General features: G+C 40.0%; 2 protein-coding genes across 7 annotated transcripts; one reads left to right on the top strand and one right to left on the bottom strand.

The window, feature by feature from the left end:
* Positions 1 to 23,084: 23,084 nt before the first annotated feature.
* On the bottom strand, positions 23,085 to 53,850 carry ENOPH1 (enolase-phosphatase 1). Of its 3 annotated transcripts, none has more exons than XM_090266205.1 (6): positions 53,262 to 53,828; positions 40,671 to 40,772; positions 39,232 to 39,434; positions 35,339 to 35,471; positions 30,363 to 30,486; positions 23,085 to 24,365 (listed from the first exon to the last, which is right to left on the bottom strand). In XM_090266205.1, the coding sequence occupies exons 1-6, from the start codon at positions 53,667 to 53,669 to the stop codon at positions 24,226 to 24,228; spliced, it is 1,110 nt and encodes a 369-aa protein (XP_090122331.1). In that variant the 5' UTR covers positions 53,670 to 53,828; the 3' UTR covers positions 23,085 to 24,225. The 3 variants fall into 3 exon arrangements, with proteins under 3 accessions (XP_090122331.1, XP_090122329.1, XP_090122330.1); XM_090266203.1 differs by lacking the exon at positions 23,085 to 24,365 and adding an exon at positions 28,662 to 28,775 and having other exon boundaries at positions 53,262 to 53,850; XM_090266204.1 differs by lacking the exon at positions 23,085 to 24,365 and adding an exon at positions 28,944 to 29,237 and having other exon boundaries at positions 53,262 to 53,849.
* On the top strand, positions 53,736 to 59,518 carry HNRNPDL (heterogeneous nuclear ribonucleoprotein D like). 4 transcript variants are annotated; one of them, XR_016509037.1, is made up of 9 exons: positions 53,743 to 54,949; positions 55,722 to 55,890; positions 55,994 to 56,155; positions 56,619 to 56,750; positions 56,895 to 57,009; positions 57,515 to 57,685; positions 58,014 to 58,106; positions 58,481 to 58,585; positions 59,262 to 59,518. XR_016509037.1 is itself a non-coding variant. In XM_090266200.1 (8 exons), exons 1-7 carry the CDS (start codon positions 54,507 to 54,509, stop codon positions 58,082 to 58,084), a joined length of 1,263 nt encoding a protein of 420 aa, XP_090122326.1. In that variant the 5' UTR covers positions 53,743 to 54,506; the 3' UTR covers positions 58,085 to 58,106; positions 59,262 to 59,518. The 4 variants fall into 4 exon arrangements, 3 of the variants coding, with proteins under 3 accessions (XP_090122328.1, XP_090122327.1, XP_090122326.1); XM_090266200.1 differs by lacking the exon at positions 58,481 to 58,585; XM_090266202.1 differs by lacking the exons at positions 56,895 to 57,009; positions 59,262 to 59,518 and having other exon boundaries at positions 53,736 to 54,949; positions 58,481 to 59,255.
* Positions 59,519 to 71,721: the final 12,203 nt, after the last annotated feature.

Below are 71,721 nucleotides of genomic sequence, written 5' to 3'. Positions count from 1 at the left end.
AATTGTATGGTTACTGTACCTCTGTATTGGCATTTAGCCTTAGGACCTATGAAAGGTCATTTGGAATTTCCTGTGTTGGGATTGGCATTAGCCATTGGACACCTATGAAAGGTCTAGATTTCGCGGGGACCTAGGAAAGGTCTAGAATTCTCTGTATTGGTATTAGCCATATAATCTGAAAGGAAAATTGAGGTTTCCCAGAGAAAGTTAAAAAAAAAACTTCACATGTAGGAAAGTGAACAAAAGAAAGTATAAGGCATGGAAATGCAGTTTTAGTAAATATTAGAAGGACAAGGATTTTTCTTCACACTGTATATTTTTCTCCCTACCTGATCCCTCCAGAATTTGGCAATTTAAAGGAGTAAGTAATGACATTAGGTTTCTTTGCATAAAACTAAAAAGACCAGTTGTTAATAAAGATATTGTTAACCAAGACTTTGACTGGAATGACATGCCTGAAGGAGGCATGCTTAGGCTCTGGTTGTTACCGGAAAGCCCAGAAGGAAAAAAACCTGGCACCTTGGTTGGTTGTGCAGTTCATGACAATCTTTCCAGGGAAGGAACGAAGGTTGCTTTCCTGAAAAATGGCTAGAAGGAACCTCAAGGCACAAAGGAAAATCCAAAGGACTTCAAAAAAGCAGGTGTTTACAGGCAAGGCTGAATGGCAGGTGTGTGGCTCAGCTTCTGTGCCCTAATGGGCAGACTAATAGTCAGCATGAAGGTTCCTTGTATAAGTTCCAGCAAAGTAGACTTAAAGATCATATGTGGTCAATCACTGCTCTTGTTGTGTTTATGCAAATGAACAGACTAAATTAAAACTGAATTTAATGGAGTTTCTTTAATAACAAGGAGGGTAATCTTAAGGAGAAAAATCATGACTCAAGGAAAATCGCAATGCTCAGTGCAGCTAACTGTCTATAAAGTTTGTTTTCACTTAAAAGTTAAACCAGGTCTGTGACATTATCAAAGATGCTTAATTTACAGGCAAGAAGAATGTCAAGTGCCTTGCAACTGGATGTCTTCCCAGTAAAACAGTCTCTCCGATTTGGAGACTGGTTTGTGAATTGTGTTGTGTGAATTAACATGTGTGTTCTTTCTGTTTTCATAGGGCATAAGCCTATGATCTCATTACCTGAGTAATTGTCTGTACTTATCGTCGTCGGCAGCCGTCCGTCTCGAGAGACGATGGTGTAGCTTCTTAAGAGTCTATCTGCACCGCCGAGAATGGTTGTGCAGTCCGACTCGGGAGTGACATGGTATCTGTCTCCTCCCGTGTTGAATCGACATCTTGCGATGACGCTGGAGTGTCCTCTCCAGTGAAGCTGAAGCTACAGAGCCTGGGCAGGGTGATATGGAGGGTCTGCTGTTGCCCATGCAGCAGATCCCCCCTCTCTTCGCAGCTGAAGGGTCCAAGGGAAAGACGGAGTCAATACAGCTTGGCTTCGGGTGCGCCGCAGGAGTTGCCGGTGTTGACTACAACGTCGAACCGCCTTAGGGACTCCGGCTCCGGATTTTCTGTCGGGGTTTACTCCCTTAGCCTTTCCCCTGAAGAGGTATGCCGCAAGGCAGCGGAGGTTTTTTGGAGTCAGAGTTTTCCTTCTCTGATGTGCCAGAGAAAGAGGAAACGAGAAGTGAGGAAAATGAGGAGAGGCTCAGAACCTTATCAGACAGCTATAAGCGGGCCAACATCCAAATCATAGGGCTGCCAGAAGGTGAAGAAGAACTAGAAACTGAAAAATTATGTGAAAAAATAATAAAGCAGAACTTCCCTAAATTGGGAAAGGAAATAGATTTATAGGTCCAGGAAGCACAGAGAGTTCCAAAAAAACTGGACCCAGGGAGAACCACACCAAGACACATTATAATCAAAATGTCAAAAATTAAGGATAAAAAGAGAATCTTAAAAGCAGCAAGAGAGAAGAAGAGAATTACATACAAAGGGGTCCCAATAAGTCTATCAGCTGATTTCTCAAAAGAAACTTCACAGGCAAGAAGGGACTGGCAAGAAATATTCAGAGTAATGAAAAGCAAAAACCTACAACCACAATTACTCTATCCAGAGAAGCTGTCATTCAGAATAGAAGGGCAGAGAAAGTGCTTCCAGGACAAAGTAAAACTGAAGGAGTTCATCAGATCCAAACCACTGTTATATGAAATGTTACAGGGGCTTGTTTAGGAGAAGGAGGATCAAAACTATGAACATTAAAATGAAAACTGTATCACAACAATAAACAACAGAAGCTAGGGAATTGAAACAAAGGAAGACTAAGTAGGCAACGAGAGTGGGAAAAGAATTATAGGTATGGGGAACATTTTGTGGAGAAATCAGTGGGGAGAGGGATGGGGGCAAAGGGAGGGAGATGGTATAGGAATTAAGAAGCATAGTAGGAGGAAGTCGAGTAGATAGGATGATGTTGAGAAGAACTATAAGCACAACCAATGGGCATGGACTAAGATGGGGGAACAACTGGAGGGAGGGGGGCCACTGGGTGGAGGGGAGCAGAGGGAAAAGAAACTGGGACAACTATAATAGCATAAACAATAAAGCATATTTAAAAAAAATTCTTGTGGCACACCAGCTGAAAATCGTGGATGTGGTGAGTCGGCAGAGCCACCTGCATGTAACCCCTCCCATTTATCCTGTCTTGCTGACCACCAGCACCCATGTCAGGGCCCATCACTTTGCTGACAGGGTTTGGGGAAAATTTTGTTTAAGGAGGAATTTACCTGCATATCAGGGGGTTTTTGTTTGTTTTGTTTTTGTTTTTGTTTTTATCTCTGAGAGTAGATGGTAAAATCATATTTCTCTATTTACTATGTAAGCTTAGGGATAAACTACTATAGGAACTAGTTCTATAATATTGAAGAATGTTAGGGGTTAGCAAATTTAAAAATGTTTTTTGTTATTAGAAAGCTTGCTGTCAAAGGCACAAAATGGCATTTCCAAGAGGATAAACCTTTTGTCCTATTTTTCTTTGTATTCCCAACACCTAGCACAGGACTGGGCCTAAAACAATACTCAATAAATATTTGTGGAATCAATGGCACTTTGTAAACCTAAAATAAAGTAAAACAGCACAGGTGTTTGAAAGGTGTGGTAAGCAGACACTCCTTTCACTGACAAAGTATAGAATAATTATGGAAGACAATAAAAATATACTTTTAAAAAGTTTTTCATATCAATAATTATTTTTATTTCATCCTAATGCTTTGTGAGACAAAAATAAATCAAGCTGCAATTTTTATACTTTGTTTCCAGTTTCAAACTTAAGTGTTCATAGCATATCATTTTACTATAGATAATTACTGAGTGCCTTACCTACAGATATATTTGGTACCATTTAATCAAAAATGGCTCCCAGTGCACTCCTTGCTTTATTAGAATCACACTTGGGTATTAGATTTTTAATCAGGAAATGATCATCTTTCTTATGAATACTGACTTTGATGGCACAAATTGAATTGTACATTGCATTATATTTTGTCTGCCATATTTCTATTAACTTTGCTCAATTTGATCCTGTTTTCTTACAGAGCCATTGACCCAGCTGAGGCAGGAAATGGTGGAGAAGGGAGAGGGAAGAAGCAGAATGCCTCCTTTCTGTGTCTCCAACACGGCAAGCAAGGCTACACCTGCTTCTAGGGCCTGCATTTGCTTTTTTCTCTCCCTGAATGCCCCTAGCTCTTCATGGGAGTAGCTCATTCTCATCCTTCAGGTTTTTGCTCTAATGCTGTCTTCAGAGAGGACCTCTCTGGTGGCCCAATCCACAATGAAGGACCTAGTGATCTTCCACCTCATCACATTCAGCTATATAGTTGTCTTGTCTATTATCTGTTGACTTGCTAATTGTTTACTTTCCTCATTGGAATGGATGCTTTGTGAGGTCAAGGATTAGGTCGGTCTTGTTCACCATTGCAGCCCAAGCTCCTAGCACAGTTCTAAGCCCTCAATAAATATTTGAAAAAGGAATAAATAAAAGTATGAACCTAACACTTCTATTTACAGAGGACTTTAACTTGAATAATCAACATAAGGCTATTATAAACATAAAGCTTAATGAATTCAGGAGGCAATTAGCTGCAATCTTTCAGGTTCATTGGCTATTTCTTTGGATTCCTGTTAGAGAGCTGCTCAGATGACATGGGTCTTGCTCATGTAGAAACTTGGGAGGAAATCAAAGTGCTGCTTCTCTGCCATTTCTGGGAGAGTTTACATAGGTATTGTGCCATAATTCATAGCAACTGCTGAGAGTTTATAGTCAACTCTGTGGACACCTCAGAGGTTGGCAGACCAGGAAACATGCTGATGAGAGGTTAAAGTGACGTGGCTGTGGAATCAGTCTTTTATTCAAAAAGCCTAGAGCGTCTAATAAAACCACAGGCATGAAAACATGGAACAGACTGAAAGTGATCAGAGGGGAGGAGGGTAAGTCATAATGGTGAAAAGAAGGGGAAGGGACTAGAAAAAGAACATGTATAAATGATCTACGGACATAGACAACAGTATGGGAACTGACTGTGGGAGCGGGGGGTGTAATGGGAGGAGGAGGGCAAAGGAAGAAAAATTGGGACAAGTGTAATATATCAATAAAAACAATTTAAATGCAAAAAAAAAAAAATCCCACTGCAAGACGCATCATAATTAAAATGGCAACATTCAAAGACAAAGAGAGAATCCTAAAGGCAGCAGAGAGAAACAGCTAATAACATACAAGGGAGCTCCAATAAGGTTATCAGCTGATTTCCCAACAGAAACTGCAAGCCAGAAGGAGAACACAAATAAGTGGAAGCATATACCAGGTTCATGAATGAAAAGAATTAACATTAAAATGACCATACTACTCAAAGCAATTTATGGACTCAACACAATCCCTATTAAAATACCAATGACCTATTTCACAGGTTTAGAATGAACATTTCAAAAATTTATATGGAACCAAAAATAACCCTGAATAGCTTCAGCAATCTTAAAAAAGAAGAACAAAGTAGGAGGAATCACAATACCTGATATCAAACTATATTACAAAGCCACTGTAATCAAAACAGTCTGGTACTGCCATAAGAACAGACAAATAGATCAATGAAACAAAATAGAGAGCCCAGAAATAATCCAGGTCTATATGGTCAATTAATATTTGACAAAGGAGGCAGAAGCATAAAATGAACTAAAAATAGTCTCTTCAAAAAATGGTGTTGGGAGAACTGGACAGATACATACAAAAAATGAAACTAGACCACCAACTTACACCATACACCACAATAAACTCAAGATGGATAAAATACTTAAGCTGTACCATCATAAAAGTCCTACAGGAAAACATAGGCAGCAAAATTTTGGATATCCCATACAGCAGTATTTTTGCTGATGTATCTCCTAGGGCAAGGGAAATAAAGAAAATAATAAACAAATGGGACTACATGAAACTAAAAAGTTTCTGCCCAGCTAAAGAAAACATCAGCAAGATGAAAAGGGAACCAACCATATGGAAAAACATATTTGCCAATGATACCTCAAACAAGGGTTTTATCTCCAAAATATACAAAGAACTTATACATATCAACACCAGGAAGACAGGCAATCCAATTAAAAAATGGGCAACAGACCTGAACAAACAGTTCTCCAGGAGGTCATACAGAGGGCCCATAGTATATGAAAGGATGTTCAACATCACTAGCCATCAGAGAGGTGTAAATTAAAACCACAATGACATACCACCTCACACCGGTGAGAATGGCCATCATTAATAAATCAACAAACAACAAGTGTTGGCGAGGATGTGGAGGAAAGGGAACCCTAGTACATTGTTGGTGGGAATGCAGACTGGTGCAGTCACTGCGGAAAACAGTACCAAATTTCCATAAAAACCTAAAAATGGAACTACCTTTTGATCCAGTGTTTCCACTGCTGGGATCATACCCAAAGAATCCTGAAACACCAATTCAGAAGAACATATGCACCCCTATGTTCATAAGCAGCACTATTTACAATAGCCAACTGCTGGAAACAGCCTTAGTGCCCATTTGTAGATGAGTGGATCAAAAACTGTGGTACATTTACACAATAAAATACTATGTAGCAGAAAGAAAAAAGAAACTCCTACCTTTTGCAACAACATGGATGAAACTGGAGAGTATGATATTTAGTGAAATAAACCAAGCGGCGAAAGACAAATACCACATGATCTCACCTAATATAGAAACTAATGAACAAAACAAACAAATGAGCAAAATGGAACCAGAGGCATGGAAACAATGGTCAGACTGATAGTGTACGGAGGGGAGGGAGAGGAGGGGTTAAGTAGGGGAAAGGTTTAGTAAAGGAACTAGTATAAATGACCCATGGACATGTACAACAAGGTGGGGATTGACTGTGGGAGAAGGGGTGGGCTGGGTGGAGTGGGGGGAAATGGGGAAAAAAGTGGGACAACTGTAACAGAAAAACAATAAATAAACAATTAAAAAATAAATTTCCTTTTGTCACTGATTTCTAATTATATTCTATTTTACTTAGAGACATAGTTTGTATGATTCTGATCTTTTAAAATTCATTGAGACTTGTTTTGTCATCTAACATGGGATCTACCCTGTATAATGTTCTTTGTGCACTGGAGGAGAATATGTATTCTGCTCTCGTTGGGTGCAGTGTTCTATAGATATTTGTTAATTCTCTTGGCTTTTAGTGTTGATCTTCTATTTCCTTGTTGATTTGTCTAGTGGTTTTATCCATTATTAAACATGAAGTATTGAATTCTTCATCTATTATTGTTGAACTATTTCTCCCTTCAATTCTGTTTGTTTGCTTCGTTTATATTGGTGCACCAGTTTAGGTACATATGGGGGCTGGCAAAAGTATGTTTATAGTTGTAAGTATGTGAAACAGTTTATTCTTGTGTTATTATTTTTTTTTATTTAAATCTTTTTTTATTTTTAAATTGCAGTTGACATACGATATAGTTTCAGGTGTACACCCCAGTAATTAGACATTATATAACTTACTAAGTGATCATCATGATAAATCTTGTATCCAGCTGACACCATACATAGTTATTAGAATACTATTGGTTATATTTCTACTCTGTACTTTACATCCCCGTGAATATTCTCTAATTACCAATTTGTACTTCTTTTCTTAAAAATCGTTCTATTACAGTTGTCCCATTTTTCCACTGTTGCTCTCCCCTCTCCCACCCAACCCCCTTCTCCCACAGTTAATTTCTGGGCTCTCTATTCTGTTCCATTGATCTACATGTCTGTTCTTATGTCAGTACCAGGCTGTTTTGATTACAGTGGCTTTGTAGTATAATTTGATGTCAGGTATTGTGATTCCTCCTGCTGTATTCCTCTGTCTCAGGATTGCTGTGGCTATTCAGGGTCTTTTTTGGTTCCATATAAATTTTTGAAGTATTTGTTGTAGGTCTGTGAAATATGTCACTGGTATTTTAATAGGGATTATGTTGAATCTTTAAATTGCTTTGGGTATGGACATTTTAATGATGTTGATTCTTCCCATCCATGAACATGGTATATGCTTCCATTTATTAGTATCAGTGTTCTGTAGTTTTCCGAGTATAGGTCTTTTACCTCCTTGGCTAAGTTTATTCCTAGGTACTTTATTTTTCTTGTTGCTATAGTAAATGGGTTTTTTTTTTTCTAGTTTCTATGTCTTGTCTTTTATTGTTGGTGTACAGAAATGCCTTCAATTCCTGAGTATTGACTTTGTACCCTGCTATTTTGCCAAATTCACTTATTATGTCGAGTAGTTTTTTAGTGGAGTCCATAGGGTTTTCTGTGTACACTGTTATGTCATCTTCAAATAATGACAGTTATACTTCCCCTTTTCCAATTTGGATGCCTTTTATTTCTTTTTCTTGTCTGATTGCTGTGGCTAGAACTTCCAACACTATCTTGAATAGGAGTGGAGAGAGTGGACATTATTGTCTTGTTCCTGATCTCCAGGAGAATGCTTTCAGTTTTTGTCCATTGAGTATGATGTTGGCTTCAGGTTTCTCGTATATGGCCTTTATTATGTTGAGGTATGCTCCCTCTATTCCCATTTTGCTGAGTGTTTTCATCATAAATGGATGTTGTACTTTATCAGATGCTTTCTCAGTATCTATTGATATGATCATGATATTTTTGTCTTTCATTTTGTTTATGTGGTGTATTATGTTTATTGATTTGTGAATATTAAACCATCCTTGCATCCCTGGGATGAATCCCACTTGATCATGGTGTATGATCTTTTTAACGTGTTGCTGGATCTGATTTGCCAATATTTTGTTCAGGATTTTAGCATCTAAGTTCATCAGTGATATTGGCCTGTACTCCTTCTTTGTTGTGTCTTGATCTGGTTTTGGAATTAGGGTAATACTGGCTTCATAGAAAGAGTTTGAGAGTCTCCCCTCTTCTTGGGTTTTTTGGAATAGCTTGAGAAGGGTAGGCATTAGTTCTTCCCTAAATGTTTTGTAAAATTCACCTATGAAGCCATCCAGTAGAGGGCTTTTGTGTGCTGGGAGTTTTTTTATTACTGTTTCAATTTCACTCTTTGATATTGGTCTGTTCAGGCTTTTTTGCTTCTTCTTGATTCAGTTTTGGAAGATTATATGTTTCTAGAAATTTGTCCATTTCATCTAGGTTGTCAAGTTTCTTGCCATACAGTTGTTCATAGTAATTTCTTACAATCCTTCATATTTCTGTGATATAGGTTGTGATTTCTCCTCGTTCATTTCTGATTTTGTTTATTTGTGTCCTCTCTCTCTTTTTCTTGATGAGCCTGGCTAAAGGCTTGTCAATTTTGTTTCCTTTTCAAAGAACCAGCTTCCAGTTTTATTGATCTTTTGAATTGTTTGTTTAGTCTCTATGTCATTTAATTCTGCTCTGATCTTGAGGATTTCCTTCCTTCTACTTGCTCTGGGCTTTGTTTGTTGTTGTTCTTCTAGCTCTTGTAGCTGTAGGGTTAGATTTTTTATTTGAGATTATTCTGTCCTTTTTAGGTAGACCTCTATTGCTATGAACTTTCCTCTCAGGACTGCTTTTGCTGTGTTCCATAGGTTTTGGGCTCTTGGTGTTCATTACATTTGTTTCCAGAAACTTTTTGATTTCTTCCTTGATATCATTGCTAAACATTCATTATTTAATAGCATGTTATTCATTCTCCATGAGTTTGTATGTCCTTGAGTATTTTCCTTGAGGTTGATTTCTAGTTTCAAGGCATTGTGATCTAAGAAGATGCTTGATATAATTTCAATTTTCTTGAATTTGTTGAGGCTTTTTTTATGTCCTACCATGTGATCTATCTTTGAAAATGTTTTATGTGCACTTGAAAAGAATCTATATTTTGCTTCTTTGGGGTGAAAAATTATATATATATATATATATATATAAGTCCATTTGACCTACAGCGTTGTTCAATGCCTCCATATCCTTGGTGTTTCTTTGCTTTGAAGATCTGTCCATTGTTGACAATGGGGTGTCAAAATTCCCTACTATGAGTGTGTTGCTGTTGATATCCTTCTTGTAGTCTTACAATATTGTCTTTATATATTTGGGTGCTCCTCTGTTGGGTGCATATATGTTGACCAGGGTTATATCTTCTTGATGGATTGTTCCCTTAAGTATTGTGAAATGTCCTTCTTTGTCTCTTTTTATAGCCTTTGCTGTGAAATCTGTTTTGTCTGATGTAAGTATTGCTACCTCAGCTTTTTTTTTATGCCTATTTTCTTGAAATAACTTTTTCCATTCCTTCACTTTCAGTCTATGTAAATCTTTTGTTTTTATGTGTGTCTTTTCTAGACAGCATATGTGTGTCATGTTTTCATACCCATTCTGCTACCCTATGTCTTTTGATTGGAGCATTTAATCCGTTTACTTTTAAGGTTATTATTGACAGGTATTTATTCATTTCCCTTTGTACCTGTGTTCCTCTCCCTCTTTCTTTTTTTTCTTAAATCATTCCCTTTACCATCTCTTGTATGATGGTTTGGTGGAGATGTATTCTTTTAGTCTTCCTTTGTCTGGAAAACTCTTTATTTCACCTTCCATTTTCAAAGAGAGCCTTGCTGGGTAGAGTACTCTTGGTTGCAGGCCTTTGTTTTTCACTGCTTGAAATATTTTTTGCCATTCCTCTATGGCTTGCGGTGTTTCTGTTGAGAAATCAGTTGATAGCCTTATCGGAGCTCCCTTGTATGTTATTTGCTGTTTTTCTCTTGCTGCATTTAGGATTCTCTCTTTGTCTTTGAATGTTGCCATTTTAATTATGGTGTGCTTTGGAGTGGGCCTTTTTCGGTTCATCTTCAGTGTGCTTCCTGGACTTGCATGATGGTCTCTCACCAAGTTAGGAAAACTTTCTGTCGTTACTTTTTCAATCAGGTTTTCTATCCCATGCTCTTCTCCTTCTTGTGTCCCTATGATACAGATATTGTTTCATTCCATGTTGTCCTGCAGTTCTCATAAACCCTCTTTATTCTTTTTCAGTCTTTTTTCATTTTGTTGCATTTTCTGGGAATTTTTTTCTATGTTGCCCTCTAACTCACTGATCCTATCCTCTGCTTCATTTAGCCTGCTTTTGATTGCTTCTACTGTGTTCTTCAGTTCAGAAATTATATTCTTCATTTCTTCCTGGTTCTTATTGATAGTTCCTATGTTCTTTTTTATGCTGCTGCAGTTTTCAGTAAGTTCCTTGTAGCTTCCCTGGAGTTCTTTGTAATTCCCCTGGAGTTTGTTGTAGTTTTGAGTTTGTTGAGTTCATTGAGCTTGCTCAATACTATGGTTTTGAATTCCATGTCTGATAGGTTGCTTGCCTCTATTCATCTAGCCCTCCTTCTGGGAATTCCTCTTTTCCTTTGGTGGGGTGTTATCCCACCTCCCCATTTTGGGTGGCTCACCTTGTTTGTTTCTGCTTCTTAGATTGACCTCCTTTTATTTTCTGCCTTTGTGGTGTGACCTTCTTGTACAGTAGTCCCTCTCTATATCGAGGTTCACTTATCGTGGCCTCACTGTATCGCGGGATTTTTAAAAATATTATATTTAATTCTTTATTGCGGATTTTTCACTATATCACAGGATTTTGCAGTACTGTATACATATGTTGTTAAATTTACGTAGGTTTAAGAGTGTAAAATGTTTAAGAAAATAATTAGTGTTTATAAAAGTGTGGAAAAGGTTAATAAGGGAGTGGCAAAGGTTAAGGGACTGGGAACAGTTTATAAATGTGTGGGAAGGGTTTATAGAGCCTTAAAAATATAAAAATACTAAAATAAATATAAGGTTCCTACTTCACGGATTTTCACTTATCACCGGAGGGGGGGGCCGGGTCTAGAACATAATACCCGAGATAAGTGAGGAAATACTGTATACAGTGTTGGGCTGCTGCCTCCAGCTGATGCCACTTGGAGGGGAGTAGTCTGCTTAAGTGATTTTTCCCATAGTACTGGGGATGATTCTGTACTGGATTCTAGTCCACTGGTCACCTAGCTCTTTCTCCAGAGCCAGGGCCCAAAAGTTTGCAAAGTGCCTCTAGTTTACTTCACCCTCCTTTTGCCTCAGCCAGGGGCATGTGCACTCCCTTGTACAGGCCAGGGGCGGGCGGACCGCTTGCACACAGGGGCGGGCGGGTACAAGGCTCTTCTGCGCACCTGAATGGGGCCAGCAGTGGGAAGACTGGTTTCGCGCCTGTTCCGGGGGACAGGGCACCTCTGCACGCTGGCAGGTGGGTTGGTCGCACACCTGTTGGGGCAGGCAGGGGGCACCTGGGCGCACCCGTAGGCGGGTTGGTTGCAGGTCTGTTGCAGTGGGCCAGAAGCGCCTCTCTGCACTGGCAGGAGGGTATGTTGCACACCTGGGCAGTTGGACCAGGGCACTTTCACGTGCCTGCTCACGTGACCCAGGGGGAGGGTTGGCGAGTGGGCGAGTGCATTTCTGCAACTGTGTTCCTCAAGAATCATGCCCTACTCTTGGCCTCTCCTCCCCTCTCCACAAAAAATAATCAAAAGAGAAAAAGAAAATATATTTACACACACACACAGAAGTACACTGTTCCTTGCCTCTCAGAGCCTGATGCCACCTGGCCCACTCCTGGCTCTGCCAGTGGACAGAGCCTCGCTCTCCTCCCGACCCTCTCAGGGGAAACCTAGGATCACTAAAAAATCTTTGTGCACTGCCAGCTGCAGATCGGGGAGTCTAGCCAGCCAGAAATCCCGGCTAATCCCTTTCTCCTCTGTGATCCTCACTAGACAGGTCGCTCCCAGATGGTCTTCTCTGATCCAGCAGTGTCAAAGCTCAACTCCTGCCAGTATCCAGCTGTTAACTGAGATGTTCTGTCCACAATTAGCCTAAACTACAGACAGGTCTGGGGAGCAAGCAAGTGCAGCCTCCACTCAGTCCTCCGCCATCTTTCCCTTTCTTCTTTTTTCTTCATGCTGTTCTGATTGAATGCATTTTTCTTCCTTATGTTCCAAAACATTGACTTGTTCTTGGCTTCATCCATTCCACTCTTGGTTCCCTGTAAATTTTTCTTTATTTAACTTAGTGTAACCTTCATTTTTTTTCCCCCCATAATTTTAGAAAGCCTCCCTTCCTCTCATAACCTTCATTTCTGCCTGGGTCTTTTTTATGCTGTTAAAATACCGAAGGAGTTCCTGGAGCATCCTGATGGCCAGTGTTTTGAACTCTGCATATGATAGATTACTTACCTCCTTTTTGTTTGGTTCTTTTTCTGGAGTTTTGTTCTGTTCTTTCATTTGGGCCCTATTTCTCTGTCTCCTCATTTTGGCAGCTTCCCTGTGTTTGTTTATATGTATTAGGTAGAGCTGTTTTCACTCCCTTAGTAGTGTGGCCTGTTGTAGAAAAGTGCACCAGTAAGTTAGGTGGGGCAGAACGTTAGGTAATTGCCAGGGCAAGGTAACCTGTGTGACCCAGGTGATGTAGTCCCAGATATGGTGTCCCCACTCTGTGACTCTGTGTGGTGGAGGACTGAGAAAGGGGATAATACTGCTGCTTGGTCTCTGGAGTCTTATCTGGGAAGAAGTAATCCCCCAGCACTCACTCTGATGCCAGACACTTCAGTTTCTCCCCATATGCCACTGGTTGCCCTTCCATCTGTTGTCCTGATGCTGGAGCCCAGAGGGAACGAGTCTATGTAAATCCTAAGTTCGTTGAGGGACCTTTAAGAGGAGATGTCTGAGAATCCCACAGTTTGTTCCACTACCCCAACCCCCACTTGTTTTTACAGCCAGAAGTTATGGGGACTTACCTTTCTGGCACTGGAACCCTAGGCTGGGTGGTCTGGTGTGGGGCTGGGATCCCTTGCTCCCAGGGTATCTCTCCCAATTTTTATCCACCACATGTTGGTGTGGGCCTGCCCATTCCACATGTCTATGCCTCTGCCCCTCCTACCCATCTGGATGAATGTGACTTTTTAAATTCCTTGGTTGTTGTGTTTCCATATAGCTCAATTTTCTGACAATTCTGGGTGATAGTTATTTTGTAGCTTAGGTGTAATTTTTGGTGTGGTTGTGTGAGGAAGTGAGCTGTGTTTACCTTATACCTCCATCTTGACTGGAACAGAAGGAAATTAAAAAGATTCACAAATATGTGGGAACTAAACAATTTACTCCTAAACAACCAATGCGTCAAAGAAGAAATCACAGGGGAAATTAAAAAATACTCTGAAATGAATGAAAACTAAAACACAAGGTACCAAAACCACTGGGATGCAGTGAAGGCAGTCCTCAGAAATTTGCAGCTATAAATGACTACATTAAAAAAGATCTCAAAGCAATAACCTAACTGTCCACCTCAATGAACTAGAAAAAAAGGACAAACTAAATCCAAAACAAGAACGAAGGAAATGATAAAGACTGGAGTAGAGATAAATAAAATGGAGAATCAAAAAAAGTTGATTCTTTGAAAAGATCAACAATATTTATGTATCTTTACTTATAATTCATGTTCACTCCTCAACTTCAACTAATTTTACTTTTGTTCCCCTCCACTCCACTGATTCTGCACTTGTCCAATCCAAGGACCACTGCTATCTCAACTTACTTGAATTCTTATCGGCACTTGACACATTTAAGCACTACCTTCTTTATTTGGCTCTTTTGCCACCCTCTTGGTTTCCTTCCCCAATGCCCAATCCTTTTCCATCTCCTTTGCTGGCTTGTCTCCTTAGCTTGTTCTCTAACGTTGGAGCCTGAGGACTCTGTTGATAGGCTATCAACAGACTCTTCTTATGTGGTCACATTGCATGGCTTTTAATAGCACCTCTAGGCCTATAAACTCCCAAACCTGATCTTCAGCCAGGCCAGGTCCCTGAATTCTAGATTTAAATCCCAATTGCTTTTTGGTCACATCTATGTTGGCATTTCACACTTTACACACTGTCAGTGGCACCACATTTTCCAGCACCACCATCTATCCAACTGCTCAAGTTAAAATTCTAGGAGTTACTCTTCCAAATTCAATCAATAATCAAGTGCTGTTGTAGTCACCTCTAAAACATATTCTGAATGTGTCCACTCCCACAGTATTTCCACTATTGTCATCCTAAGTCAAGCTACCACAATCCTTTACATTCATTACTGTGATAGCCTTGTACCTTAGATCTAGCAGATTGGTTCTCTCAAGCACCATTTTATCCACTAATTGGAGAAGTTGGAAACCTAAAAACATGTCTCAGAGACCCTTATGTGTAGAGTTCTGGGTTGGAATTAGATACTTCCAATTCAATTCACTAGCACAAAGTTGCTAAAGATTAGTAAGACAGAGACAATCTTCCCATCACTGTTGCTGTTGGAAAGCAAGGTCACAGAGTGGCAAGTGTTTGAAATTCTAACAGTTGGACTCGGTATTCCAGTGCCTGGCCAGCTTCATGGATTGAGTAGCAGTGTCAATGGTGGCAGGCTACTTGAACTCTGGATTGCAACTAGTATGGGTGTCCTCCAACTCCATAGTCCAGTAGCAGTCACCCTACTACTACTCTAGTCCTTCCCATTGATTTTTGTCAATATCTCACTCATTTCAGATCTCTTTCTGATACCTAATGTGGTTTCTGGCTTGGCACTCAACACTGATATACTTAACTGGTTTTCCTGCATCTACTCTTGCCCACCTATAAACCATTCTCCATCCAACAGAAAATTCCCTTAATGTAAATCACATTATAACATCTTCTGTTTAAAATTCTACAGTAGCTTTCCACCACACTTAGCCTAGAACTCAAACTTTATCATGGTCAAGCCCTAACTATCTGGCTCTACGCTCTTCTCTGATGGCACCTAGCCACTGGCCTTCTCTTGATTCTGGAATAGACCAAGCTTTGATCTAAATCCTTACTATATGCTGTTCCATCTTCATGGAATGCTCCTCCTTCTAGTTTCTTACATTTTCTTGTCATTCAGATTAGATATTACCTTCTTGGCAACCCCCTGTAAAAAGTCACTCTGTCCTATTTCCTCTGCATAGGCATCTTTCTGATATCTAATTTTTGTCAATGTTGTTTACTATTGACTGCGTCCTCCAAGAATGTATGTAACGTTTGCTGTGTCCCCTTACAGCAAATCCAGGGCACATATAGATACTTAGTCACTATTTGAATGAACAACTTGGGTTAAATCTGTAAGGGGGGGGTGAATTCTATTTCTATCAGAGTTACTCCAATGTGTTAGCAAAAATACAAATTATTCTTAAATTAGGCTGGATAGCATTTTACTGTTTGGGCATAAGCGGTGGAATAATAAATTGTTTGGCATATATTAATTAAATTTTGTACTCTAATGGGAATTTTTTAAATCTGAAAACAAGCTCTTTTTAACATTTAAGCTGGAAAAACTGGCTATCCAAAAATTACCCTTAAAAAAATTACTTACAGGACAAGGGGAAAGAGGAATTTTAGTGGATGGATTTTACTCAGGATTACTGCCATTTCCCCAATCTACTCTGACTTAAAATATCATGCTACTGCCTTTTATTTTAGAGCTTTTATTTACTTTTAGGGAGAGGGGAAGGGAGGAAGGGAGAGAAACATCAATGTGAGAGAAACATTGATCACTTGTTTCTCACACACACTCAGACAAGGGGACCAAACCTGCAACCTAGGCATGTGCAACCTTTCACTTTACAGGATGACACCAAACCAACTGAGCCACACTGGTCAGGGTTTGTGCTATTTATTGCCTTGTAAGGGTAAATGAACTATAATTCACTTTTTAAGATTTATTTATAGAGAGGGGAAGAGAGGGAGAAAGAGGGAAACATCAATGCAAGAGAGAAACATTGATCAGCTGCCTCTCACACGCACATATGTTTTTCTCTTAATGCTACATTAGCTCCATCTGCTGAATCTGGTGACCTTACATTTGATAAGGTCTCTAGAGAAACAGCACCATCTGCTGGGAAAAGGCTGCTGTGCACTTACTTGTCTTGGCACTAGAGCAGCAGCTCTGAGCCTTTCCTTATGCAACTCTAAACTGTACACCAGTTAAGTTTAGCAACTAAGACCAGCGTTCCAGAATGCCAAACAGGAGGCTCTGCTACTCCAGAATCGCTAATAATATTAGAGAAGGACAACTTCCGGCAAAGACGGAGGAGTAGGTAGACACATTTTGCTTCCTCGCACAACCATAAGAAGGATCACAACTAATCTCAAAACAAAAAACAACCAGAACTGTCAGAAAATCAAATTGTATGGAAGTCTGACAACCAAGGATTTAAGAAGAAATATGTAGCCCTGGCTGGTGTGGCTAAGTGGATTGAGTATCTGCCTGCAAATCAAAGGGTTGCTGGTTCCATTTCCAATCAGGACACATGCCTGGGTTGCAGGCTGGGTCCCCAGTTGGGGGCACACGAGAGGCAACCACACATTGATGTTTCTCTCCTTCTTTCTCCCTCCCTTCCCCTCTTTCTAAATAAGTAAAAGCTTGAAAAAAAAAAAAAGAAAAAAAGAAAAGAAAGAAAGAAAGAATATTCATCCAGACAGGGAGACAGGAAGCTGATGCAGAGAACTGGTGTGACTGTGGCGAGACAGCAGCAGCAAGGTAGCCATGCAGGCAAGGCAACAGTGGCAACCAGCAGTACATGTAACCCCACATTCACGTGTGGCAGATAAAAGCCGGAAGAGACACCTCGGGAGCAATCCCAGCCCCAGGCAAACCACCAGACCAGGGTTCCAGAGCTGAGAAAATAAAACCTCATTGCTTCTGGCTGTGAAAACCAGTGGGGGTTGGGGCAGAGGAAGAAACTGCCAGTGTCTCAGGAGAGTTCATTTAGAGGGCCCCCAAGGTCCTAGAACATCTGCAAACCACCCACTCTGAGACCAGAGCAACAGCTAGAGGGGTGCCAGTTGCATACAGGAAGTGGGTGAAGTGACTGGGAAAGAGACAAATGCTGAACAAGCAGCATTGTTCCCTCTCTGACCCTTCCCCCACATCACCACAAAGTAGTAAAATAGGTCACCCTGCACTGATGAATACCTAAGGCTCTGTGCCTTACAACATAACAAGTGTGCCAAGACAGGAAGTCAAAGCAGCTCTACCTAATACACAGAAACAAATACAGGGAGGGTGCCAAAATGAGGAGACAAAGAAATATGGCCCAAATGAAAGAACAGATAAACACTCCAGAAAAAGAACTAATCAAAAAGGAGATAGCCAACCTATTAGATGCAGAATTAAAAACACTGGTGATAAGGATGCTCAGAAAACTCATTGAGTATGGCAAATGCATAAGGGAAGAAATGAAGACTACCCTAAATGAAATAAAGAAAAATCCACAGGGAACCAATAATGAAGGGAAGGAAGCAGAGGTTCAAATCAATGAACTGGAACATAAGGAAGAGATAAATGGTCAACCAGTACAGAATGAAGAAACAAGAATTCAAAAAAGAAAAAGGACAGAATAAGAAGACTCTGGGACATCTCCAAAGATGTCAACATCCAAATCGTAGGGATGTGAGGAGAAGAGGAAGAGCAAGAAATTGAAAACCATAATAAAAGAAAAATCCTTAATTTGGTGAAGGAAATAGACATGCAAGTCCAGGAAACACAGAGTCCCTAACAAGCTAGATCCAAAGAGGACCACACCAAGACACATCATAATTAAAATACCAGAGGTTCAAGATAAAAAGAGAATCTTAAAAGCAGCAAGAGAAGAGCAGAGAGTTTCCCTACAAAGGAATTCTCATAAGACTATCAACTGATTTCTCAAAAGAAACTGCAAGCCAAAACAGACTGGCCAGAAATATTCAAAGTGATGAAAAGCAAGGACCTATAACCAAGATTGCTCTGTATGACAAAGCTATCATTCAGAATGGAAGGGTAGATAAAGTGCTTTCCAGACAAGGTAAAGTTAAAGGAGTTCATCATCACCAAGACATTATTATATGAAAATGTTAAAGGGACTTATTTAAGAAAAAGAATATCAACACTATGAACATTAAAAGGACAACAAACTCACAACTATCAACAACTAAATCTAAAAAACAAACTAAGCAAACAGGAGCAGAATCATAGGTATGGAGATCATATGGAGGGTTACCAGTGGGGAGGTTCAGGAAGGAGGAAAATGAGGAAAAGGTACAGGGATTAGAATCAATATTGGTTGTTACAAAATAGACAAGGGGATGTTAAAAATAGTAAAGGAAATGGAGAATCCAAAGAACTTATATGCATGACCCATGAATATGAACTAAAGAAGCAGGATTGCTGGAGGTAAGTAAGGTACTGGGTGGAGGGTGGCAAAGGGAAAAAACTGGGACAACTGTAATAGCATAATCAATAAAATATACTTTAAAAAAAGATTAGCGAAGCCTCTTTGTCTGAGGTGTCTCTTCTAAAAATCAAACTTGGGCCTGGACTGGTGTGGCTCATTGGATTGAGTGCCGGCCTGCAAACCAAAAGGTCACTGGTTCAATTCCCAGTCGGGGTACATGCCTGGGTTGCGGACCAAGTCCCTGGCTCTGGGTGTGTGAGAGGCAACCAGTTGATGTACCTCTTACATGGATGTTTCTCTCCCTCTCTTCCTCCCTTCTCCTCTCTAAAAATAAATAAATTTTTAATAGTTTTTTAAAAATAAATAATAGAAATAAAAAACAAACTTGGTTTTTGACTCGACTGGAAATCAGTACCATTGTGGCAAAGAGCACAACTGAGGTAGATCTGGACTAAGAAACAGAAAAGGGCCACAACTTCAAGAGTCCTTTGTCCCCTGTATGCTTGGCAAACAGGATCCTGAGAAAATTTAGTGCCTTTGTTCTCCTTTTGGAAAATCTCGGTGAGATTTCTTTTCCTCCTTCCCTCACTAAGTACCATTAATTTATCTAGATATACCTCTTAGCTCTCACTACTCTAGTCATTTTTTTTTCCTTCATGAACAATGTCCTTTACAACTCAAGGGTCTTCCTAAGATCCTTTCCAAACACACTGTGAATGAGTTTCTTAGGATCTAAGAAATAGTCCTCCAAACTTTCCCCCTTCCTTTCAAAACCCTCTTTCACAAACTAAATTTGATATTGCAAGTTTCTCTTAATTTCTGTTTCTGTCCTTGATCAATCCATATAAACTAGTTTTTGTGGTACTTTTTCATTTTATCATGGACAGTAAATGCCTGTTTGTGTACCCCATAAATGCATACATTGAAATCTAACTCTCAAGATGATGTATTTTGCATTTGAAGAGTGCATATATTCTGCTGCTTTGCGGTAAAATGCTCTGTAGGTAAAAATTAAAACCATTGATTGTGTTGTTTAAGGCTGCTGTCCCCTTATTGATTTCTCTCTGGAAGATCTATCCATTGAAGTCAAGGGGAGTTAAAAGCCCTGACTATGGCTGTATTTCTGTTGATCTCTCCCTTTATGTCCATCAAGATACACTTCACATATTTAGGTGTACCAATGTTAGGTGCATAAACAATTATGGGGCTACGTACTCTTGTTGGATTATTTCCTTTATCATTATGTAGTGTCCTTCTCTGTCTATTACTATAGCCTTGGTTTTAAAGTCTGTTTTTTCAGATATAAGTATTGCTACCCCAGCTTTCTTTTCTTTTCTATTTACATAAAATATATTTTTCCATCCTTTACTTTTTCCGTATCTTTCTATCTGAGATGGGTCTCTTGGAGGCAGCGGATATGTGGGTCTTAGTCATCCATTCAGTTGCCCTATGTCATTTGGTTGGTGTACTTAAGCCATTTACATTTAAGGTGATTATTGATAGATACATACTTAGTGCCATTTTACTGTTAAGACTATTTTCTTCTCTTTTTTCTTTCTCTTTTCCTTCTTCTTCTTAAAGTAAGCTCTTTAACATTTGATGCTAACAAACTTCTTTAGCTTTTTCTTGTCTGGGAAGCTCCTTATTTCTCCTTCAGTTTTAAATGATAGACTTGCTGGGTAAAATAGCCTTGGTTGTGGGTCCTTGCTTTTCATCACCTTGAATATTTCACACCACTCCCTTTTGGCCTCAATTGTTTCTGTTGAGAAATCTGATGACAGTCTAATTGGTGCTCTTCTGTATGTAACTACCTGCTTTTCTCTTGCAGTTTTTAGTATTCTCTCATCGTTAGGTTTTGCAATTTTAATTATGATGTCTTGGTGTAGGTCTCTTTGGGTCAAACTTATTTGGGACTCTGAGTTCCTGGACTTGTGTGTCTTTTTCCTTCACCAGATTAGGGACGTATATCTGCACACCTAAGTCAACCCCTGTCTGTGACTGGTCCTGGGCAACCTGTTTGGAAGTATCAGCGATCCACAGCCCACAGCATGTGGCTCCCTCTACAGGGCTGGATGTGTACAGAAAGAACCATGCTGCCCACCAAGGCTGGCTTTTATCAGCACCAGGCCTGGGGGAGGGTCAGCTGAAGTCTCAGAGCTTGCAGCCATCCACCTCTGCCTACAGGCTTTCTGTAGGGTTAATCAGCAAATAAGTTCCAGCTGTACTCCTCAGCAGCAGGACTTATGCGCCACAGGGTGGGGTAGAGTAATTCCTGTCAGCAGAAGGCCTATTGCTTCCCCTGAAACTGATGCCATTCGCAGAGGTGTTCTACCTAAGATGGCTCCTGCAGTATGGGGAATGACTCAGCACAGGGATCCTGGTGGCTGCTCCTTCAGTTCTCTCCCAAGCCACAAGCCCCAGACTCTCTTCAAACATCTCTAGTCCACTCTGACCTCCCTCTATCAGAGCCCAGGATAAGTGGCTATAAACGAAATTTTGTGCATTGGCCTTTTAAGAGGCTCTCTGCATCTCCAGCTGTCTCTCCCTGGTGTATAGAAACCCTGCTGCTTTTCTCAGCCATATGTTATTTGGGTTCCTTTTCTGATTCTGTTGCTGTAGGCTAGGGAGCCCAGCTTGGGGTTTAGACCCTGTACTTTTCAAGGAGAGCCCCTGTCTGCTGAAAATCCCTCCAGCACTTCAGATGCCACCCCTGGGAGTCGAGCCAGCCCTCTCATGCCTCCCTCTGTACTTCCTACCAGTCTCCTTATGGTGCTATGGATTCTTCTGTTGTTATAAGGCTTCTCTCCAGCTAGAGGTCACTGGATTATTTGGGATGATTTTTCTATAATTTAGTTGTTCCAGTTTGGTCCTGGGAGGTTAATGTAGCTTCCACTTATTCCTCCACCATTTGGGTCCTCTCCATCAGGGTGATATATTTGGAAATAGGGCCTTTGGGAGACCTTAGCAGAGCCCTCATGAATGGAATTATAGTAGTCCCTCTCTGTATCGCGGTTCACTTATTGCAGCCTCACTGTACCGCGGGATTTTTAAAAATATTATATTTAATTATTTATCGCAATTTTTTTTTTATATTGCAGGATTTTGCAGTATTGTATAGGTATGTTGTTAAAGTTACATAGGTTTAAGAGTGTAGAACATGTTTAAGAACAAAAGTAGTGTTTATAAAAGTGTGGAAAAGGTTAATGGAGTGGGAAAGGTTAATAAGGGACTGGGAACAGTTTTATAAGTGTGTGAGAAGGGTTTATAAAGCCTTAAAATACATATAAATACTAAAATAAATGTAAGGTTCCTACTTCGTGAATTTTCACCTATCGCAGGAGGGTCTAGAACGTTAATACCCACAATAAGTGAGGGAATACTGTAGCGCCTTTATAAAAGCCCAAGAAAGCGCCTTTGTCCTTTCCACCATGTGAGGTCACAAAGAGAAAGCTTGTCTGAGGAAACAGGCTCTCATCAGACATTATATTTGCCAGCAACAATCTCAGACTTCCCAGTCTTCAAAACTATAATAATTAAAATTTTGTTTATAAGCCGCCCAGTCTCTGGCATTTTGCTATAGCAGCCTGAATCCACCTCTCCAACTCAATTCTCCATTCGCTAGGTACTGAGTACCCTCTTTTCCCTTAAATTTCTTTCTAATCCAGACCCTGATGCATAATTTTCTCATTTCTTCCTTACTTTTCAAATTATTCCTTTACTATCATTAAGATACCTTTTTATATCATCTTCCTGTGAGCTTTTTCAGAAACTGTATGAAGTTCAACCTCTTACCACCTGTGGTTTTACCATCATTCACAACTCCCATTTCTAATATTCAATAAAACTCATTTTCCTGGTACTATTCTTCTATATTTCCATAGTTAGTCCTTCCATAGTCCTTTGATTTCTTAATTAGCTACCAGAAGTTGAAAGTTATCTACATAAGATCTTTTATATTCCCTCACCTCTTATATTTGCAACGCTACTTCCTTTTCCTTATTCAAAGCGTTCCCAAAATTATACCTCCATGATTCGTTAATTTTTCTTAATTAGGAGAATAATTGCCTCTTGTCTCCTTCAAGCATTATCCTGTAAACTTCAAATATAAGATTCGCAAAAATTCAAGAAACCCCACTCATAACCTAAATGCTGACTATCCAAATGAAATAATAACCAATTAGGTTATACACACACACACAGAAAGAAAATAATCGCCAATGATTTTCCAATGGCATTCCATTAAAACACATACACACACACACACACACACACACACAATTGAGACAAAAAATAAAATAATTTTTTTTACTTTTCCCAATCTCTACAGCTTTTGATTATGGTAGAAGGAGTTGTAGTTCAGGGACCTACATAAAACTGAGTGAAGAAGAAAATGTTTTTATTAATCACAACATGAAATTAACATGACATCCCATTAGACTTGAACCAGGATAAATGATGCTGTTATAAAACTTATATTTCTCACATCCATTTCTTTCTTTCTCTCTTTTAATTTTGAGAGAGAGAAGGAAGAGAGGCAGAGACACATCGACTGTTTGCCTCTTGCACACCCCCAACTGGGAACCTACAACTCAGGCATGTGACCTGACCAAGAATCAAACCAGCGACCTTTCAGTTCATAGGCCAACACTCAATCCACTGAGCCATACCAGCTAGGACTCATATACATTTAAAGGAAAACGGTACATAGTAGGGCTTTTTTAGGTCTTATAAACTGATTTCAGTCAACTTTTTTGAAAATAGTAAACAGCATTAACATATTCTCAAACTGTGCTAAGGAGGGGTTAGAAAAGCAACTATGAAATCTATAGTGATAACAACTGGCAGGTTTAGAACTGTTTTGTTAAGAATGTTAAGATGTTAATAATCATGTTTCTCTCTATTTTACCTATCATATCAGAGCACTTTTTTCACTAAGGCAACTGAAGGTGCCACAATGATGAGCAAGTGTTTTAAGTAATAGATGTTTGACTGATCAGGATTCAAGCTTCCTTTCCCAATTTTGTCTCTTCTGAAACAGAAATAAATAACTTTATGTGTTGTAATGTTAGGAAGCTAATATTTCAAAATTCAGCTACTATAATCTAACTCATAATTAAAAGAATGCTGTATTATTATTAGGAATAAGTCTTTGAAATACTTCCAGTTTTTAAAATACTAAGGCTTCTGAATAAGTTCTCAAACCTGTCTTTCCATTTTAGTACATAACTCAATAAATGTAACACACTGGGTCTGTATTATAGTAACTTCTTCTACCAACTACATTTTGCCCTCAATAAGGGTGAGAGTTGTAGTTTCAAACAATTTCTACATATAAAGCATCTTTAAATTAGTTTCCTTTTCACTGAACTATTTTCTCTCCACTTCTGTGCCTGTGAAAGGTAATCTGAACACACACGTATATATCTGCATACATAAAAGTAAGTTACTTTTATCTAGAATAAAACTACAGTACAGGGACAAATCTGTGAAGACAGCATGAACTTCCTTAGAAATCCTCCTCTAGGTTGAGGAAGGCAGGTGCAATTCGCTGAAGGATGTGATGAGGCTGTAGTAAGTCTTTTCATCATCTGTCAGTCCTGCATTGCCAGGTCTTATGACCACAGCTACATGTACATCTGCTTTCTCAGCAGCACTGGCCTCTGTGAAAAATCAAAATGTATGTCAGAAACATCAAAATATGATCTCTGAGATATGCTTCAAAGTAATCAGGAGGATGTGGGAATGTAAAAAACAAGTTTGGCCTTGATCAGATCACTGCTGAAGCTAGAAGATGGGCACGTGGGTGTTGACTATAGTATTCTCTTATTTAAATAATTTTTAATTTTTCTGTAATAAAAAAATTTAATATATAATTGTACTTGAAAGACTAGGATGGCAATGTATCCAAACTTCTCAGTTTAAGTATGTATGAATGCAGAAGGGCAGAACCATGTCTGGTTCATGAATAGAGGAGTCTACAACTCCTCTATTCCCGCCTGTTAGTCCTACAGAGAACAGAGCTGTTTCCAACCTGGCAGCCTGTCTGGAAAAATACCAATTAAGTAGATATGGGACAAATGGAATCCTAGGACCAAATCAGACCAAAATAGCTGCTCTCACATCAGGAGCCAAAATGTCATAACCTCTGACTAGACTGCCCATCTTCTTTTGCCTCACAAATTCCCACTCTTTGAAATTCAACTCAAATATCTCACCTTCCAAAAGTATGATTACAGCATCCTACATGCTCCTTTAACACCATGTATTTAGTTCCATCACAACAATGTGAGTTGGCAATTATTATCTGTTGTCTCTCTCCTCCCTCAACAGACTGTGATCAGTGACTACATAGTGGGTAGAAATAAAAACAGGACTAGTAAAATAACACTAGGCAAGCTAGATATTGCAGGAAATATCTTTAAAATGCCTTGGGTTATGTATCTCTCAATTTTGTTTCCATATTAAAGATAACAGTTAACATATTAATGTAGCACCTATGTACCAGGTACTGTTCTAAAAAGAGGGAACAAAACAAAGCTCCTGCCTTCATGGAGCTTCCATTCTCATCTAAATCTGCACAATCCTGATATAGATAATATCACTACCCCCATTCTACAGATTCGGAAACTGAGAGCCAGCAAGTGGTAGAGATAAAGTTTGAAATTGTTTATCTAATTCTGTGGTCTGCTCTAGAACAAGGGTCTGCAAATTACAGCCTGCCACTTGTTTTTGTAAACATTTTATTGGAACACAGCCACACCCATTCATTTGTGTATTATCTATGGCTGCTTTCACACTATAATGACAGAGCTGAATAGCTGTGACAGAGGCTGTATGGCTTGCAAGGTCTAAAGTATGTACTATCTAGTCCTTTACAGAATAAGTTTGCCAACTCCTGCGCTAGAGCGCTACTTCTCCAAGTGTAGACCATGGACCAGCAGTATAGGAGTCACCTGAAAGTTTGTTAAAAAGGCAGAATCTCAGATCCCCAATGTGGAACTACTGAATCAAAATCCAGACGATGAGTTTTTATAAGAAAGTTCAAGAAAAAAAAATTGGCAAGAAAGGAGGCATTCTAAGCAGACATAAAATACCTGTGCAATTACTGGAAGAATGGAAGACCAAACACGGGTCAGAGAGCTGGGGCACTGTTGGAAAAATAGAAAACTGGGGAAGAATCTTAAACACACTCTATGGAATTTAGATTGGGTATTAAAAAAACAAACAAAAAACTCAGTAATTTCTCAAGCTTTGAAAAAGTCGCAGTATCTGAATGGATTAAGGGTAGTGGTGTTGAGAGAGGTAAGTTCCCATTCCCGCAGAGAAAAGCAGGTCAGAGCTCTCTCTTCTTCCTACATACCTCAAGTGTCTATCTTCTGCACTTCCCTAAAAAGGGCTGTCATCTTCCCAAGGCAAAAAAGGTGCTGAACAATCCCCTCCTCAGGCAAATTCTGCAGATGCCATTCATTCCAGCAGAAGAGGCAGTTGCTTCCTACTCCAGTTCCCAGCCAAATGCCTCAAGTAAAGTCTTCCTCCTAACAAGTAATCTGGGATCTCCACTAAAGCTGAGCTATAATGATCTATTATCCATGACCCAAGTGGAACTTGACATTAGCTAATAACATTCAGTGTCTTAGGACATCAAGCAGCAAGTTTTTTTCCTAAACATATTTGCTCTATTCATACAATATGGAGACACTTAACTAATACTTGACTTAAAACCCTGGATCTCTTTCCTTACCTCCAAAAGGAGTCCTTCAGTTCTCTTTTATACTTAGGTATTATTGGGTTGGTCAAAAAAGTTCATTTGGTTTTTTTCATAAGATGGGCTCTAGTAGTACTTAGCTGTCTTTAACATCATTCGAAACAATTTTGTTAGACTATGTTGAGACAGCTGTCATATCAGCATGTATTTTTTAAAAATCTTATCAAAATTGGTGCATTTTTCTTTTTTTTAAGTACATTTTATTGATTATGTTGTTACAGTAGTCCTTTTATTTTCCCTTTGCTCCCCTCTGCCCAGTACCCACCGCCCTTAGTTCATGTCCATGTGTCACGCATGTAAGCTCTTTGGCTTCACCCTTTCCTATATTATTCTTTTTTTTTTAAGTATATTTTATTGATTATGTAGTTACTGTAGTTCCAATTTTTCCCCCTTTGCTCCCCTTTGCCCAGTGCCCCACTTCCCTCCAGCAGTACCACCCCTCTTAGTTCATGTCTATGGGTCATGCATATACGTTCTTTGGCTTCACCTTTTCCTATAATATTCTTAACTTCCCCTGTTTTGTACTAAGCGATTATGCTTCTTAATCCCTACACCGTATCCCCATTTCTCCCCCTCCCCACTCCCAGCTAACCCTCCAAATGACCCCCATACCTATGATTCTTTTCCTATTCTGGTTTGCTTAGTTGGATTTTGTTCTTTTTTAGATTCAGTTGCTGATAGTTGAGTTTGTTGTCATTTTAGTGTTCATAGTTTTGATCTTCTTTTTCTTAAGTAAGTCCCTTTGACATTTCATATAATAATGGCTTGGTGATGATGAACTCCTTTAGCTTTACCTTATCTGGGAAGCACTTCATCTGCCCTTCCATTTTAAATGATAGCCTTGCTGGATAGAGTATTGCTGGTTGCAGGTTGCCTTTCATCACATCGAATACTGCTTGCCAGTCCCTTCCTGCCTGCAAGGTGTCCTCTGAGAAATCAGCTGATAGTCCAATAGGCACTGCCCTGTAGGCAACTCTCCACCTCTCTCTTGCTGCCCCCAGGACTCTGTCTTTATCTTTCACCTTTGGCATCTCAATCATGATGCATCCTGATGCGGTCTCCTCTGGGTCCACCTCGCCCAGAACCCGCTGTGCTTCCTGGACCTGTATGTCCATCTCCTTCACAAAATTTGGAAGTTTTCCTCATTTTTTTCAATTTTCCTTTGTTTCACTTAGCATAGCCTTCACTTCTTCTCTTATGCATTTGCCATACTCAAGCATATGTCAAGTCTGTGAGCATCTTTATCACCAGTGTTTTGAATTTTTCATCCGTTAGGTTGTCTTTCTCCTCATCTGTGAGGTTGGCTATCTCCTGGTCACTTAACTCTCACACTGGAACCTTGATCCGTTCCCCCTTCTGGGCCATATTTCTCTGTCTCCTCATTCTGACAGGCTCCTGTGTTTGCCTCCATTTCCTGAGTAGAGTTGTCGCTCCTGTTATGTTGTAAGGGGTGGAGCCTTAGGGATTCATCAGTGCAGGGCGACCTGTTTTACCACGTTGTGGCGCTGTATGAGGAGGAGGGGTCTGAGAGGGAACAATGCCTCCTGCCCAGCACTCGCCCCTTTTCCAGGCACCTCTCCCACTTCCTCACCGGACTGGCGCCTCTCTAACTGCTGCCATGGCCATCAGTCCCAAACTGGGTGGGCCGGCGGATGTTCTAGGACCGTGGGGTTCCTTTAAACAAGAGGACTCCACTGAGAGACCAGCAGTTTCTGCCTCTGCCCCAAACCCCACTGGTCTGCACAGTCAGAAGCAATGAAGCTTGATTTTTCCCAGTGCTGGGACAGTGAGCTGCACTGGTCTGGTGAGGAGCTGGGAACGCTCCCCAGGTATGCCTCCCAACTTTTTAAAACATGTGACTGCACTTTCTGCCGACCTGCTGCCGCCGCCACCACACCACATCCTGTCCACCCCAGCTCCACCTCTCCTGCCTGTCTGGATGAGTATTTCTTCTTTATATCTTTGTTTGCTGGACTTCCATGTAGTTTGATTTTCTGGAACTTCTGGTTGTTTCTAGTTTTGAGGTAGTTGTATTCCTTCTTAGTTGTCGAGGGAGACGCAACGTGTTTGTCTACCCCTCCATCTTGGCCGGAAGTCCCAAAACTGGTGAATTTTTGTGTAGCCATTTCAATATTGAAGATAGAAAAAAATACTCAACATTTTTGACGTATTATGCTTTATTATTTCAAGAAAGGTAAAAACACAACTGAAACGCTAAAAAAGATTTGTGCAGTGCATGCAGAAGGTTCTTTGACTGATTGAACATGTCAAAAGTAGTTTGCAGTTTCATGCTGGAGATTTCTCGCTGGACGATGCACCACAGTTGGGTAGACCAGTTGAAGTTGATAGCGATCAAATCAAAACATTAATTGAAAACAATCAATGTTATACTACACGGGAGATAGCGCAACATACTCAAAATATCAAAATCAATAAAGTTACTGGTAAAAGTGAAAAATGTCTTATTTTATGGAAAAAAGTAAACAGACTTTTTGGCCAGCCCAATATTTGGGATATCACTTAGTCTTCCATTTTGTCTTGGCAATGGAAGTCTGGGCACATGGTACCAAAGCAGGTTCAGAGATAATAAGCAAGAGCACGGCAGGCAGCCAGCTGCCTGGCCTCATCCCAGCTGCAGATGGGCCCAATTCTAGCCCTACTATGGAGCACAGGGAAGGCAGAAGTCTATGGACAGGAATAAAACCTCTGTGGAAGAATCGCAGGGAGCCAATTTCATTGTGAGGCCAACTTGGGGATCATCTCTAGTCTAAAAAGAATAGGAATAATTTCTGTGACTGTAACCTAAGGAAATGGCTTAAGGGAAAAAGACCTGAAATTACAGATGTACTATGATGGCAACTAGACAAAATAATGTGGCTAAAAACAAGGCTATGAAGAAACTATAAGAGGTCTTAGGGCAGGGATTATAATTATTAATAGTAACCGAAAGGTGGGGGACAGGGCAAGGGGCTGGGGATCATACAATGCTCAGGACAAGCTGACTTTATAGAAAGCTCTAGCCACAAAGCAAATCCCTAATTCTGACTCTGCAGAAACCTACTGTTCAAAATGCTAAGAAAATTAAATATAGGACAAACCATAGATTTTCATCTCCCACAGCCCCCTTTATATGAATGATTAAAGAAAAGCAACTCACAGATTAAACTGAACAAATTCACCAGAACAAGGCCTATCTCCTTTCTATAAGAAGCAAAACTATCATTCCTCATAGAAATTGCTGGCACATCCTTAATTATGTAGAAAGTAAAGTGACCTCCCCACCCTACCACTCTAAGACCCCAAAAACCATCCAAGGAAGAGGGTATATTAATAGCTTTGAATCAATAAAAGGTTTCTACACAGAAATATGACAGGCAGTTACAGTTCAAAGTAGAGGCCAAGTGAAATGCTTGCCGTTACAGCTAATACTTGCTGGTGGTATATTTAAGTGGCCTGGCTACCTAGTTACACAATGAACCCCAAAGCAGTATGTGTATCTGTCTCTCACCTTCAGTGCAGTTAGACATGCAAATGTGAAGCTTTCCAAGATGTAGAAAAATGAGCCATGCACCTACTGTCATATTCTTATATGCATGCTCACTCCCACAATGATGACTTTATCCCTTTTTATTTTTCCATTTCATCTACACATGTACAAAGGGATGGGTAGGGAACCACAGACAGTTAAATGAGAAGAATTAGTCTTTCCAATGCCACTTACCCACACAACCCCCAAGGATGGGTAAATGGAGAGAGAGGTGAGTTGGCTGGTTCATTGCTTTTAATAAAATTTTCATTTTTCATAGATCTACACATAAACTTTCTTTAAAGAGGCAATGTTTGCAGTGCCAGCTTCAGCTCCCATCCTGGACTAAGAAGTCAGATCACTCACCTAGAGTAACGTCTGTCAGAAACAAGATGTTGCTGGTTGAGCACCCAATGCTGTTTGCAATCTTTCGATAACTCTCACTCTCCACTTTGTGTCCAATCTTAGTATCAAAGTGACCATCAATAAGCTGAATACAGAAAAGGGAAAGACATTATAAATACACTAGTAACCTGGACCCCTTTGTCTCTCATTCGTTATCTTTGAAATATATAACAATCATAGTAACTTCACTCAGTATATAACTGAAAATCTACTTAATAGAGAACTCTGTGAAGGCTACATAAAGTACCTACAAAGACTGAATAGCAATAAATATGTGAAAGGAGAAAACTGTCAATTCAACACACATAAGATCATTTTATAATCTATTTGCTTTTCTTTCATTAATTTTTTATCCAAAATCTTTTAAAATACACATGCCCTACTTTCTACCCTTAAAATAAATACTATTTACACTCAAACTACTTACTAGACGAGGTTGTACGCCTGAAGAAAGACTCTGACCACTGATTGTCCTTTTGAACCCAGAAGAAATATTTCTCTAACCTGCCTCATTATCAAGCTATTACTTTACTTTAAACAAACTTTCAGGACTTCCAGCCAATAGGGAGGCCTACACAGACACAATGCATCTCCCTTCACAACTAAGAAGGAATACAACTACCTCAAAACTAGAGACAATCAGAAGTTCCAGAAAATCAAGCTGCATGGAAGTCCAACAAACAAAGATATAAAGAAGAAATACTCATCCAGACAGGTAGGAGGGGCGGAGCCGGGACGGAAAGGATGTGGTGTGGTGTTGGCAGCAGCAGCAGCAGCAGCAGCAGCAGCAGCGGCAGCAGTGGCGGCAAGTGCAGTCACATATTTTAAAAAGTAGCAAGGGTCACCTGGGGGAGTTCTCCCACACCAGACCAGACCGCACAGTTCACGGTTCAAGCGCCAGAGACAATAAAGCCTCATTGCTTCTATGCAAACAAGTACGGGCTGGGGTGGAGGAAGAAACTGCCAGTCTCTCAGCAGAGTCCACTTGTTTAAAGGGCTCCCACAGTCCTAAAATGTCCACAGACCCACCCACTCTGGAAACGACGACCTAGGCAACAGCTAGAGAGGAGCCAGTCCCATCCCATATGAAAGTGGGAGAAGTGCCTGGAAAAGGGGCAAGTGCTGAGCACTTACAGCGCCACAACGTGGTGAAACAGGTCGCCCATACTTACGAATACCTAAGGCTCTGTCCCTTACAATATAACAGGTGTGATAGCTCTACCTAAGACACAGAGGCAAACAGACACAAGATGAGGACACAGAGAAGTATGGCACAAAAGAGGGAACAGATCAAGGTTCCAGTGAGAGAACTAAGCGACAAGGAGAGAGCCAACCTAACAGATGTAGAGTTCAAAACACTGGTAATAAAGATGCTCACAGGCTTGACAGATATGCTTAAGTACAGCAAACGCATAAGGGAAGAAGTGAAGGCTATGCTAAATGAAATGAAGGAAAATCCACACAAAACCAATAGTTAAGATAAGAAAACCGGAATTCAAATCAATGATTTGGAACATAAGGAAGAAAAAAAGTCAACCAGTGCAGAATGAGGAAACAAGAATTGAAAAAAATGAGGAGATGCTTAGGAACCTCTGGGACAACTTTATAAACATCCTAACATCCGAATCATAGGGGTGCCAGAAGGAGAAGAGGAAGAGCAAGAAATTGAAAGCTTATGGGAAAAAAAAAATGAAGGAAAACTTCCCTAATTTGGCGAAGGAAATAGACATACAAGTCCAGGGAGCACAGAGTCCCAAACAAGCTAGACCCAAAGAGGACCACACCAAGACCCATCATAATTAAATGCTAAAGGTTAAAGATAAAGAGAGAATCTTAAAAGCAGCAAGAGAAAAGAAGAGAGTTATCTACAAAGGAGTTCCCTTAAGATTCTCAGGTGATTTCTCAAAAGAAACCTTGTGGGCAAGAAGGGACTGGCCAGAAGTATTCAAAGTGATGAAAAGCAAGAACCTACAACCTAGATTACTCTATCCAGCAAAGCTGTCATTTAGAATGGAAGGGCAGATAAAGTGCTTCCCAGACAAGGTAAAACTAGAGAAGTTTACCATCACCAAGCCATTACTGTATAAAATGTTAAAGGGACTTATTTAAGAAAAAGAAGATCAAAACCGCAAACATTAAAATGACAACAGACTCACGACTATCAACAACTGAATCTGAAAAACAAAAACTAAGCAAACAACTAGAACAGGAATAAAATCATAGATAGTGAGATCATATGGAGGGTTATCAGCGGGCAGGGGGAAGGGGGACAATGAATATTTTTTGGCAGTCCCTTCTTGCCTGGAAAGTTTCTTTTGAGAAATCCACTGATAGTCTTAAAGGAATTCCTTTGTAGGTAACTATCTGCTTTTCTCTTGCTGCTTTTAAGATTCTCCCTTTATCTTTAGCCTTTGGGTCCAACTTGTTTGGGACTCTGCTTCCTGAACTTGTATGTCTATTTTCTTTGTCAAATTAAGTATGTTTTCTTTCATTATTTTTCCAAATAAGTTTTCAATTGCTTGCTCTTTCTTCTCTCTGGCATCCTTATGATTGGATATTGGTATGTTTAACATTGTCCCAGAGGTTCCTAAGCATCTTCTCACTTTTTTCAATTCTTATTTCTTCCTTCTGTTCCAGGTGAATGTTTATTTCTTCCCTTTGCTCCAAATCGTTGATTTGAATCCTGGCTTCCTTCTTATCACTGTTGGTTCCCTGTACATTTTTATTTATTTCACTTTGTATAATCTTCACTTCTTTTGTGACCATGCTCAATCATTTTTCTGCGCATCCTTATCACCAGTGTTTTGAACTCTGCATCTGATAGATTGGCTATCTTCTTTTAGCTTAGTTCTTTCTCTGAGATTTTAATCTGTTCTTTCACTTGGGCCATACTTCATCTCCTCAATTTGACAGCCTCCCTAGTTTGCTTCTGTGTCTTAGGTAGAGCTGTTGTACCTATAATGTTGTAAGGGATAGAGCCTTAGGTATGTGTCAGTGCAGGGCAATGCGTTTCACTGCCTTGTGGTACTGTATGTGGGGGAGGGGTAAAACAGTGAACAATGCCACTTGCTCAGCACTCGTGCCATTTCCAGTTACTTCACCTGGCTCCTGTATGTGACTGGCGCCCCTCTAGCTGTTGCCCTGGTGACAGTTCCCAGAGTGGTTGAGGTTGCATACATTTTAGGACCGTGGGGGCCCTCTAAACAGACTCTCCTAAGAGATGGGCAGTTTCTTTTGCCACCCCAGCCCCCACTGCTTTTCACAAGCAGAAGGTACAAGGCTTTTTTTCCCTGGCACTGGAACCATTAGCCGTGCTGTCTGGTCTGGTGCTGGGATCGCCTCTCAGCTGTCCCTCCTGGCTTTTATCCGCCATAGGTGAATGTGGGACCAGGTCCAGAACCTCTCATGCTGCTGCCTCACCTCCAGCACATCACATCCTCTCTGTCCCAGCTCCTCACCTCTGCCCCTCCTACCAGTCTAAATGAGTATTTCTTAACTCCTCTCGTTGTCAGACTTCCATAAAGTTAGATTTTCTGGCAGTTCTTTTTTTTTTTTTAATTATTTATTTGTTTGTTGATTTTTTTGTTTATTTATTTTTTAGAGAGAGGGGAAAGGAGAAAGAGAGGGAGAGAAACATCACTGTGTGGTTGCCTCTCACTTGCGCCCCCAACTGGGGATCTGACGTGCAACCTAATCATGTGCCCTGACTGGGAATCGAACCAGCGACACTTGGCTCGCTGGCAGTTCTGATTTTCTTTTGTTCTGAGGTAGATGTAATCCTTCTTATGGTTGTGTGAGGAGGAAAAATGTGTCTACCTATGCATCCATCTTGGCCAGAATCTCAACAAGAATTTTTTCATGAACAATAAATTTATCAGGTAGTCTTCACTGTTTAATTATGTACCTAGTTCTCTGACCTAAGAATGCTGGTTCTCCCTGAGCTGGTGGTTCAACTGGTTGGAGTGTCATCCTTTACACCAAAAGGTTGTGGGTTCCAACACCAGTCAGGGCACATAGTCATACCTAGGTTGCAGGTTTGATCCCATCAGGGCACATGCCTGGGTTGCAGGCCAGGTCCCCAGTTGGGGGTGTGCGAGAGGCAACTGTATCTCTCACACATCCATGCTTCTCTCCATCTCTTTCTCCCTCCCCTCTCCTTTCTAAAAATAAGTAAATTATTTTTTAAAAAAAGAGGCAACCAATCAATGTTTCTTTCTCACATTGATGTCTCCGTCTCTCTCTCTCCCCCTCTTCCTCTCTCTCTAAAATCAATAAACGTATCAAGGATTAAAAATAAAATTTGTTAAATTTAAAAGAAGAATGTTGGATCTGCTAAAATAAAATCTGTATCTCCAAAGTGCTAGAAACAATCAATCCACCTTTACTCCATTGCATTCAAGAGCTCTGGGTTGTTTGTTTTCGTTTTCTTGTTTTTGGATAGTGGAATGCACACGTCACCTGCTACTTTATAAACAACCAAAAGAAAAGCATGCCATTAGTTTCCTTTGAGTTGACAATTTCCTAATACTTACAGGCTAGCTCACGTCTTGTTAGCTGTATTTTACATATTGTTCTAGTACTACCATCATCAAAATCACTTAGAGCAGATGCTTAAAAATACAGATTCCTGACTCCCTATTCTAGTCCTGCCAATTCAGATTTGTAGGGCCCAGGGATCTACATTTTAAACAAACTCCCCAGTGATCTTTATGCACAAAAATTTAAGAACCTTTGATGCAAAGACTGATAACACAGGACATTTCACCCTTGCCTATAATGTATTTCCCAGTTTTTCCACTTCCCTGTACAAAGTGCTTAGCGTATAGAAATGCAATTATCTGAATGCTGACTTAGCTTGTAACTGTAGCATATTCCTTTAACAGTCATTATTTCACCCTTTGATAAGTGTCAGAGAACAAAGTAATCAAGTAACCTACCTCAAGAATATCTCCCTCTGTAGAATACCCAAATAATAGTTTCTGTGCCTCTACACTCCCTGAGGAATAAATATACACCTTCATTCCAGCCTCTCTCCATTTCCTGACTGCTGGAACTACATCTTCAAAGAACCTGGAGAGAAAAAAAAGTTAAAATGCAGGAACATGTTATCTAGCCAGATGAAAAACAATCAAAATAGTTGTCGCAAGTTTCTCTATTTGTGCCCAAATGGTCTCCTTGAGAAGCAACTCCATGAGACTGCATGTGTAGATCTAATAGAGTGTCAACACAGTTCTAGAGCCACAGCGGATCAGAAAGCAACAAGTTAGTTGGAAAGGAGAACACTTTTTGACAGCCCCTCTAATGATAGTCAAAAGTTATTACAGATAACAGGATGAAATAAGTAACATTTTATTTTAATCCTCACTCAAGGACATGCTAATAGGGGGAAAGGAAGGAGGAGAGAGGGAGAGAAACATTGATGTGCTTCACAAATTCGCCCTAATCAGGAACCAAACCTACAACCTAGGCATGTGCCCTGACCAGGAATGAGACCTGAGACCTTTCAGTTTACAGAATGACACTCCAACAAACTGAGCCACACTAACCAGAGCAGAAAGTGACTTTTTAAATTCCTAAAGAACTTAAAAAAGCAAACAATATTGTACTATTTTGTATCTTTGATGTAATGCATGACAAGAAAACGTTACTTTATGTCAAGTGTGCCATAAAAAAGCATGGGAATACTTTTAGAAATATCTGTACCCAAACAAAAGAAAAAATGTCTGGGTGTTCAAAGCTATTAATTTTTGATTAGCTAGAAAATGGAATTGCAGTTTCTGAGAACTAAGAAAACTTAAGTTGTACTATGCAGGAAAAAAATTATATACTACATCAGGTAAGAGGCTTGTACCATATCACATTTGCTAACCAGCAAACTGCCTATTTTTCTAATTTCTGAAGTTGTCTTGTTTACCAATTCTATGGCATACTCAGTGGTGGAAAGATCATAGAAGATGGACGAAAAGAGAAGCACAAGGAAGTTGGGATGTGGAGCTAGTCATCTTTAAAAGACTGAAAATGTCAAGAGAAATCTCCTACTGGATAAAACAGCTTAATATGTTGCACTAATTGAAGAAAAGAGTTCAAAACCAGCACACATAATTGTGAGTTACTTTGTGTGTTACTTTGCACTTATAGAGACAGGATTTTTTCTTGTTGAATATACAAATTGTTATTGCTCCAAAGCAGGGCTTAGAAGTCTAAGGTAACTGAGTTAAAAGTCCCCAGTTTTATAATTGAGGAACCAAGACTATGAGAAGGAAGGGCTAAATACTTTGAGCATTGTCTCCTGACTCCACTCTTTTGAGTTTTACAAAGCAATCTAGCTGATGTTCCCAGATCACTGGCCTATCCTGAAATTCCAATACATCCTTTAAAAGGTGGAAGCCCCTTATAAAGTATATAAAGAAATGGCATCTCATTTGCAAAAACAAAAGAAACACAGGCAGCCAGAAACAGTTTTGGATCTTAGGGTTTACATCAGGCAATGGCCTAAACCCCTTAGTGGCAGTGTATTATTAAGACTACCTTAAAATATATATATATATATATCTTAGTAACATAGGACTCTTGAGTCTCCTTCAGCAGGAGTGCTCAGGAACTCCACAACCAAGACAAAATGTCCATGGAAGGTGCTCAAAAGAGCACAATGGCACTGATGACACTCTTGAGTACCCCCAAAGTGATGGGGTGCATAACTTTATAGAGTTCTTAGCCTGCTAACAGAACAGAAAACAGGTAATCTAATGGTCCTGGGAAGCAACCCAAAAGTGCTGTTACTCTTATGAAAAGGATCAAATATAACAGTTCAAAAAGTAACCATTTTCTAGGAAGCCATTTTCAAACTGGGATTAAAAGTCCTTCAACCAAGACTTCCGGCCAAGATGGAGGCTTAGACGGACACGCTAAGTCTCCCTCTACAACTCGAGAGGAATACAACTACTTCAAAACAAAGGATAACTAGAAATTCCAGAAAATAAAACTACACGGAAGCCCAACATATGAAGTTATAAACCAGCGGTGCCATTCGGGCAGGTAAGAGTTAAAGAGGGCAAAGCTGTTTGCGGAGCGGCGGGGCGGCGAAAAATCCCGGTGGCAGTCAAGCCCCTGGCAGTGCGCGACCCCAGCGCTGGGGAGAGCGGCCACCGCATCGCCTTGAACAGTGAGGCCCAGGGGGGCGGGAGGACGGATCCCGGTCTCCTAGCTGAATAACTGTGTGAATCCATTTTGGACCCCCGCCCCCAAAGAAAGAAAGCACCACAGGGCTGCGAAATAGGTCGCAGACAGGCGTCGGTCGCTGACTTGTGACGCCAAACGGCGCCAGTCGCTGGGTCATTACGAGTACACAGGCACTGCCCCCGACAGCCGGCCCAAGAAAACAAAACGCATCTGTGAAAATGTGGCAGACAACTATAGAAATACCGGTGACACAGCTCACCAGGCAGCAGATAGAGAACGTGACAGATGAACAGATAAGAAACCTGTCAGAGGCTCAGTTCTGGGCCATTGTTATCAGGTGGCTTACAGAATTCACAAAAGAGCAGGAAAAAGATAAGAAAGAAGCGAAAAACTTTCATAATGAAAGGAACAAAACCGCATACGAGACAGATGGTGAGGAAAAAAAATCCAGAGTTCATTTCAACAAACTGGAATATGGAGAAGGAACAAGCAGTCAACCAATGCAGCGAGAGGAAATGGGAAGCAACAATGAGAGGATCAGAAACCTCTGGGACAGCTATAAAAGGCCCAACATAAGAATCATTGGTTTGCCAGAGAATGAGGAAGATGAACTAGAACTTGAAAAATTGAGTGAAAATATAATAAAGGAGAACTTCCCAGACTTGGGGAAGGGAATAGACTTGCAGGTCCAGGAAGCAAGGAGAGTTCCCAAGAGACTGGACCCAGGGAGAACCACTCCAAGACACATTATAATCAAAATGTCAAAAATTAAAGATAAAGAGAGAATCTTAAAAGCAGCAAGAGAGAAGAAAAGAATTATGTACAAAGGGGTCCCAATTAGACTATCAGCAGACTTCTCAAGGGAAACCCTACAGGCAAGAAGGGACTGGCAAGAAATATTCAAAGTAATGAAAATCCAAAACCTACAACCACGAATACTCTATCCAGCGAAATTGTCATTCAGAATAGAAGGACAGAGAAAGTGTTTCCAGGACAAAATAAAACTGAAAGAGTTCATTAGATCCAAACCACTGTTATATGAGATGTTAAAGGGACTGGTTTAAAAAACAGAAGCTAGGGAGATGAAACAAAGGCAAACTAAACAGGCAACGAGAGTGGAAAAGGAACTGTGGGTACGGGAAGCATATTGGGGGGAGGTCAACAGGGAGGGGGAATGGGGAAAGGGAGGGAGATGATATAGGAATTGGGGATCAAGGTAGGAGGGAATGGAATAGACGGAGAGAGGTTGGGAGGAACTGTATGCACAACTAATGGACATAATCTAAAAGGGGGGGACAACTGGAGGGAGGGGGGCCACTGGGTGGAGGGGAGCAGAGGGAAGGGAAATTGGCACAAATGTAATATTTTAATCAATAAAACACATTAAATCTGAAAAAAATAAAAAGAAAAAGAAAACTATTTAAAAAAAAAAAATAATAAGTCCTTCAACCACCCCACACAGCCAAACATCACATTTGGGGAATTAAGCTGGGTGAAATGTTTTATCCCAGCTTTGAAAACAAAACACTCACTAGAATGTTGATTTTATCTATTTTACTAATCAAGCAACACTGAAGAGAGAGGACTAGTGGAAAATGTATTTGGTTTTGAGGCTGATGAAATGTTCAGAGTCACGTGAGCAGCTACATACTCTGCTTTCACGCGCCCCGCTGTGAATGCTGCCCTCCACATGTGGCCCTGCAGCTGTTTCAACGCCGTGGTCTTTCGGTCCAGAGACATCTGCCAGCACACATTATCTACCACAGCCTGGATCGTCTGTTGCAGGTCATCTGCCCCATTCTCAGATGCAGCAGGGATTGGAACAGCCCCAACCAGATGGGAGTCCTCTTCAGCCTTCAAGTCATAAACAACATGAAGTTTGTTTCTTACTTAATTGAAAAAAGAACACTTAAAATGATACTTGACAACCAAGCTGGCCAACTTTCTCCAACTATCATTAGCACCAAGCACTGTTACAAATTAAAAGTATCCTACACTTTGGGGCTGATCTGAATGATTTCTAAAAGAAATTGGATTATAATTAATACTTGAATTACCTTTCCTATATTGTTAAAGCTGAAACTTAAACCAAGATGCATGTATGCGAGAAGAGAAGCAGCACATGACAAAATGACATAAAAAGACCTGGTTTGTTCATTTACTTACTAGGATCAACAAACCATGACGTTAGTTAAATTTGATCATTTTCTCTGCACTGGAACAAATAAAAAACAAAAAAGACAAAACAAAAAAAAACCTTTAAAATTAGTTCATGCCTGGAGTTCAATTAAAAGAAGCTAGTGAAGTAATGTCTGGGTTTGGTTACATTCAGTCTTCTGTCATCTTCCACATCTTGGAAAAACTCTAAGAGCTATTTGGAACACTGACAATGTACAACGCCTATGTCCAACACCTGAAGACTCAATGATTCATATCCTACAATGCGGGAATATGTATGCATGTTTCAACAAGAATTAAGAACAAAAAAGGTAAAGGAGGGGAGTGTTTCAGACTAACCATGAGTTATCTAGAAAATCCAACAACAGAAATACCCCAAGACCCCAAAGGATATGACTATATTTCCAATCCTAACTCCCAATATTAAAAATTCAGAAGCATTTCACATTGTCCAATATAGAAAATAACTGCCACAGAGTTAGCATGTATGATCTTTGCCACTGAAGCAATTTTAATAAGAAAAACAACAAAACAGGAGATCCACAGCACAACGTGGAAAGGAAAAATAAAAGACAAAACTGGGGAGAGAACAGAGCAGAACAGAGTACATGAGACTCTGGTGGGTATGAGGGTGGGGCCAGGGGTAAGCTAGGGTAAGAGATCTGGAGGCAGTATGTAGACGTGAGGACCCAGGAGCGCTGTGTAGGGTTCAGCAGCGGCTCATGCCAGGAGGTAGAAGAGTGGAGAATGAGGTGATGAGGTGCTGTCACTCTCAGACATTAATGAGAAATGTGAAAAGACAGCACAAAAGCTTTTGCATTCCACCCAAAAAGGGCTTGAGCATAAGTCTCTAAGCATCCTATCTCTAAGACACTTGGGAATGTGGAAGGAATGAAATAGAAATGTCCCAACCTGTTTCCTCAAAAGACTGACATCCTGCTGACACTCTTCTTCTTCCCAATGTGTCTGCAAATACTCTTTAACATTTTCTTTGATGTAAGGAAATAAAATATCCTGGTAAAAAAGTAAAAGAAAAAACAAGAATCAGCTTTATCCATTTGCACTAGATCAAGTTCTTCAACAATCTCACCTTAGCTAATTGTAGCAAATAAGCCATTGAAAATATGAAATTAGCAGCTATGAATATATGAGTGAGACAGGGACAGAAACCAAGAAATAAATGAACTAGACAAAGAATCAGTAAACCATGGCCCCCGGGCCAAGTCTGTTCTACCTCTTGTTTTTGCAAAGTTTCTAGGAACACAGCCACATTCATGTTTACATAGGTCTATGACTACTTTGGGGCCACAATGGCAGAGTTCAGTATCTATAACTAAGACCATAAGGCCTGCAAAGTCTAAACACTTACTATTCAGCCCTTTACAGAAAAAATCTGGTGACTCTGAAACTAGATTGCTAGACCACAGGTCCTTAAGGGCAGGGATCAAATATATGTTGCTCACAGCTGTAACCCCAATGCACACCACAGTATTTGGCACATGTACATAACTCAAATATCTGCTGAAAAACTGGTGTCCACACATGACAAATGTTTTTTTTAAAAAACCTGATCATCATGATTCTTAGTAATCAGATTACTTATTATAGACTACCCTATAAGAAAGTGATCTGCAAAACAATTCAGAAATAAATAACCTGTCAGTAATGTATGCATTAGGAAAATCATTCCTCTTAGGTCAAAATCTTTGTTTACTTGCAATTGTAGTATATGTATGTTTTTAAATGAAATGTGGCACTTCTGACAATTGTTTTAGTGTCTATTATATGCAAAATATGCTAGTCCCTAAGTGAGGCATGGAGAAAAGGATTGAAAAGATAAATAAGTCATAGTCCCTATTCTAAATAAGTTTAAGAATCTGGGGGTGGGGGTGGCAGGTAAACAAAGAATTATAATGGGGTACAATAGATAAGATAAACAAAGCATGAGCAGAACGCTGTGTGAATCCAGAGTGTAATGGCTCTTCAAAAGTCTTAAGAATAACCAGTCTAAACAACATGCTGTGAGTGTGGACCCTAAGTACACAATTCAGAGAAGGCCGTATACTTTTAGAGAAACTTCATAATCAGGTTAAATTCAGGAATTTTTTAAATTCAAATTAACTCATTTATTTATTCAAATATTTAATGAATGTTCAATACAGGGAAGGCCCTATGCTAAGAGCTGGAAATATAATTGGGAACAAAAACCACACATGATTCCTTATCTTAAAACGTAGAAGCAGACACTTTTAGGAGTCCCATTAGTCGAACTATTTTCAATATTAAGTTGTTATTTGCCTTTTTCAGTTTCATCTCTTCAGAAGTGTACATTAGTTTCCCAGAGGCTACACAATGTGTGACATCACAAGAAACAAAAGAGATCGAATGCAGACAGGGAATCTAGCTGTCTTCAATACTAAACATTGAAGAGGCATGAAAAAAATGTGAAATAATATTAATACTCCAACCATGTTTTCTGAAACAAAACTTTTTTGTAAAAATATATTAATGTTTATAAAGTAATGGGATTTATTGTTTAAAATGAATGAATAAATATTTTTTAATTACTCAGCTTTAATTTCTAATATGGTAAATACTGGTCAATATAATCTACATAGGAGATCCAAGATGGCAGAGGAGTAAGTGGAAGCTACACTAACCTCCCAGGAACAGTCTGGAATTACAGCTTAATTGTGGAGAAATCATCTGGAATAACCAACTGAACACTAGCTGGAGAGAAGCCTTATAACCACAGATAGACAGAAAAGGCCACTTCATCACAACGTGACTGGTAGGAAGTTCAGAGACACAAAAGGGCTGGCTGGTCTCCCACGGGTAGCAGATGAAGGGACTGAGAAACAGCTCAGCAGCTGGGGGTCCTCCCTGAGGAGGGACAGGTCTACACCCCCATCTGGGCTTCCCAGCCTACAGCAACAGAGCAGAAAGTAGGATAGCATCCAGCTTTAAAAAGTGAAAAGCCACAGGGTTGTTTTTTGCTGCCCTGAAAGAAACAGCTGGAGACAAAGAACTCTTAAAGGGATCATGTACAAAAACATATTGGCACCCACTTACTCTGGGATCCAGTATGAGAGAGAGCAGAGAGGACTTGAGACGCTTAAGGAGAATTTGGGGTGGTGGCTTTGAGGAGAGAACTGAGGGAGCAGCAGACAGGGTCCCAGTGCTGACTCATTCCCCATACTGCAGGCAGACCACTCCCCTCCAAGTGGTGTCAGCCTGAGGGGAAGTAATAGCCCAACCTTCAGGAATTAATCTGCCCCACCCTTGGTGCTTAAGCCTGATGGCTGATAACAGATTGAATAGATTAACAACTAAAGGTGACAGACAAAGGCAGTAGATCTCTGGTAGTTTCAAACAGGCTGCCTAGGCCCAGACTGGGGCACAACCTGACACCACCAGAGTCAGAGCCAGGAAGTGCAGATCAATCTAAGAAGCAGAAACAAACAAGAAAAGTCACAAAAAACGGGGAGACGAAAAATACAACCTCCCATCCCAAGGAAAGGAGGAATCCCCAGAAAGAGTGCTAAATGAAATAGAGGAAAGCAAACTATCAGACATGGAATTCAAAATATGGATTATCGGGAAGCTCAAAGAGCTCAGTGAGCTCAAAGAAAACTACAAATAACTCCAGGGAAACCACAAGGAACTTACTGATAATTACACTAGCATTAAAAAGAACATAGAAGCTATTAATATAAGAGCCAGGAGGAAATAAAGAATACAATTTCTAAATTGAAGAATGCAACAGAAAGAATCAAAAGCAGACTAGAGGAAGCAAAAGATCGATTAGTGAGCTGGAGGACAGGATAGAAAAAAAAAAATCCCAGACAGTGCAACAGAATGAAACAAGAGTGAAAAAGAACGAAGAGGTTTTAAGAGAGCTGCAAAACATGATACATAATATCCTTTTCATATGAACACCAGAAGGAAAGGAAGAGGTGCAAGGGATAGAAAACCTGTTTGAAAAAGTAATAAGAAAACTTCCCTAACTTGATGTGAGAAAAAGTCACGCACGTCCAGGAAGCACAGCGAGTCCCAATGAAGACGAACCCAAACAAGCCCACTCCAAGACACATCATAATTAAAATGGCAAAACTCAAAGACAAAGAGAGAATCCTAAAGGCAACAAGAGAGAAACAGCTAATAACATACAAGGGAGCTCCGATAAGGCTATCATGAGTTTCCTCAACAAAAACACAAGCCAGAAGGGAATGGCAAAAAACAGTCCAAGCAATGAAAAGTTAAGGCCTACAACCAAGACTACCCAGCAAGGCTCTCATTCAAAATGGAAGGTGAAACAAGGAGTATCCCAGACAAAAGAAGGCTAGAAGAATACTTCTACACCAAACCAGCATTGCAAGACATGCTAAAAGGTCTGCTTTAAGAAGATGAACAAAGACACAGAGAGGAACACAGATAATGAAGGGGAAAATGACAATGAATAAGTACCTATCAATAATAATCTTAAATGTAAATGTATCAAATGCACCAATCAAAAGAGACAGGGTAGCTGAATGGATTAGAAAGTATATGCTGTCTACAAGAGACACACCTCAGAACAAAAGATCTACACAGACTGAAAGTGAACGGATGGAAAAAAATATTTCAAGAAAATGGACATAAAAGAAAAGCGGGGGTAGCGATACTTATATCAAACAAAACAGATTTCACAACAAAAGCCATAAAAAGAGACAAGAAGGACATTTCATATCACTTAAGGGAACAATCCATCAAGAAGATATAACTCTGGTAAACATATATGTACCCAATATAGGCACACCCAAATACATAAGGAAAATCTTGAAGGACTTCAAGAAGGATATTGACAACAACATATTCATAGTAGGGGACTTTAACACCCCATTGTCAACAATAGACAGATCTTCAAAGCAAAGAAACATCAAGGATATTAAGGCATTGAACAACTCTCTAGGTCAAGTGGACTTAGTTGATATATATATAACTTTTCATCCTAAAGAAGCAAAATATACATTCTTCTCAAGTGCACATGGAACATTTTCAAAGATAGACCACACGGTATGACACAAAACAAGCCTCAACAAATTCAAGACAATTGAAATTATATCAAGCATCTTCTCAGATCACAATGGCTTGGAACTGGAAATCAACCTCAAGAAAAAAACTCAACAACATTCAAACTCATGGGGAATGAATAACATGCTATTAAATAATGAATGAGTTAACAATGACATCAAGGGAGAAACCAAAAAGGTTCTGGAAACAAATGATTATGAACACACAGCAGCCCAAAACCTATGGGACACACCAAAAGTAGTCCTGAGAGGGAAGTTCACAGCAATGCAGCCCTACCTGAAAAGGATAGAAGAATCTCAAATAAAAAATCTAACCCTACAGCTATAAGAACTAGAGGAACAACAAACAAAGCCCAGAGCAAGTAGAAGGAAGGAAATCCTCAAGATCAGAGCAGAATTAAATGACATAGAGACTAAACAAACAATTCAAAAGATCAATGAAACTAGGAGCTGGTTCTCTGAACAGATAAACAAAATCGACAAGCTTTTAACCAGGCTCGTCAAGAAAAAGAAAGGACCCAAATAAACAAAATCAGAAATCAAAGAGGAGAAATCACAACCAATACCACAGAAATACAAAGGATTGTAAGAAACTACTATGAACAACTGTATGACAAGAAATTTGAAAACCTAGATAAAATATAATGTACATAAAACAAGAATTCTTTGGTTCCTCAGTAATTTATTTTTAAAGATTTTATTTATTTATTTTTAGATAGATACACCAATCAGTTGCCTCTCACATGCCCCCAGCTGGGACCTGGCCCACAACCCAGGAATGTGCCCTGACCAGGAACCGAACTGGCAACCCTTCAGTCCACAGGCCAGTGCTCAATCCACTGAGCCTCACCAGCCAGGGCTGGTTCCTCACTAATTTTTAAAAATAGAAAGGAACGCTGAAAACAAAAAGTCTGAGAACCACAAAGTGAATAGGATTAACCCAGAAAAGACCAGAGGAGGGAATGTTCCACACAGAGAGAACAGTGTGGGGAGGGAGGAAAAGGTTCTTGGTACAGTCACCTGGTCTATGGAGCATGTAAGCCAGAGATATAAGACACAGGTTTTCAAATGTTTCCACTCCACCTTGTGGTATGCAAAGGCCCTGAAGATAAACATTCCTATTCCCTACGAAGAGGGCTTCAATTCATGAAGCTCTGGCATGTGCTATCACAGGATTATCTGTGTCAAACACAGCAATATAACCAGAATAGGCCCTTAGTCCAGCTTTGTGGGGTGTAAGGAACATCTTAAAACTAGTGATCTGTGCTTTCTCCCTCTCTTCCCTTTCGACTTCCTCGTTACAAGCTTCCGGACCATTACATTTTCCTAAGTACTATTAAAAGAGAGTAAACGAGGGCAAAAGGTGAAGGAAGGTGGCAGAAAACTGAGGTATGACATAGTTAATAAAACCATAAGAACAAAACTAGGTGTTTTTTTAGTGTTCATAGTGTTTCCCTGATTGGTACAAACAAAGGTTTGACTACATAATTAGAATTTTTAAAAATATTTCAGAAGACCCAAGTTCAACTTAAATTACACTCTCAAATGAAAATATACAACACAAGAAAGTTGTTATGGCTTTTTTCAAATGGTAGGACTGAAGTGTTTATCTCTCTTCATAATACATTATTCAAATTTCACCTGCCCTAGAAAAAATAAAGAAGTCATTCAATTTTGCTTGTTTTCATGTGGCACTCCAGTAAGTAATGGATCATTCAGCAGATTTCAAAGTATACAAACAGTGTGATCTGGTAAATTTTTCGCAATACTTGACAGAAGAGCCTTGCTTAAGCTCAATAAACTCATTCTTGATCTAAAGGAAAAAAAAAATGAAGAGCTCAGATTGACAGCTTTCTTTTTCTGCAACAGATTCCTTTTACCCTACTGATAAAGTACTAATTTTCTTTAAATTACTTAATTTTCCCATCATGCTCTACATGTGCCCCTCCTTATTCTTTCCTTTCCCTACTTAACATCTCTCCCTGATTCATGCACTGCGGTAGGGCTGCAAACTGGCCTCCACTTGAGAATGCTATCTGAGAAGATTTAGTAAAACTAACGGTATACCAGCCATTCCTTTCCTAGGCATGCATATACCATAGAGAAACCGACACATGCGCACAAAGAGGAAAGTGAAAAAATGTTTATTGCAGCACTGGGAATAATAGCAACACAACTAAAAACAACCTCTATCTTTATCAGCTAAGAACAGATAAACTGGGTATATTCATACTCTAAAACATAATGAAGAAGTTAAACCTGAATGCACTCAAATTATATTTTATCAGTATGAATGTAAACTCTAAAGTATGAATAAAAATGTAATACAAAATGGGATATACTCAGGGCCTCAGTTATATCTGTAATGTTTTAAGATCTGAAACAAACATAACATCAAAGATTACCTTTGTGGTGGGTGCATGGTCATTATGTTCATCTTTCTTCCTGATTATTTTAATTGTTTCACAATTAAAAAACAAGCAAGCCAACTTTGATCCCTTATCCTACTTACATCTGCTTCTTTCTCTCTTAGTTATCCTCCTCCAGTGTCCTGCCTCCGTTATTCCCAAACTCCCAAGTAACTAGATATATTCCTGGGGAAAACTATTGGTTAGATTCAGAACCTCCTAGTAACTGAAGAGCTTAAGTACCAAAGTTATAAAATGCATGCAGTTCTATACTACTTTGAGCTTTACAAAGTTCAATTTCCTATATCCAGTTTTATTGGTACCAAGAACAATTCATGAAATGAATTGTAAATGCTGAGAGCCCAGTTCCTTGACCTCTGTGGGAGAGGAGATAAATACAGACTCCAGGTGGCATGCCAGGCCAGGTCCTACCTCTGTCTTTTACTAGCTGTGTTCAAGTAACTTATCCTCTCTGAGCCTGTTTTCTCTGCTGTATGGGAATAATTAGAGATAATTATTACATTCTCCAACACAGACAAATATTTAAACTGGGCAAAGTTTGATTTGGGCAACCTTTGATGCAAATTTAGTGTTAAATAATAGCAGAAGTTCCCAGAGGATAAATCATAAGCACAACCAACTCATTTATTCAATATTTACTGATGATCTAATGAATGCCAGGTACTTGTGATAATGGAGTTATAAAACCACAGCCCATCTCCTCAGAGAACTCACAGAAATAAAACATGCAAGGTTCCTAACAATTCTAAACTTTTAGGAAAAGCTTTAGAAGTTAGAGATTACTTTGAAATTCCTGATCATTCAGTTTGCCCCTTTCCTCTTGACAGAAAATTCTCCTCTGCTCTGAGTAAACACCAAACTAGGCAATGAAGCTAGAACTTAGTGTAACAACTGGAATATCAATATTACCTAAGGGTGGCATCTTAGCAGACTATTTTAGTGTACAAGTATTACTGAGTAACATAAAAGTATAGTAACTAAATTGTGAAGATTTTATCCATTCTCTCAACACACTTACTGAGCATCTATGATGTAAAATAAATAAAATTCCTTCAAGTGGTTTATTTTTAAAAGCCAGTAATTATATCATGTCTGAAATGGGCTATAAAACCATATTTAAAAAACTCTAAAAAGACTTTTTAAAGTTAGTGCTTATTGCCCAATCCTGCCCACTGAAAATATTCAGGCTTTAAAAGTAATTCCACAAATAACTGTGATGATAAATATTTTAACTTCAGTTATAATTTATTTACAGATAATTTCAGAATACTACAGTACAAAAAAGTGTAGCAATAAACCCAAGATTCTACAAATGTGTGACTATTTTTAGTCTAGTAGGTACCTAAGGGGGTGTTACAGTTCAGCAGTACATATAGCAAAAAGCTATAGAAATTTTAAAAAATATTTATCTTCTAGGAGACTATGATTAAATTATACTAAATGCTGGAAGAAATACTATGCAAGAAGCAATCTATTCTACTCTATAAAGCTCAGTGGCAGTTTTCTGAAAGAGCTCCATTAAGGGCCACAAAATTTCTGAAGATCTAATTAAAGAAGCTGCCTAATAAATGCTTAAAGTCCAAATATGGATCTGCTTTATGGTTAAGTGGTTTGTTTTAGTGGAAAGGTCACAGAATCAATAAAAATAAAATTGTTTTTAGAGTATTTACTCAAGTCTCCTCTGAAGAAAATGTGTATATAAAAAGGGAATATAGCCCTATGTTCACTGCAGTGTTATTTACAATACCCAAGATCTGGAAGCAGCTCAAACGTCCATGAGTAGGTAGATGAGCTGTAGGCAAAAGTCACAAGCTCTCTGCCGGGGGGCCTGCAAACGGCCCCCTCCCCCCCACCAGGTGTCCTGTGACCTCAGCTTGCAAGAACTTGCAAATGAGTCTTGCCGGGGCCAGCAGCTGCACGTGGCTCCTGGTGGCTGGGTCACGGAATCCAGGGAACAAAGAGAGCCGAAGACCTAAGCCTCCTTCCCATAGTGATAACGTCGAATGGTGCCGACTCTTGAACCCTTACTCGCACACAATTCTTGGGGGCCGGTTTACAAGTCGCTGAGAACAAAGAAGCTTGAAAATTAGTGTCTCCTCTCCCCTAGCGACTATATCGGATGTGGAACAGACCCTTGGACCTTTGTAATTTACCGCTTTGCTCTGTAACTCTATAGGTTAATGTTTATCCTTCTTAGCAGAATCACGTAAGCCTTTTAGTTCTGTAGCTCTATAGGTTAATGTTTATCCTTTTAGTGGAAAGAATGTTTGTTACCATGTAACCCTTTTTAGTTTCTATTTAGTTATACTTTAAAAATTTTTTTTTCTGCAACCCAATAAAAGAAACGGAGGGCTGTGAACAATTGCTGATGGCCTGAGCGAGCCACAGTCTTCCCTGCGTAGCTGGCCACTCATCCTGCTTGCTGGAATTATCTCTGCGTCTCTTTCCACAAATATTCACACAATGAATGGATAAAAAAGCTGCAGTACTGTAAACTTCTACAATGGAATACTACTTGGCCATTAAAAAGAAGGAAATCTTACCTTTTGCAACTGCATGGAGGGATCTAGAGAGTGTTGTGCTAAGTGAAATAAGCCAGGCAGAGAAAGCTAAGTACCATATGATTTCACATTATGTGGAGTCTAATGAACAAAAGAAACAAAACAGTAACAGACTCATAGATACAGAAAACAGACTGACAGCTGTCAGAGGAGAGAGATGATGGGGGACTGGATGAAAAAACTGAAGGGATTAAGCAAAGAAAAAAAAACAAAAAACCTCATAGACACAGACAACAGTCTAGGGATTACCAGAGGAAAAGGGGTGTGGGGGAAGGTAGAAGAGGATATCGGTGGATAAATGGTGATGGAAAGAGACTTGACCTGGGGTAGTGAACACACAATACAATATACAGATGATATATTATAGAATTGTACCCTTGAAACCTATATAATTTTATTAACCAATGTCACCCCAATAAATTCCACTTAAAAATAAACATGAAAAAACAATTGAAGCACCAGATGTACATTTCCAGCACATGATTATCCCTTATCTTATTTCACTGCTCATATTTTAAATGTGTCCTTTTCAGAGTATAATTAGTAGCATATTTTTAACATTTTGTGCTTTTTATTGGTGATGTTGTAGTTTAAAATTGGCCAAGCACTGTCTAATATTCCTAAGCACAAGAAAGCTTTGGTGTGCCTTATGTAGAAAATATATGTTAGATAACCTTTGTTAAAGCACAAGTGACAGTGTCATTGGCCACAAGTTCAATGTTAAATGAATCAAGAATATATATTAAACAAGGTAAATTGAAACACATAAAACAACATTATGTAATGATCAACTGATGAAAACATTAGAATAATGATGCCTTGCCCAGGTAGCTCAGTTGGTTAGAGCATCATCCTAATACACCAGGATTGTGGGTTCAATCCCCCATCAGGGGACATATAATACAAGAAGCAACCAATGTATGGATAAATAAGTGGAAAAACAAATCATGTTTCTCTCTCTTCCTTCATCTCTAAAATCAATAAATTAAAAAAAAATTTTAATTAGAATAATGCAATGCACAAAGTCAGAAAATAAACATTATACCACCATGTTCAAAGAGCAAGCAAGAGGTGGCTCTGTGGGATGCATATACCCCAGGGGTATGCAGATGAGTCAGTGGGGTAAGGGAAAGGAATATAACAGTTATCTATACTTACAATCTCATCTTTAAATTCCAATTTATTTTATAACTTAATAATAATACAATAAGTGTACATAATTTATAAATTCTATTTTTAGCACCTACTCCAATTCTGCTGATAGTGTACAAGACCAAAAAAAGTTGGGAGATCACCAATATAGAGGATCAGAGTCAGTATTTGAAAACGAACTCCAAGGGCACCTATCCTGCAGTGAGGGACAGGGCTGGTCACTTTGAGGACTCAGATGCACTGGGAAAATCTAAGGAAATACAGGTTCTACTGCTGCTCTGCCCCCAAGTTGTGATGATCCTCACAAATTTGTGATGATCCACACACAGGACATTCCTACAGACATCAATTGATTCATGGAAGAAAATAAGCTGGTTGCAAGACTCACCAATCTGAGCTAGCAGCCCTTCCTGCTCTAGAAATTTGACAGTTCTCACTCAGAGAAAAAGACATAATAGCTCATAAGTAAAACCACTGTGTGTTGTTGCCTGGAGTCTAAGAGCTGAGGCATGCCCTGATAGAGCAACAGTGTGTCCACGGAACACCACTTCCCAGACTGAGAGGATCCTATAGAATCCTTTAAAAGATCCTAGATATTAGTGCTATCTTACATACTTAAACTAATCAACTGTAAGTGCTCAGCAAAAAGAGGAAAAAAAAGGAAAAAACATAACTATAACCAGTGCTGGCAATCTGTCTGCCATTCCACTAAATAAGGGCGTTCTGTTCCCTGCAACAGACTCAGTTCCCCAAGTCTTTCTTACAGTGTTTGACACAACATATTTTTCATTTAGATCACCTAATCATAAACCAATTACTTTCTCTGGTGCTCAAGTGAAAAAGCAGCGACTGTTTCCCGCCCTAAAGGAAAAAGGGCTGCGTATGACTTAACTGAAAGATGGAAATCAGCCTCCAAAAAGGACTGACTTTTGAAGGGTAGTTCAAGGACAATTTTTGACAATACTCAATTTTCACAGTCTACACTGGCTGCAAAACCAAAAGCCCAACTACCATAAAAATCATTATAGTTTTTCTGGTCCAATGGTTCACTCCTAAACCTATCACCAAGAGGTAGTGTAAAATGAAATTTGTTACAATATGCTTTTAGGCTACCTCATATTGTTTAAAGTGCTCTCATATCAACCGTGTCATTTAACACACACAACAGCCAAGCAAAGACAAAGAACTGCGGTTCCCGTTTCAGAGATCAAGTGCAATAACGGAAACAGTTTTTGAGCTAGGTAATCGGGTTCAAATCCCCGGCTACTGTTCAGTTTTTCAGAGTCCTAGTTTCCTATCAGTAAAATGCAAACAGCTGCACACACCTCACACAGTTTTTGAGGATGAGTCAAGTATACAAGTCGCATGTGTAAGTACTGTGTTTCCTTTCATCATTCCACAGGAAACAGCGCTTCAAGTTCACACACCTAATGTGACTAATCCCAATTCCCATCTTTGTGCTCACAGGTTCAAAAGGAATGTAATTTAGTATCTCTTTAAAATGTGTTCAAAAGATAGAAATACTTTTGCTAAAGGTTTTGGTTCAAGTAAATGTGTCAAATACTATTCTCCTGCAAACTCACAAAGCATGTGTATGCAGGTGTGTATGATATAAAAGCTCCATAATTGTTTTGAGATAAAGCCGGTTCAACATGTAGAGAACATTTCCCAAAAGTGCATTTAATAATGAAATACTTTGCATAATTACTATAAACACACATAGACCTAATGTTCTTCTGAACATACTTTTACACAAACATACTTTTTAAGAAACATTGGTTTTGATAATGTGTAACAAATTAATATTACGTTAATAATATTAGTAAAAATAAACAGTAGACTATAGGACAAGGCACAAAAAACCAGGGATACCTGAAAAGTCATCCTAACACTTCAATCTTTCCATTTTGCGGCACTAAAAGCCTCAAGGACCACTAGGTCGCGGGTGCCCCCGCCTCCATAGGTCGAACGAAGCAGAAATCTGGAGCTCAACCTGTCCCGCGGACGGCGCACAATTCGTCCAACCGTGCCGCGGCGGACCATTCTCTCCTTCACCCGTTTTCACCACAACCTCTATCCCTTCCTACCCGTCTACATCTACCGAGGACAGGGACGTGGAGGGTGAGACCGTGCCGTGAGAAAAAGGATCCCCGAAACCTGCCTCAGCGGGTGCAAAGCCACGCCGCCCCTCCTACCTCTCGTGTCTCTAGTGTACTAGGTCTGTGATACTTAATTTTTTTAAATTGTTTTTAAGCACAAGTAACTTCTCCACTCTCTTTCGCCCCTCACCTTCACGAAAGCAATCGGGGTTGTGGTACCTTCGATATCTAACAGGATCACAGAGACTTCGGCGGGCACAGAAAGCACGACCATTTCCCCACCAGATACTACCACAGGAATAGGCCTACAAGTAGGGAGGGCGGCGCCGACAGTACCCCCAACGCCGTCCTGGGCTTCTGAGAGCTTCGCAAGATTTTCGGAGCGGTCAACGGCGTGCGGCCTGAAGCAAGAGGAAAAGAGGCCACCTCCACGCGGCCAGAAAGTGGAGAAGAAAGCCGCACAAGACACCTGAACTCCAGAGCTGCCCAGCGCTTGAAGCCGAGACCACGTGGGCAGGGAAAGGGGCGGGCCTGGCGGGGCTCCGAGGGGGCAGAGAGTAAAGACGTAGACGCTGATTGGCCGCCAGAGGGCCTCCATCCGATCCGTCAAAATGGGCCTCGCGTGGGCGGGAATAAAGCAATCACGGGAGCCGAGTGCCCGGGCCCATGCTATCCGCAGACTGGTTGAGCAAGCGATAGCGGCCTCGGGCACGTGCAGACGGAAGCCCCGCGAGTGGCGAGCCGGGGATGTGAGTGCCCCTGCCCTGTACGGCACCTAACCCCCACCCCCATCCACTGCCTCTGCTTTTGCATATTTTCAGTAATCTGACCGGGCCTGCGCTCCTCCTCCCCTCCTCAGCCATCAAAAGGAGACCGTGGGGTATTCTGGTTGGCCTTATTGCAAGTTGCCCGGTTCTGGCCCATTAGCTAGGGAGGCCCGCCGGCCCCTGCCGGCTCGCGCGCCTATAGCTTAGTGGAAAAGGTACGGTCGCCGACCCGCTGCCCCGCTGCCCGCAGGGGCCGCCGCGCGCCAGCTTCCCGTTCAGCCAGTTCCAGCCAGCTCGAGGACAAAACACGCTTGCGCGTAGCGTACAAGCAGGCGCTCGCCGCCTCATCCGTCGGTGCCGGGTGCAGTCCGCCTTTTTTCTGGAGCAGACGGGCTACGGTGCTAATCGATAGCAGCAGCCGCAGCAGTTCCGCACTGGGGTACCGAGGGCGGAGGAGGGCAGGGTTGACGGCTGTTGCTAGGAGTGAGCTGGACCAGACAACAGAGACAAAGGCTCCCAAGGAAGGAGGGACTTGGCCCTGCGACCGCGCTTCTCGAGATTTTTTGAACCCAGGAGTTTCCGCCCTTTCGTTTTCCTCTTCTGACGCTTCTCTCATCTCAAGCCCGAGTCCGCTCACGCGCGATCTCGCTTCTCACCGGAAGGCCGCGATGGAGGTCCCACCCCGGCTTTCCCATGTGCCGCCGCCATTGTTCCCCTCTGCTCCCGCTACTTTAGCCTCGCGCAGCCTCTCCCATTGGCGGCCACGGGCGCCGCGACAGCTCGCCCCGCTCCTCCCTTCGCTCGCTCCCAGCTCCGCCCGACAGGGGGCGCGCCGAGCCCAGCGCCACGTCACCGCCCAGCAGCCCTCACGATTGGCGGGCGGGGCGGCTATAAAGGGAGGGCGCCGGCGGCGTCCGGATCTCTTTCGCCGCCATTTTAAATCCGGCTCTTTACAACGCTCCGCCGCCGCTGCTGCCGCGACTCGCCCTGCGCGCCAGCGTCTCCCGGCTGACAGCTCCGCTACCATGGAGGACGTGAACGAGTACAGCAACATAGAGGAATTTGCAGAGGGATCCAAGATCAACGCGAGCAAGAATCAGCAGGATGACGGGTACCGCACGCTGCTCCCCTCTCCCTCAGCGCGTCTCATGCGCCCTTCGTCCCTCGAGACCCGCGCACTGCCCACATTCTTGCCTGGAGTCGATTCCCCGCGTGCCCGCTGGGCCCCACTAGCTTGGAGGGAAGAGGAAAGTAGGAGACGAAGGGGATGACTGGAGAGGCCCGCGGAAGGTGGGGGGAAGGGCGGAGGGGTTGGAGGCGGAGGGCGGTGGCATCTGTATCCGAGTGCGCAGGCGCCGCGTGGGGCCGGAGAGGGAGGGGCCGCCTCGCTGCACCACATGCTGCAGCTGCTGCAGTCGCTGCAGCTTCTTCATTGTCTGCTAGAGCTCAGAGCAGTTTCCTTGGGAAGAGTTTAGAGAGCTCTTGGTTTGGGAACCAGTGTGAACTGGACACATTCCTTGAACGCGTAGTGAGTTCCTTAAGTGGAACATTGGATTGACAGCTGAGGAAGAAATTACCTATTTTGTGAGGGATTAGTTTAGAAAGTTGGATTTTCTAAAGTAGAACAGTGTGTAACATTTTGTTGGCCTCGGCCTCGTTTAAACTTTGCATTATGCAGTGTGGAGAGCAAGCTGTATTTTTCAATGGGTCATCTCGGTGGGATTTTGGAATTTTTGTGGTTTATTGATAATATGTACCTGAAACGTGGGTTAAATTATTTACACATAGGGGTTAAACCTCCCCTACTTATTTCATAAATATAATTTCAAATTGAAGTAATCGTTTGAGCTGCTAACCTTTAAAAAAATAATCTTTATTTCTAGTAAAATGTTTATTGGAGGCTTGAGCTGGGATACAAGCAAGAAAGATCTGACTGAGTATTTGTCTCGATTTGGGGAAGTTGTAGACTGCACAATTAAAACAGATCCAGTCACCGGAAGATCAAGAGGATTTGGATTTGTGCTTTTCAAAGATGCTGCTAGTGTTGATAAGGTAGGAATGTGTTTTGCATGGTGCTGCTTTTGTGTGCATTTTGCAAGTTGTTAGGGAGGGTTGGTTGTATATTGCTGTCAGGTTAAATAAATATATCTTCTAGGTTTTGGAACTGAAGGAACACAAACTGGATGGCAAATTGATAGACCCTAAAAGGGCCAAAGCTTTAAAAGGGAAGGAACCCCCCAAAAAGGTTTTCGTGGGTGGATTGAGCCCAGATACTTCTGAAGAACAAATTAAAGAATATTTTGGAGCCTTTGGTGAGGTGCGCTATGTGGTTGATTGTGTGTTTTATAATTGATGTGTTATATAGTAAATCATTTTTGGCCCACATTTACAAAACAAACTCATTTCGGGTGAGGGTGGGATTAAATTACTCCTTGAGTTCCTTCCAGTCATCATACTTTAATCACCGCTTTCTGTGCTATAACAGAAACCAGTTTTAATTTATTTTGGCTAAAATATGAATGCTTTGGCGTGGCCGGTGTTTGGACTTGTTCATGGTGGCATCTGTAGGGTTTAAAATGATATTAAATAAAGGAAGTTTTGCTCTCCCTTCTAAATGCTTAACAAGTAAAATAAAACACCTATTTTGATGTTGATATTAAATAGCAGTAGTTTCTATACAGAAGTCATCTGATTGGAATAACATGTTGAAGCTTGAAAAGGACCCATGGGGTAGCTTTTTACCACCACTGGGTGAACTTGAGTGTGTTTCTTGATTTCAGATTGAAAATATTGAACTTCCCATGGATACAAAAACAAATGAAAGAAGAGGTTTTTGTTTTATCACATATACAGATGAGGAGCCAGTAAAGAAATTGTTAGAAAGCAGATATCATCAAATTGGTTCTGGGAAGGTAAAGCCATTTTAAGTATATTAAGTGGGAATTTTTAATTTCTTTTTATTGGTGAAATAATTTCTCAGTCTGTTTTGAGAATAAAATGACTTAACATTAGAACTTCAGTAACAATTTTGTTTGCTTTTTAAAATTTGTCTATAGTGTGAAATCAAAGTTGCCCAACCCAAAGAGGTATATAGGCAGCAACAGCAACAACAAAAAGGAGGAAGAGGTGCTGCAGCTGGTGGACGAGGTGGTACTAGGGGTCGTGGCCGAGGTGAGAGTTAACTCTTGGGAAATTACTTAATAGTTTAAGCTGTAAACTGCAAAATACATATAAGCCCATAGGAAAGTCAAGCCAGGTTTAAATTGTTTTAACATGGAGAATGCTGAATTGAGTGAGTGGGTAGGTTTTTTGTTTTATTAAATTTACTGGTTTTACCTTTTCAAAGAATGGGCACTGTGACAGTGTCATTGCTGATGGGAAAATAATACCATTAAATGTAGTAAATGGTGTGATAGGTTTTCTTGGGCAGGAGTTCTTGCTTTAAAATTAGACAGTCTACCTGTATTCACCTTTGTTCTGGTTTTCCGTTAAATTTAGGGAGCCTGATACTAGCACAGTTGGATTTTCTGCTCCCTTTTTTATGACATGTGGAACAATACTTTTTCACTCATGGCACTATAGATGTCCATTCATGTTAGTTAAGATTTGCATCGTTTGATATTAGAATTGGGGGGTTCAGAAGTTGTTTTCTAATGATCGTTGTGCATTGTTTCAGGTCAGGGCCAAAACTGGAACCAAGGATTTAATAACTACTATGATCAAGGATATGGAAATTACAATAGTGCCTATGGTGGTGATCAAAACTATAGTGGCTATGGCGGCTATGATTATACCGGGTATAACTATGGGAACTATGGATATGGACAGGGATATGCAGACTACAGTGGTAAGAAAATTAACTTAATTTCATAACCAGCAGTATTAAAATCTGATATTAAAAGCACAATCCCATTCTGAAATTTGTACGGGTTTTCCATTTATTGAATATTTGGAATTACATTTTTAAGGCATTTGATAGTCATAGGATAATTATACCAATACAGAAACTCTGGTTATAAATGTTCAAGAATATGTGATATATGAATAGTTTGTAATTGCTTTTAAAATATTATTTTCATATTTGACATGTACAGTTTTATATATTTAATAGCTTTAAATATATAATAAAACCATTTTATTAAAAACTATCTTAACATAGTTTCTTGTCAAAATAGGCCAACAGAGCACTTACGGCAAGGCATCTCGAGGGGGTGGCAATCACCAAAACAATTATCAGCCATACTAATGGAGGACATTGGAGAAAACAGGTGTGTATAAAAGTACAAGACACCAGTGGAAATGTCTAATTTAATTTAAAGATCAATAGACAAATGGAAAATCCAGTAAAAACACAATATTACGTAGCCTGTTTTTACTAAGTTGTTAATTTTTAATTGCTTTATTAGCCTGTTTTGCCTAAAGTGTCTATAGATCTTTAACTTTAAAGTTTTACCTCACTTTTTTTAGTAATACAGAAAAACTTTTAAAGTTTTTCTGTTTGCTTTGTGTACCAGGTGGTCTAGAGGAATAATTAAACTTTTTTAGAACTATTGACAGGTAAAGTACTGAAATGGGTACAACTTAAGGAAAACACGAATGTTGTCTTCTAACTCTGACATTATACCTTGTTTGTACCCGCCAGCGGGAACTTCATTGCAGGCCGTGTGTCACCCTGACCACGTCTATCTCTGGGGGTCGCACGTTGCGGGCAGAGCGCAAGGCATACACCAGAAAACGCTGTCCTGTGGTATGGTCTCTTCCAACTTCATGTACCAGCGTAAAGATTAAAGTGGAAAACTTCAGACTTTGGCTTCTTTTTTAATCTTTTTGGAGATTAAGTGTCTAAACTTAACTTAAATGGTTTTTTGCAGGAGTTAAAGTACATAAATGCCTTTTTACAGCTTAATCGTTTTGGTCTTCTGTTTAGTGTTGTATTTCAATTGTGGAGCCTCATTTTAAGTGTTCATTCTTTAAGATTTAATGCTTGCTTTTTCTTTTTATAGCTAATAGTGAAATCTACAAACCAAAACAAGAACTTTAAAATCTGGGATATAAGTTAAAGATCATATGCACACAATTTTTCTTGAAATATTATAATCTTAGAAATTTATGTTTATAATACCATTTTACTTGGTTTACTAGAGATACTTCTAGTAGACTGAATTTAGCAAGTTCAACCTATGGTTATGGGAAAGTTGCATTCCCAGGTTCTTTTCTAAATAGATTTAAATTTTGGTATCATATGGAACTCCAGGGCAAATTTATTAGTCACCCAAAAAGCATTTTTGCCAATGAATATGCATGTGATCTTTAATTATTGAAGAAAAGAATAAAGTGAGGACTTAAAACAGTTCATGAAAGTGGACCTTTGAAAGCTTGTTAGTGTTGCACAAATCTAATTGCTGTTTTGTTTTTATTTTTAGGAGGAACTTGCTAAAGTAACCCATCTTACAGGACAACATTGAAGATCGGTCTTCTGTTGCTCTAAGATGATTATTTTGTAAAAGACTTTCTAGTGTACAAGACACAGCTGTGTCCAACTGTATATAGCCGCCAATTAGTTTTCTTGGTTTTTACTTTGCCTTTTGCTATCTGTTATAATTCAATGTGGATTTGTGTTTATACAAATTTTATTTGTATGATTTCATGTTAAACCTCAAATAAATGCTTCCTTATGTGATTGTTCTTCTGTGTCAGGTACTAAATAGCTCTGTAAAAGTGTGATTTTAAATAAGCAATAATTAAGGCACGGTTTATTTTGTAAGGAGTATTGGTCCGTAAGGAAGGAACTGTGGTCCTTATGAATATAGCCAGTGATAGTGTCTCTCTGTGCCCCATCTTTGTTAGATGTATTCTATTCTCCCAGTGTTCATTTCCCTTTTAACTGAGGCATCATGGACATCTCCATGTCATAATTGTGATTAGTGGAAGCTTTTTAGTAGACCATGAGTCTTCTAAGCATTATATTCTGAAGAAAAGTACTCCTTCAATGGCACAAAGCATGTTGATCGCCCCTTCTATGAACAGTAATTATTTTGCTTTGTTTGTCTCTGGAAAGCCATTTGTTAGAATTTGCTAAATCTAACAATCAGTGGTCTGTTAGACCTTTAAGTAATCATACCATGATTTTTAACTGTTTTCTTGATAAGTCCAGATATACCCAGGGGAAAAGCACTGTTAACACTGGTAGGAGCTACAGTTGAGTTATCAAAAATAGTTACATTGTCCCAGAAGGATTTTGGCAGATAAATTTGAGGTTATTTAGAGCAAAAATTAGATAAAGATATCTGAAGTAGTGGGTTTGTAAGTTAGTTGTATTTTGTTAATGTCAAAAGCAAGCACCAAGCTGAACAGTTCTCCATTGGGAAGCTGTATTGGGTGGCAACTGTTAATGTGGTGTGAGCTCTTAGAAAAAGCCATGGTAGTAGATTTCTTTTTCTAATGCAGTTAGTGCATGAGCTGAGTAGCTAAGCATACCCATATTCAGACATAGGAAGGAATAGTGGGAAACAGTATACTTTTAGTCACATGTCAATGAAAATACTGTGTGACCAAGTTAAGTTATTACAAACAGATCTTCATGGTGCATTAGAAGGAGTTTTTGCTCTAGATTTTGGATTTCTTGGGTAAACCCAAGCTTTGAATTTTACATTAAATGTAGTTATTGGATTTAAGGTTTTCTAAATTTTATCTATGGTTCTATGTTAGCTACTAGGATTGGCATACGTGTTCACGTGTGAAATAGGTGACCTCACCTTTTAAAGTGTAAACTTTATGCCATTTTTTAATTTGGTGCCTGCAACTTTGTTCCAATGATGTTTGTACTTGCTGAGCTATCAGTTTTAATGCTATTGGCCTTGTTTTGTTCCTGTTTTCCTATTTGACGTTACACCTAGGCCAAGTACCAGTGTTGGCTGTTGCAAGGGATTGTTTGTTTTTTAAACGTACAACCCTAGGGAACAAAAGGGATATTTCATTTTAAGTTATTCTGTAGGGGCTCTTTGGCTCCCAGGCTCTTCTTCCTTGAGGATGCCTGGATGATGCTTGCAGCTGCCTGCGTTTCCAAACGGACAGTATTTTGGATGGGAAGGAACTCCGGGCACAGCCCAGAGGCAGAGGCTGGCAGGGTTATCTGGGTGTTCTAGAGGGAACAGGTTCTGAGGCAGAAGCCTGCCATTCTTTCAAAATTGTGTAGCTTTTATATCTTAATGTTGTCTTAGTTTGTGAACTAACCAGAGAGAAAAAACAGTTGTCAAAGTCAGTAAGTGCAGTGTCTTTAGGGCAGTGAATCCTGTAAGTTCAAGTTTATGATTAGGTGACAAGTTGACATTGAGATTGTCCTTTCCCTGATCAAAAATTAATAAAGGCTTTTTAAACAAAATACAAACTCTTCAATTAAGTCTTAATATACATGACTTAAGAAATACACTACATCAAAAAAAAAAAAAATACACTACATCTAGAGATGATTAAGATCTTTTATTAAAGAATTGCAGGGGGAATGAGTATGCTCTTGCATGTTTTCACTTATCCAAGGTGCTTTAGACTCTAATAGACTGAACTCTGACTTTGGGCTGTATAAATGGCAACATGTAAGTTTGAAATAAATATACCAAGGCTATTGCTGTGGACACTTGTGTTAGAATGAATAGTAAAGTATTAAGGTTTCATTCTGAAGTACTTAAAACTAAGTAAAGTGATTTGATGAGTTCACTGAAAGGGTGGGGGTAGAAATTCTGAAGTACTTATAAACAATTACTTAGTCTGTATATCGTTTAAAATATGCTTCCTGAATTGTATAAATCAAGTTCTGGGTTGTATTATTTATTCTAACCTTATTAGCAATTTTCATTAACCTTACTATCCCATAGTCTCACAGCTATGTTTATAATAATAGAAATATTAAGAATTAAGCTATTAGGATACCAAATACAGGTAAGCACAACTTTTATTTCATTCTCTTCCATGTATCTTTCATAATGGTGACAGACTGAACTCTTTGCTAATCTTAATTATAATAGAGACATCTGAAAAATCATTACCAAGATTTCATAGGCTGTCAACCACAAGATGCTAACTTTCACTAATTGAAAAGGTATTTCAGGACACCACAGGTATATAAATGAATTTTTAGTTGTAGGAAATGAGTGTGTGTATATCATGTGAGTTGATTTCCTTGCATTAAACAAAATCAGGAAATGTCATTCTTTAAAAATTCCCCTTCAGACTTTCCAATCTAATAGAACTGCCATTTACTGTGGTTTCAAGTTTTTAAGCAAAAGCGATGCAACGTTGTTCTTTCATATTGTCATTCAGAAGAGTATTAGTGATAAAAATGTTGGCTGTTCTTTTAGGATTGATTGGAGATTTATTTATTTTTGTCTTGAAACATTCAAATTTGGTGTGGAATTCAAGTTTTGGTTAAATAACTCACATTTGACTTAGCCACTTTTTATAAATTGTAGGTATTAAGAATGGTGTTCTGGGGATAACAGGGTAATGCTAAACATTCTGAAGACTTAATCTGTGTTAACTTTTAAGTGGCAGTTTAATTTCAGTTTTACTAGTATTCATCTTAAGTGTACCACTAGGGGAGGCATATCAATCTCACAGTGGTAGGACTAGGTATAGTTGAAAAAGAATATTCAATGTAATCTGATATTCTACTTAAAATTTAAGAATTTTAAAAGTGTATAAGGTGGTGGTTTTTCAAAGATCAGCACAAGTTAGAAATAGATGAGAAACATTAACCTTCAGACCTCTTCAGACAAACCCAACGTGTCTACACACAAATATTTCAGGAAAATTACAGACTTTGAAAGCCATCTAGTTTAAGAGGATCTTGAAACTGCCTTTTTGGCAAACTGAATAAAATTTATTGAATTTGCTATCATTGATGAGTTACACAAAGGAAGTTTCTTCAGATGGTACTTGGGTATTTGTGTGTGTTGGCTGGTGAATACTCGGTGATTGTTCTATTGACGAGAGATGGTAATGGCCAGTCTGACAAAAGGCCCTGTGCAAAAACGTGATTTATCCCCTGATTTTTCAAGTTGGAGCAGTTAGCTAATTGGAAATGCAGGTTCGATCACCAGTCAGGGTGTGTGCAGGAGGCAACCGATGTTTCTCACTTTGATGTTTCCCTCTCTCTAAAATCAATAAATTAAAATTTTTTAATTTCAGAGATAATTTGTAAGTTTTAACTTGTGCACCATTTTAAATAGCATAATAAAACCTTGTGCTGTCCTGCTCTGTCTCACCTAGGATGTGAATCATCCCTTTGTCCAGCATGTCTACACTGTATATGCTCTCCACCTCTTAGTAACTTCGTAGCTGTCTCGGTTATTGGGTCAACTGTTAAAGTATTGCAGTGCTTTTGTTTCTGTAACTTATTTTACTTATAATGACCCCAAAGTTCAAGAGTAGTTATGCTGGGAATCCAGATATGCCAAAGAGAAGCCTTTTGCATACAGTACTTCCTTTGTGAAAAAGTGAAGGTTCTAGACTTAAGGGCAGAAAAAAAATTGTATGCTGAGCTTGCTAAAATCTACAGGAAGAACAAATCTGAAATGGTGAAGGGAAAAAATTCTTGCCAGTTTGCTGAGATATTACATTCACATAAACTTGCTAGAGTAGGTTCTTAAAATTGTTCTTTCTTATTAGTTATTGTTACTGTCAACATTTGTACATTAAACTATCATAGGTAGGTATGTATAGAAAAACAGTAAATATCAGTTTGAGACTCCACTAGGGGTCTTGGAGTTATACCCTTTGTATATATAAGCAGGAACTTCTAGGATGTCAGAAATAAGAAAGACATTTTTGAATGTGCATTACTTTCATAATCTGGAAAATGATATTTTAAAATATTTGTGGTATAGATACAATTTTAATTTTTAAAAATTTTGCACCTGAGGTCCTGGCCAGGTAGCTCAGTTGGTTAGAGCATAGTTCTGATACTCCAGAGCTGCAGATTCAATCTCCAGTCAGGGCACATACAAGAATCAACCGTCGTCGGCAGCCGTCCGTCTCGAGAGACGATGGTGTAGCTTCTTAAGAGTCTATCTGCACCGCCGAGAATGGCTGTGCAGTCCGACTCGGGAGTGACATGGTATCTGTCTCCTCCCGTGTTGAATCGACATCTTGTGATGACGCTGAAGCTACAGAGCCTGGGCAGGGTAATATGGAGGGTCTGCTGTTGCCCATGCAGCAGACCCCCCCTCTCTTCGCAGCTGAAGGGTCCAAGGGAAAGACAGAGTCGATACAGCTTGGGTTCAGGTGCGCCGCAGGAGTTGCCGGTGTTGACTACAACGTCAAACCGCCTTAGGGACTCCGGCTCCGGATTTTCTGTCGGGGTTTACTCCCTTAGCCTTTCCCCTGAAGAGGTATGCCGCAAGGCAGCGGAGGTTTTTTGGAGTCAGAGTTTTCCTTCTCTGATGTGCCCTGACTGGAAGATCGAACCAGCGACACTTAGCTCGCAGGCCGACGCTCAATCCACTGAGCCAAACCAGCCAGGGTAATAAAAAAAAAAAAAAAAAAATATATATATATATATATATATATATATATATATATATATGCCACTGCAAAAACCAAAATGCCAACTTATTGATTTATTTATGTACAATTTTAGAGACTACTAAAGGTTTCCTATCCAGTGACCTGAACATTTATGGCTGGCATACAGAATAACATCTTCCTCATATGAGGGTAACTATGAGGCTGAATTACTGTTTTTTTAAGATTTTATTTATTTTTAGAAAAAGGGGAAGAGAGGAAGAGAAGCACTGATGTGTGAGAAATACATGGATCTGTTGCCTCTTGCATGCCCCCAACTGGAGACGCGGCCCGCAACCCAGGCTTGTGCCCTCACCCGGAATCGAACCGGTGACCTTTTGGTTTTGCGGGTTGGCGCTCAATCCACTGAGCCACACCAGCCAGGGCTGAATTATTGATTAAAAGGTCATTGATACATAATAGATAGAAGAAAAAGGTGAACATTAATCTTGAGGGAAGCAGGAAATGTTAAAACCTGATTATTTCAGACTTTAAAAATAGCAATATTTACTAAGTTAAGAACTTCTTTTTGGAATTTTAAATGGAGGGCACTAAATAATCACTGCAGTGTTATTTTTATAGTAGATCAATTCAATAAAATATTAGGCAGCCATTACAATCTTAGCTATGAAAATTATGCAGCAATATAGGAAATATGTATGACATAATACCTAATGAAAAAGTAGAATATGCAATTATATTTTATATTGTAATTTCATGCTTTAAAAGCAAACACATAAGAAAAGAACTGACATGAAACACATCAAAATGCTCAGAATGGTTATATTAGGAAGGTAGTTTTACGAGTGATTTGTCTTTATTTTCATTGTTTTTCAAATTGATTAAGATTTTTTAATGATTGAAAAAATTACAGCTGGATTATATGTAGTAACTACTGCTTTTTTCTTTCCAATTCTGAAGAGTCATTAAATAATCATCCAACCTCATATCACTTCGTTTTAATTTTTTCTGAAAGACTGGTTATTTTACTAGATTAACAAATTACTATCCACACAGTATATCCTGATTTAGTATAGCATTTGATATATCTTTGTTCTTTTTTAAAAATCTTTTTATATGTTTATTGGCCATCTGTATATCTTCTTTGAAGAAATGTCTGTTCAAATCCTTCATCCATTTTTCTTTTTCTTCTTTAATTTTTACTTTTTTAATAGTTCATTTTAAAAAATATGCTTTATTAATTATGCTGTTACAGTTGTCCCAATTTCTTTTCCCTCTTCTCCCCTCTACCCAGTGACACCCCTCCCTCCAGTTGTCCCCCCCCTTAGTCCATGCCCATTGGTTGTGTACATAGTTCTTCTCAACATCTTCCTGTCTACTCCACTCCCTCCTACTATGTTTCTTAATTCCTGCATCATCTCCCTCCCTTTCCCCCCTTCCCCCTCCCCGCTGACTTTCTCCCCCAATATGTTCCCCATATCTATAATCTTTTCCCACTCTCCTTGCCTACTTAGTTTGCCTTTGTTTCCGTTCCCTAGCTTCTGTTGTTGGTTGTTGTGATACAGTTTTCATTTTTATGTTCATAGTTTTGATCCTCTTTCTCCTAAACAAGTCCCTTTAACATTTCATATAACGGTTTGGATCTGATGAACGCCTTCGGTGTTACTTTGTCCTGGAAGCACTTTCTCTGCCCTTCTATTCTGAATGACAGCTTCGCTGGATAGAGTAATAGTGGTTGTAGGTTTTTGCTTTTCATTACTTTGAATATTTCTTGCCATTCCCTTCTTGCCTGCAGAGTTTCTTTTGAGAAATCAGCTGATAGGCTTATTGGGACCCCTTTGTACGTAATTCTCTTCTCTCTTGCTGCTTTTAAGATTCTCTCTTTATTCTTAATTTTTGACATTTTGATTATAATGTGTCTTGGTGTGGTTCTCCCTGGGTCCAGGTTTTTTGGAACACTCTGTGCTTCCTGGACCTGTAAATCTACAGGTATTTCCTTCCCCAAGTTAGGGAAGTTGTGCTTCATTATTTTTTCACATAATTTTTCAATTTCTAGTCCTTCTTCTTCACCTTCCAGCAACCGTATGATTTTGATGTTGGCCTGCTTATAACTGTTTCATAGGTTTCTGAGCCTCTTCTCATTTTCCTCACTTTTCATTTCCTCTTGCTGCACTGACTGTTTGTTCCTTCCCTATGTTCCGATTTTTTTATTTGATCCCTGGTTTTCTTTCCCTCGCCGCTAGTTTCATATGTGTTTTTGTTCATTTCAGCAGGACTAGCCTTCATTCCTTCCCTGTCTTGTTTAAATCTGCTGTTAAGTCTGTAAGCATTCTTTTTTTTTAATGTGTTTTATTGATTATAATATTACATTTGTCCCAATTTCCCTTCCCTCTGCTCCCCTCCACCTGGTGGGTCCCCCTCCCTCCAGTTGTCCCCCCCTTTTAGATCATGTCCATTAGTTGTGCATATAGTTCTTCTCAACCTCTGTCTATTCCATTCCCTCCTACCATGATCCTTAATTCCTATATCATCTCCCTCCCTCTCCCCATTCCCCCTCCCTGTTGACCTCCCCCCAATATGTTCCCTGTACCTATAGTTCTTTTTCCACTCCCATTGCCTGTTTAGTTTGCCTTTGTTTCAATTCCCTAACTCCTGTTGTTTCTTGTGATGCAGTTTTCATTTTAGATTTCATAGTCTTGATCCTCCTTTTTCTAAACCAGTCCCTTTAACATCTCATATAACAGTGGTTTGGATCTAATGAACTCTTTCAGTTTTATTTTGTCCTGGAAACACTTTCTCTGCCCTTCTATTCTGAATGACAGTTTCGCTGGATAGAGTATTCGTGGTTGTAGGTTTTGGATTTTCATTACTTTGAATATTTCTTGCCAGTCCCTTCTTGCCTGCAGGGTCTCCCTTCTTGCCTGCAGGGTCTCCCTTGAGAAGTCAGCTGATAGTCTAATTGGGACCCCTTTGTACATGATTCTTTTCTTCTTTCTTGCTGCTTTTAGGATTCTCTCTTTATCTTTAATTTTTGACATTTTGATTATAATGTGTCTTGGAGTGGTTCTCCCTGGGTCCAGTATTTTTGGAATTCTCTGTGCTTCCTGGACCTGTAAGTCTATTTCTTTCCCCAAGTCTGGGAAGTTCTCCTTTATTATATTTTCACTCAATTTTTCAAGTTCTAGTTCATCTTCCTCGCTCTCTGGTAAACCAATGATTCTTATGTTGGGCCTTTTATAGCTGTCCCAGAGGTTTCTGATCCTCTCATCGTTGCTTCCCATTTCCTCTCGCTGCATTGGTTGACTGCTTGTTCCTTCTCCATATTCCGGTTTGTTGAAATGAACTCTGGATTTTTTTTCCTCACCATCTGTCTCGTATGTGGTTTTGTTCCTTTCGTTATGAGTGTTTTTCGCTTCTTTCTCATCTTTTTCCAGATCTTTTGTTAATTGTGTAAGCCACCTGATAACAATGGCCCTGAACTGAGCCTCTGACAGGTTTCTTATTTGTTCATCTGTCAGATTCCTCATCTGTTGCCTGGTGAGCTGTGCCACCGGGACTTCTATAGTTGTTTGCCTCATTTTGACAGATGCGTTTTGTTTTCTTGGGCCGACTATAGGGGGCTGTGCCTGTGTACTTGTCACAACCCAGCGACCGGCGGCAATCCGCAACCTTTCTTGCTGCGCCGTGGTGCTTTGTCGTCACAATCCAGCGACCGGCGCCTGTCCGCGACCTATTTCGCAGCCCTGTGGCACTTTCTTTGGGGGCAGGGGTCCAAGATGGATTCACACAGTTATTCCGCTAGGAGACCGGGATCCGTCCTCCCGCCCCCCTGGGCCTCACTGTTCAAGGCGATGTGGTGGCTGCTTTTCCCAGCGTCGGGGTCGCAAGCTGCTGGGGGTTCGACTGCAGCCGGGATTGTCCTCCCTGCCGCTGAGATTGCTCTCCCCGCTGCTGTCCCAGGTGCGACCGCAAACAGCACCGCCCCCTTTCGCTCCTCTTACCTGCCCAAAGGGCGCCGCTGGTTTATAACTTCATACGTTGGGCTTCCGTGTAGTTTTATTTTCTGGAATTTCTAGTTATTCTTTGTTTTGAAGTAGTTGTATTCCTCTTTAGTTGTAGAGGGAGACCGAGCGCGTCAGTCTAAGCCTCCATCTTGGCCGGAAGTCCTGTAAGCATTCTTATAAACAAAGCTCTGAACTGAGCCTCAGAAAGATTTCCTATCTGCTGCTTTGTTAGATTAGATATTTGCTGTCTGGTCAGCTGAATCACCAGGATCTTATGATCTGTGCCATCCTGACAGTTTTGTGTTTACCTTTGTTTCCTGGGTGGGGGCTGTCACATCTCCTACGCTATAGGGGGCGGAGCCCCGTGAACTCATCACAACCAGGCTACCCTTCTCACCACACTGTGGTATTTTCTGTGAGGGTGAGAGTCCAAGATGGATTCCTGCCATTCACTCTCCGCTGAGAGACAAGGAGCCTCCTCTTCCGTCCCCACCCACTCCAGGCCTCACAGTCCAAGGCAATGGGGGTCTGCCTTCCTCAGTGTTGGAATCGTAAGCTGATGGGTCTGGTCTGCTTCTCGCCTCCTCTTAAATAGGGTGTCTGTGCTTATCACCGTCCCGCCAATGTCACCGCTGCTGCCACCACCAGCACAGCTTTGACCTCTCCACTCCGGCTTCGCCCCTCCTACCCATCCGGACAAGCACCGCTTCTTTATAACTTCATATGTTGAACTTCCATTTATTTTCTGGAACTTCTGGTTATTTCTGGTCTTGTGGTAGCTGTATTCCTTCTTAGTTGTAGAGGGAGATGGAGCCTGTCAGTCTAGACTTCCATCTTGGCCAGAAGTGTCCTGTGTATGTTAATAGTTCATTTTTTATTGTATTTTTTCCATTACAATTTTCTCCCTTATACTCTCTTCTACCTCCATCCACCTCCTTGCCCTGCACCACACTGTTGTTCATGTCCATGAGTTCTTTTTATCTTTTGCTCGATCCTCCCCTCACACACGCCCCACACCCACACACACAAAATATACCTTGCTCTTGATCAAGGTTCTTTGGGTTATAGTAACAAATCTACTTAGATTTTTCTCATGTAAATTCTGAATCCAGGGATATTGCATATAACCCAAGGAGTAAGTTCAGCTGAGGACAGAAGTCCGTGACTAGTATGTCATCAAGAACCAAGGCAAATATCATCTCCATCTTGTTAGGACCACATGACCTGTGGTCCCTGGTTGTTTCTACACGTATGCTTCATTCTCTCTTTGCTTCACACTCACAACTATGTTCTTAGCTTCTCTGACCACATGGCACAAAAAGGCTGCTCAGTCCTATAATCAAATTTCCCTCTGGCGCCTGCCCTTTGTCCAGCTGCTTAAAGACCCAGTATAGCAATTTCAATTCTCAGGAGAGAATATGTAGTTGATTGCTTGGGTCAGGTGTCCATCCTGGATTTGGCTTTAGCAGTGGAGGTGGAGATGGAGTCATCTAATATAAATTTGGCTCTAAAGGGGCCACCATTTGTTGGGGGTAGAGTTCAGAAAAGGGAGTCATGGTTTTATAGACATCTCAAAAGGTATTTACTACTTGGGTTTCTTATGAGTCCTCAGGGTGAAGGTCCAGAAATGGGAGTTGGCTGAATAGACAAGATGATAAATCGTAACTGTTTAAATGATCACACACCAACATCAGTGACATACTGCTGAAGGCTTCTGGAGGAAGTGCCTTTCAGATCTTATACATAGATATCTCCAGTAGCATCCAGAAGGTTTTTTGTGGGCTCTGTCATGATCAACATTTTTTAATTAAAGTTTTGGATTTTTTGGACCTAGTGAATTTGTGCTTCCATGTTCACTAGTATACTTAAATATTCTCTTTCTCCACCCCTGTCCAAATTATCAGCTAATGACATGCTTCTTAATTAACTGAGAAAAATAAAGGGAATCAGAATTAATTATCCATTTGTCACTAAACTTATTGATAGACCTACATCTGTACTCATGTTGATATAATAGAAAGAGAGCTGATTAAGATCACTGGGAAGAAGTAGGAGGGACCGTAAGGGGCATTTGCTGGGGCAATGGAAAGCAACCTAGGATGGGATTGGCTGAGAAACTGAATGCCTCTAGAGCTAATGGAAATAAAGAGGGCTGGCTCTTTGGCTTATGAGCTATTCTGGCTCAAGCTGGCACTCTGGCTCTGGTTCTGGCTCTTGCACCCTTCTTCCTCAAGGATATCTGGATGATTGTGCTGCAGCTGCCTGCATTTCTCAATGGACAGTATTTTGTATGGGAAGGAACTCCAGGCACAGCCTAGGGTCGGGCTGGCCTGGCAGAGGGTGGCAGATTTATTCTTTGGGTGTTCTAGAGGGAAGTGGCTCTGAGGCAGAAGTCTCCCATTCTAAAATTGTGTAGCTTTTGTGTATTATGTTTTAGTTTGTAAACTAACCCTATAGAAACTAACAAGGGAATGCTAAGAGAACTCAGATGTTAAGAGTTTAGCCTTAATTGATAGGCTTAAGTGATTAAAGCTGTGACTTGATAGACTTAAGTAACTGCTTTTGAATACTCTATCACCAAACCTTTGCCTCTGGAATTTTGTCTAAGGGTGGCAGTGGGCAGCAGGACCCCAACTTGCTGTTTGGTAACAATATAATCTTTCTTCCCTCATATATAATGAAAGAACCATCTCTATTCCATCTTGTGCACTGCATCCCATCTCCTCTCACCTACTTAAGAACTTGGCTTCTGCTATTATTTCATTTCCATCTACATTACCAGTTTTTGTCTTTCTCCTGGATCATTATCATCATCATGCAACCATAATGTAATACTGATGAAAAAAAATCAGCTCCCCACCTCCACAGAGCTATATGGCACCCAGACTGTCAGTTAACCAGACATACATTAAACTATCAGACAAAAAAAAAAAAAAATTTATGTTCTAGTCCTCTTGAACAAATACTGTATCATCTTTGAGAAATGTTTTAGCAATATTTACAAATAGCTTTCCAAATGTGTTAAATTATGGGGTCTTTCAGTATTTGAGTGTAATTATTAATCAAGAAGCAATGAAATGAGAAGTGATAGGTATAAGTTTTGAGGAGAATCAACATTCCTCTGCAAAGCAACTACTTCAAGACAGGTCATTACAAGTTCTTCAGGCAAGGACAGGCTAATCTCCAGATAGTACATGGACCAGATTCCTATTGGAATTACACAAATTTTGAGGCTTAAAACAACACAAGTGTATTACCTTACAGTTCTTGAGCTCTCACTGGGCTAACTTAAGGTGTCAGCAGTCCTGTGTTCTTCTGAAGGCTTTAAAGGAGAATTTCTTTCCTTGTCTTTTCTGAGTCT

This window comes from Furipterus horrens, unplaced genomic scaffold (genome assembly GCF_987537825.1).
Source record: "Furipterus horrens unplaced genomic scaffold, mFurHor1.1.pri manual_scaffold_2, whole genome shotgun sequence".
Classification (NCBI taxonomy): Eukaryota; Metazoa; Chordata; class Mammalia; order Chiroptera; family Furipteridae; genus Furipterus; species Furipterus horrens.
This window is presented reverse-complemented; position numbering and strand designations above follow the sequence as displayed.

Bases quoted from the DNA above. Each gene is read 5' to 3' on its own strand.
- ENOPH1 (XM_090266205.1), bottom strand. From the start codon at position 53,669: ATGGAGGCCCTCTGGCGGCCAATCAGCGTCTACGTCTTTACTCTCTGC. The intron at 40,773-53,261 runs GTGAGGGGCGAA...CTTTTTTACCAG, and splicing joins CCCCGATTGCTTTCGTGAAG to GATATTTTATTTCCTTACAT. The intron at 30,487-35,338 runs GTAGGTTACTTG...TTCTGTATTCAG, and splicing joins CAGAGGGAGATATTCTTGAG to CTTATTGATGGTCACTTTGA.
- HNRNPDL (XM_090266202.1), top strand. From the start codon at position 54,507: ATGGAGGTCCCACCCCGGCTTTCCCATGTGCCGCCGCCATTGTTCCCC. The intron at 56,751-57,514 runs GTAAAGCCATTT...GCATTGTTTCAG, and splicing joins ATCAAATTGGTTCTGGGAAG to GTCAGGGCCAAAACTGGAAC. The intron at 58,107-58,480 runs GTGTGTATAAAA...TGTACCCGCCAG, and splicing joins GAGGACATTGGAGAAAACAG to CGGGAACTTCATTGCAGGCC.